Here is a 72,089-nt window from a genome sequence, read left to right as displayed (position 1 = left end):
TTATATGTTGTAGCTAGCTAACCTTTAATATTATTAAAGGGTAATTTTTAATATTAATATTACATTTTACATTTTACAAATTTTAATTTTTAAATATTAAATTTCTAATATTTTATTAAAGGGTAATTTTTTACCTGCATTTTTTCTTTTTCTTTTCTCTTAATCAGTCTTGCTAGGTGTTTGTTAATTTTATTAGTCTTTTTATAGAAACAGCTACTGGTTTTGCTGGTTCTCCTTTCGAGCTCTTTTTTAGTATTCTATTATTTTTTGTTATTTCTTTACTATTCCATCCCTTTTTGGAGGGAAGAATTCTGTAGTTCCATTTACAAGCTTTTTGAGTTCAATGGTAGGTCTCTTGACTTTAATTTTTCTTTTTTTATTAATTCAATAAATAATTGTGAATTAATTCAATAAAATTTCCTCTAAGTCTTGCTCTAGCTGTATTCTACATTTTTTCACATCACACTTTTATTATCACTCTCTTGTATTTTATAATATCCTTTATGATTTCCTCTTTAATTAAAGTATAATTTTGAGTAATTTTTTTCCTTTTGCAGATATGAGACTATTTTTACTATCTTCTTTAATCAATTTTGAATTTATTGCATTATGGTTTAAAAACATATATTGTTAGCTTTTTATTGAATTTATAATGACTCATTTGAACGCTCCATGTGTACTCCTAAACAAAGTGAATTTTTGGTTCCATGTAAATTTATCTATATTTGAATTTATTACTCATATCTATAGTTTTGTTTAGCTTTATTTTATCTATTGGTTTCCAGAAGGGTTACATTAAAATCTTCAATGACAATTGTTGATTTAAATTTTCTTCTCCTGTAGTTCTGACTTGTTACTGTATGTTTGGAAACTATATTGTTACATGAGTATATACGCATGATATATGATATTTTTGGACCAATATTTACTTTGAATATTGGTTCCTTATATTTTTTATTCAACTTTCCTGGGTGTTTTAACTGTATAACAAGTGGTTAAAATAAAAGTTTTGATTAGATATCATGATTCAATAGCTGTTAATTTTCACAATAAGATGGCAAATATCCATATGGGACTTTTAAATTATATTCTGATATGTTCCATGACTCCTAAACTCCTCATCTGCTTAAGGAATATAAAAGGGTTTGGAGAGAGAAAAAAGAGATTGTTAAATGTACTTCCTTGGGCAGAGTTTTTGTACTGGATTTCTTTCCCTTATCCCCACTACAAGAGGACTGGTTTGGGGTGATACTTCCCTTGCCTTGGGTCTGATACTCTTTAGAGTTGAAATGTGTTTCTTGTATTCAGAGGAGCACAGTGGACTCTTATCTGACTCCTTTCTGAGAAATCTAAAGGCAAAGAAAGGGCAGATTAAGTGTTTTGATGATGGGCCTGGGAGAGAGCTTTCTACCAATTAGAGCCTCCAAAAAAAGGAAAGACAACAGTTTTAAATACTTGTATGCCTACGTCATGTCATCAGAAACCTGAGCTTTTCTAATCCTGCCTTCCTATGTCAAAAATTGTTGATGCCAGCTAGAGGGGCAAAATGGAGAAAAGAGCTGAAATTAAGCACATTTCATACTCTGTTTCTACTGTAGGTTTTTGGCATAAAATAAACTTAGGCTGAAAGAAGAGGAAGTTTCAAATTTTGGTTAATGGCTTGAACTTAATGTCCTAATTAGCCAATTGAGAGTTAAATATTTACCTTATTACCTAAGAAAAACCATGGAACGTGCTTAAATTTCTGGGAGAAAGAGAATTTTATCACCACGACATTCATTTTTATGGTAAAATGAGAGGCAAAAATAGCTTCAATTAGAAGTAGTACCCCAAATAGTATTATTTCAATTGAATTATATCAAACTAAATTGATATTATTTGTTTGTTTAGTGTTGTTATAGATATGTTTCTCAATGTACTGTTGGATTTCTGAAAATACAGTCTAAGAGTCTATGCTTTATTATTGTTAAGTTTAACTCATTTACAGTATTGTAATTACTAGGCTAATGGGACCTAATTTCTGCTGCTTTATTTGGTCATTTCTGTTTACCTACTTAAAAATGTCTACTTATGCCTACCAGTTTTTATTATAGACTTTGAATTTTTAATATTTTATTTAAATTTTATTTAAGTGACATTAATTATAGCATTTGAAGGGGAGAATCTAATTCCACACAAAATGGAAGACTCTAAACCATACTTGTTAAACTGTTAAGAATATAAGTTAGTGAGAATGTAGCAGAAGTCCACTTTAGATTTTAAGTGTGATTACAGCCACAGAGACTCTTCCAGGCTTGCATTTAGTATTTTTGGAAGCTATTTCATTCTCTCATGCAAGAACAATAAAACTACAACTTGAGAGGAAATTAAGTCTTTGTAATAGTCTGTTTGCACATTGCTATAAAGAAATACCCAAGACTGGCTAATTAATAAAGAAAAGAGCTTTAATTGGCTTACAGTTCTGCAGGAAGCATAATGGCTTCTGCTTCAGGGAGGCCTCAAGAGGCTTTCAATTATAATGGACAGCGAAGGGGGAGCGAGATGTTGCAGATGGTTAGAGCAGAAGGAAGAGAGAGACAGGGGAGGTACTACACACTTTTAAACAACCAGATATCTTGAAAACTCAATCACGAGAAAAACACTAGGGGGGTGATGCTAAACCACTAAGCCGTTAGAAACCATTGCCATGATCCAACTGCCTCCCACCAGGTCCCACCTCCAGCATTGAGGATTACATTTCAACATGAGATTTGGTCGAGACACAGATCAAAACTGTATAATTCCACCCCTGGTACCTCCCAAATCTCATGTCCTTCTCACATTGTAAAATACAATCATACCTTCCCAACAGACCCCCAAAGTCATAACTCATTCCCACATTAACTCAAAAGTACAAAGTCCAAATTCTCATCTCAGACAAGCCTGGTCCCTTCCACCTATGAGACTGTAAGAGAAGAAACAAGTTAGTTACTTTCAAGATACAATGGGAGGTATAGGCATTGGGTAAATACTCCCATTCCAAGACGGCTAAATTAGCCAAAAGAAAGGGGCTATAGCCATCAGGGAAGTCATTAAATATTAAAGCCCCAAAACAATCTATTTTGACTGCATGCCTCACCTCCAGGGCATGTTGGTGCAAGGACTGTGCTCCCAAAGCCTTGGACAGCTCTACCCCTGTGGCTTTGCAGTGTTCAGACCCCACAGCTACTCTATGGACTGGCATTGAGTGCCTGCAGATTTACCTGGAGCATGGTGTAAGCGGTCAGTGGATCTACCATTCTAGAGTCTGGAGGATGGTGGCTCTCTTCTCACAGCTCCACTAGGCAGTGCCCCAGTGGGGACCCTGTGTGGAGGCTCCAACCCCACATTTCTCCTCCCTACAAAAATCCCTCCATGAGGGCTCCACCCCTACAGCAGGCTTCTGCCTGAACACCAGGATTTTCCAAAAATCCTCGGAAATCTAGGTGGAGGCACCCATGACTCAACTCTTGCACTCTGGAAGAATGTACCCACAGGCTTAACACCATGTGGAAGCTGCATAGTCTCATGGTTTGCACCTTTTGAGGCAGTGGCCCAAGCTGTATCTGGGGCCCTTTGAGCCATGGCTGAAGCTGGAGTGGCTGGGATACAGAGAGCAATGTCCCAAGGCTGCACAGCGCAGCAGGGTCTGGACCCTAGGCCACAAAACCATTTAGTCCTTCTAGTCCTCTGGGTCTGTGATGGGAGGGGTTGTCAAGAAGGTCTCCGAAATGTCTTGGAGGCTTTTTGCCCATTGTCTTGGCTATCAGCCCTTGACTCATTTATACTTACGCAAATGTCTGCAGCCTGCTTGAATTCCTCCCCTGAAAATGGGCTTTTCTTTTCTACCACATGGCCAGGCTGCAAATTTTCCAAACTTTCATGTTCTGCTTCCCTTTTAAATATAAGTCCCAGTTTTACATTAGGCTGTTAGAAGCAGCCAGACCACATTTTGAATACTTTCCTTCTTAGAAATTTCTTCTGCTGGATACCCTAAATCATCACTCTCAAGTTCAAAGTTCCACAGATCCCTAGGGCAGGGGCACAATGCCTCCAGGTTCTTTGCTAATGCATAACAAAAGTGATCTTTTCTCCAGTTCCCAATAAGTTTCTTATCTCCGTCTGAGACCTCCTCAGCCTGGACTTCAGTGTCCATATCACTATTAGCATTTTGGTCACAACAATTTAACAAGTCTCTAGGAAGTTCTGAACTTTCCCTCATCTTTCAGTCTTCTTTTGAGCCCTCCACACTCTTCTAACCTCTGTCAGTTACCATTAGCTGCTTCCAGATTTCCAGGTATCTTTATAGCAATGCCCCACTTCTCGGTACCAATTTTCTGTATTAGTCCATTCTTGCATTGCTATAAAGAAATACTTGATACTGAGCAATTTATAAAGAAAAGAGATTTAATTGGCTCATGGTTCTGCAGGCTGTACAGGAAGCATAGCAGCTTCTGCTTCTGGGGAGGTCTCGGGAAACTTTCAGTCATGGAGGAAGGTGAAAGGAAAGCAGGCATACTGTACATGGCCAGAGCAGGAAGAAGAAAAAGAGGCAGGGAAGGTGCCACCACTTTTAAACAACCATATCTCATGAGAACTTACTCACTATATAGTACCAAGGGGATATTACTGAACCATTCATAAGCATTTCATCCCATTATCTGATCACTTCCCACTAGGCCCCACCTCCAACACTACGGATTACAATTCGACATGAGATTTTGTGGGGACACAGATCTAAATCATATCAGTCTTGAGTTATTGGCTTCATCACCCTTGCTGCCCACAAATGTCACAAAGGAAATAACTTACCACACCCTGAAAACTACCTTTGGTATAAAAGAGGTGATAGAGTAGAGTGGAAATAGACCATAAACATACATCTAAAAAAGTGTCCCTCAGATATATTTGTACACAACTTCAAGCAATGAGCCTCTCATTAGGATAGGAAACCAAAGTTCAATTCTCAAGAAGTCACAAGTTCATTTACTCAATATGATTTTACAAAGTGACTACATGTTATCAGTTTCCACTTGCAGCTGTTTCTAAAAAAAAAAAACAGACATCTCTAGAGGGACCACCAATTCCTCCCAAATTTCTAACTGAAAGGACCTTTTGGGAATCAGCTTCCTTCTATACCTCTGAAAAGGTAACATCTTAAAGATCAAATATCTTTAACCTAGAGATTTATCATGATACCTAGCAATACTTGAATCCTAGACATACAACATAAGAGGGTACATTAAATTTTGAAGGTAGCTATGCTGCACAATACTTTAAAATTAAATAATTATACAGTATTGATTTATGCTTAAAATTCCAGTCTTAGGCTGGTGTGGTGGCTCATGCCTGTAATCTCAGCACTTTGGGAGGCCTAGGTGGCAGATCACCTGAGGTCAGGAGTTCAAGACCAGCCTGACCAACATGGTGAAACCCTATCTCTACTGAAAATACAAAAATTAGCTGGGCATGGTGGCGCATGACTGTAATCCCAACTACTCGGGAGGCTGAGGCACAATAATCGCTTGAACCCAGGAGGTGGAGGTTGTAGTGAACCGAGATAGTGCCACTGCACTCCAGCCTGGGCAACAAAGCGAGACTTCATCTCCAAAAAAAAAAAAAAAAAATCCAGTCTTAGATCAAGCTCGTTTTAGACCAGCATTGATGTTTTTGTCATCTCTCAGGACTCACAGAATTAGTTCAATAACTGCTTTGGAGTCTGAATGTATCCTAAACCTCTCACGGGAGTTGTTCACTTTAGCTGAGAAGAAGCTGTCAGGATCTATGTGCTACTTGGCTGCTGTTCCAAAGCAAGTGTTATTGTTTCCTGATGTCCATGCATGATTGACAGTGGTCTCCAAAGTCTTGCTCACCTTCTGGTAAGTGGAGCTGCCAAACACTGTCATTTATATTAGTGTGATGCTGGAATTCATCAGCCTTGAAGCCAACCGCAAAAAGTTGTTCTAGGTCACCTGGGACTCTTTGATCTCAAAATGTATTTGGTATCCAGCCAGCCAGTCCTTGTAACTCAGCAAGAGAGCACCTTGGATGAAAGGCCTGGAGGTGTCAAAACCCACGTTGCAGCCCAGGTTGATGTACTCTCACTTGTACCCTGTCTTGATTTTAGCATTTTTCCCCCAGTGTTAGGTGAGGAGGCTGAATCACAGGTCAACTTTAGTCCATGTAAAAAGCTCATCTTCTCCAGTAACTCTGCACCTAATGTCTTGTCAGTGTTCCACTTCTCTGTAAATGTCAGGCCATATTTGATCCATCTGTTCTTGGTTTCCAGACTACCTGTCACTTTGATGGCCTCAGGATTGGCTGAGCCTGAGCTTGTAACATCCAGTCTATTCCCATATTTTGTTTTCAAATGAAGCTTTATTAATCCTAATCTATACCACTTGGTGAAGACATCCCTGGTACATTTGTCAAGATCAGTGTACATGGGAGGGACAGCCGTATTCTGCTCAGTGGCAGCCACAGGAGGCTCAACAGGGTAAGGGGGTGGATTTTCCTATGCTGCTTTGAAGGTCATTCTATTCTTGTTTCTGGTGGTAATTACTCACTTACTAAGATGAATAACAACATTCATTTACATGTCTTCAAAACAACTTCCTCCCCACTCTTCTATCACATTATCATTCTTGAGTTTAAATAATAGAATTTTATTTCACTTCTTCTTTCCATGTGTGTTTCTCATGGTTTAAACAACAAAATTTTATTATTTTATTTATTCAAACTCATTTTCCCTATCTTGTGGCCTATTTCTGCATTTATTTTTCATCTTGCTGTAGCACTTCCTCTAAAAGTGTTTTTAGTGGTTTGCATGTGTGTGTGTGTGCATGCGCGTGTGTGTCTTAAGATTTTGAGGGCTGTAATACCAAAGAAAAAATCTTCATTCACCCTCGCAATTAAATAAAAGTCTAGATAGATATAAAATAACAGGTTTGCCTTTTTTCTTTGAACACTTTGAAAACATTTTCCATTGACTTCTTACATTTAATGTTATTGTTAAGAAGTCTTAGGCTATTCTCATTCCTGTGACTTATAGATAATGCTTTATGTTCTTTAGTATTTCAAAATTTTTCCTTGTTCATTGATATTCCCAAATTTTACTTTAATATTTAGGTTTTTAAAATCAATTCAGTTATCAAATTATGATACTTTTCATTGTGAAATCTTTAGTCTTTCTCTGATTTTGTAAAATTTGGAGTTATTATTTTTGCCATAAGTATTCTTCTCTTATTTGTACCTATATGCAGTACATGAATCATACAGATATTGACACTTCCTATGCCATCATTCATATTTCTTAACTTGTATACTCTCCTTTTCTGTACCTCTTCTTGGTATTTTTAGGAGAGTTTTTCCTGGCCTTCCAGCTCACTATGTTTTTTTCTTTAGTATTATTCTGTATGCTAATCAATTCATCTGTCAGGTACTTATTTTGACAATTATAATTTTCATATTTATTATCTCTCATTGGCTGTTATTTAACTTGTCATGAATTGGTGTGTTGAGAGAGTGTTGAGGATTAGTCTCGGGCAGAAAACCTCTAGAGCTCTAGCTGGACACAGTCATTCCCTAGTTGCCCACCCCACTGTGTATGGTGGTGAGACAGGAATTCTTGGGAGCAGTACATTTGTGCCTATTGCTATCTGCTTCCCACAGTGGCTGGGTTCTAATACTGTCCTAGTAATTACTCCACTACCACTGGTTGGTAGAATAATTGCCCTGCTGGAATAGGAAATGATCAGCTCAGAAAGATCTGGGGGAGAGAAAAGATCTCATTCAGAAAGCATTCTCTTACCTCTAATTTGCCTCTTCCTCTCTAAGCAGCTTCTGCTTCCCTGTGTTTGTTTCCTCATGTATTTATGACAGTTTTACAGGTTTTTTGATAGGCAAAATTTGTCTCTTGTTTATTTGGTATTTCCAAGGTACAGTTTAATAGTAAGAGCCTGAAGCCATCTTGTCAACAAATGTAAGTTTGTTAATGCAAAAAAAGTGCAAGTAAAACAAAATAAATCTGTGGGCTGAAACAGGATTATATGGCTTTTTTACTTTCATTTTTATTTTATTTTATTTTATTTTATTTTATTTTATATTTTATTTTTTGAGACGGAGTCTCGCTCTGTCGCTGCAAGCTCTGCCTCCCCGGGTTTATGCCATTCTCCTGCCTCAGCCTCCAGAGTAGCTGGGACTACAGGCACCCCCCACCACACCTGGCTAATTTTTTTGTATTTTTAGTAGAGACGGGGTTTCACCGTGTTAGCCAAGATGGTCTTGATCTCCTGACCTCGTGATCTGCCTGCCGCGGCCTCCCAAAGTGCTGGGATTACAGGCTTGAGCCACCGCGCCCGGCCGACTAGAGGGCTTTAAAAGACCAGACAGTGTCTGCCCAACCAGAAAAACTGTATTTTCAGAGCAGGTGTATGTGAAAGCAGAACAATCAGGGCCTGAGGAAACCACCGAGCATTTGCATATCTGAGGGTTCTCAACCTCACATGTCTGAAACAGCATCTGTATGCCTCCTGAGCTGGTCAGAAGGACAGTGTTACTGAAAATCTATGAGAAAGGACCAGCAGGGAAACATAGCAAATTGTCCACTGAATGAAGCTGCAAGCGAGAGAAGAATGAAAAGTGAGCACAGAGCAGTACGTCATCTTTTTTCACTCTGTAATTCTGAGGGTTTTTTGGCACCCGTCCATACCCCACTTCCCTGCTTTTTTTCAAATTCCTTCTCCCATATTTAATATATCCCCAAAAGCCACACCTTTCCCAACAACACTATAACCCATGCTTTATTTTATGCTCACAAGGAGCTTTCCAACATATGCATTGCCCATTACCAAGAGCTCTTCATTTTTCAGATGTTCAGCATCTCCAGTATTTATTACTTTCACTGCAGCTTCCACATCTTCAGGGCACGAGTATAATTTAAGACATGGAGTCTCAGGTTACAAAATCAATGGCATAAATTCGTAGCACTGCTGTACACCAACAACAACCAAGCTGAGAATCAAATAAAAAATGGAATCCCTTTTATAATAGCTGTAAAAACAAACAAACAACAACAATAACAACAAACCCTAGTAATATACTTAACCAAGGAGGTGGAAGATTTCTGCAAGGAGAACTACAAAATGCTGCTGAAAGAAATCATAGATGGCACATATAGATGGAAACACATCCCATGCTCATGGATTGGAAGAATGGTTATTTTCACAATTTTGTGATTGCCCAAAGTCACCTACAGATTTCATGCAAATTATATCAAAATACCATCACCATTTTTCACAGACTTAAAAAAAATCTTAAAATTCATATGGAACAACAACAAAAAAAGCCCAAATAGCCGAAGCAATCCTAAGCAAAAAGAACAAACCTGGAGGTATTACAAGACTTGAATTTATACTACAAGGCTATAGTTACTAAAACAGCATGGGCACTGGTATAAAAGTAGGCACATCATAACCAATGGAACAGAACAGAAAATCCAGAAATAAAGCCAAATGCTTACAACGAACTGATGTTCAACAAAACATACAAAAACATAAATTGGAGAGAGGACACCCTATTTAATAAATGGTGCTGGGAAAACTGGCTAGCCACGTGTAGAAGAATAAAACTGGATCCCTATCTCTCATCTTATACAAAAATCAACTCAGGATGAGTCAAAGACTTAATCTAAGACCTGAAACCATAAAAATTCTAGAAGATAACCTTGGAAAAACTCTTCTGGACATTGACCTAGGCAAAGAATTTATAACTAAGACCTCAAAAGCAAATGCAACAGAAACAAGGGTAAATAAATGGGACCTAATTAAACTAAAAAAGCTTCTGCACAGCAAAAGCAATAATCATCAGAGCAAACAGACAACCCACAGACTGGGAGAAAATATTTGCAAACTATCCATCTGACAAAGGACTAATATTTAGAACTACAAGGAACTCAGACAAATCAGCAAGAAAAAAAACTCATGAAAAAGTGAGCAAATGACATGTATAGACATTTCTAAAAAGAAGATATGCAAAAGGCCAACAAATATATGAAACAATGATCAACATCACTAAACATCAGGAAAATGCAAATTAAAACCACAATGAGATGCCACTTTACTTTTGCAAGAATGGCCATTATTAAAAAGTCAAAAAATAATAGATGTTGGCATGGATGTGGTGAAACGGGAACACTTACACACTGCTGGTGAGAATGTAAATTAGTACAACCTCTATGGAAAACAGTATGGAGATTTCTTAAAGAACTAAAAGTCCTAAGTCAGGAAACAACAGGTGCTGGAGAGGATGTGGAGATATAGGAACAATTTTACACTGTTGGTGGGACTGTAAACTAGTTCAACCATTGTGGAAGTCGGTGTGGCGACTCCTCAGGGATCTAGAACTAGAAATACCATTTGACCCAGAAATCCCATTACTGGGTATATACCCAAAGGATTATAAATCATGCTGCTATAAAGACACATGCACAAGTATGTTTATTGCGGCATTATTCACAATAGCAAAGACTTGGAACCAACCCAAATGTCCAACAATGATAGACTGGATTAAGAAAATGTGGCACATATACACCATGGAATACTATACAGCCATAAAAAATGATGAGTTCATGTCCTTTGTAGGGACATGGATGAAGCTGGAAACCATCATTCTCAGCAAACTATCCCAAGGACAAAAAACCAAATACCGCATGTTCTCACTCTAGGTGGGAATTGAACAATGAGAACACATGGACACAGGCAATGGGAACATCACACTCTGGGGACTATTGTGGGGTGGTGGGCGGGGGAGGGATAGCATTAGGAGTTATACCTAATGCTAAATGACGAGTTAATGGGTGCAGCACACCAACATGGCACATGTACACATATGTAACAAACCTGCACATTGTGCACACGTACCCTAAAACTTAAAGTATAATAATAATAATAAAAAGAACTAAAAGTAGATCTACCTTTAATTTCAGCATTCCCACTTACAGGGTATCTACCCAAAGGAAAATAAGTCATTATGTGAAAAAGACATATACACGTGTATGTTTATAGCAGCACAAGTCACAATTGCAAAGAGATGGATCCAATCTAAGTGCCCATCAACTAATGAGTGGGTAAAGAAAATGTGGTATACAGTATACCATGGAATAGTACTCAGCCATAAAAATGAATGAAATAATGTCTTTTGCAGCACTTGGGTGAAGCTGGAGGCCACTATTCTAATTGAAGTAACTCAGGAATGGAAAATCAAATACTGTATGTTCTCACTGAACAGTGGGAGCTAATCTATGAGTACACAAAGGCTTACAGAGTGGTATCGGGCATTGGAGACTCAGAAGAAGGAGGGTAGGAGGGGTATAAGGGACAAACCCCTACATATTGGGTACAATGTACACTAGTTGGGTGATGGGTGCACTAAAATCTCAGAATACACCACTATATAATTCATCTATGTAACCAAAAACCACTTATACCTCCAAACTATTGAAATAATAAAATATTAAGATATTTTTAAAAAAGACACAGAGCTAGGGAGAGAACATACAGAAGAAGAGTGGTCTCTCCCATGTTCTGTAGGTTGTATAGGTCCTCCTTTCTTGATTTTAGGTCAACTTTTTGCTTAGGAGTCCATTTTTCACTCTAAAATTATGTACAGAATGTGTCTACTAAGTACAGAGAAAGGAATTGTGTTTCTTAGCAAAGTTTTTATCTTCCCTTGTGTACAAATAAACAGTGATGCCAAAGGGTCTATTGTTTAATATAAATTTTAATCTGTTATCTAAAGTGTGTTGTTTCATTTTGGAAGGAATGGATCACTGGAGTGTGGTATTAAAAAAAAGCCGATTACATCACGTATAAAGTTTCCTATAAGATCAGAACAGAAATTTATTAAAAAGAAAGATTTCTGTTTTTCCTAGTAGAATTTGAAATGCATTGCTTCTACATTTTCTTGGAAATCTAAATCATCTCATTTTCTTTATTCTCAAATATCTCTGGAGACTGCATTGGAAGTGAGACCCAGCGTTTCTGCTAGACAATGGCCACAGACTTGGGCTCTGAGAAAACCTCAAAGATATCCAGATCCCAGGACCTCCATTCTCTTCCTGTTCCACATCTCATTCCAAGTCGTCCAGCTCATAAAATGCCAGCGGCAATGACCACAGTACCATGAGGCCTCCTCATTCAGCTATTTGAAAGGAGATTGTCTTAGTGACTGACTTGAAGGGGTCTATCAAACAGTAACCAAAAGCAAGGATCACAAACAGCCCTTCAGAATATTTTACCTAGATAGAAAGCAAGGAAGTAAGACTCCTCCAATGTTTGATCTCTACTTCCTCATATAGTATACAGAGCTCTTTTCTATAAGATTGTTTTGATTATATATCTCAACAGTAATGTATCATAAGCTGATAGACCCTCCACACAACCACTGGGATATCTCAGGGGAAATATTGCCAAGTTATTGTCTGACTGCATAGAGTAACAGCCTTTCATTTCTCTAAACTAGTAATGCTACTCAAAATGTTGACTTAAACACAAAGATGTTCATTGTAACACTGTTTATCATAATGAGTAATTGTCAATACTATAAAGGCCCTCAAATAAATCATTTACAAAATAAGTTTGTACGTTTTCAAACATACCAGGCAATACACAAATATCTTAGAATAATACTTAATGGCATGGAAACAAAACAAAATTATTAAAAGAAAAAATGAGATTACTGTTATCATTATTTTTAAATTGTATATTTATGTATACGTGAGCACATGCATAGAAAATATTCTGGCTGATGGATATTGAGATATTAGCAATTATCTCAGAGTTAATGGAATAAAAGTGATTTTTAATTATCTTTTTTTATTTCTCATGTTTCTAATTTTTCTATAATGGACACCCAAACACACACACAAACACGCACCATAGGTTCTTGTGGCCCTTCTCAGTTCTAAGGGGTTCAGGTTCAGGGTCCAGATTCTCAGATTTCAGCACAGGCAAGTCATATGTATGGATGTTAAGCATGTGGAGGAAAGTTAAATGGTTAAGTGACATCTCGTCATCAGATAGTTTCCATCTGAGACCAGAGAGGTCACTGGCAACTTAACCATCAGTCCAGACCTTGAATTTCTGAAAGCCTGCAGTTCCCACCAGATTTAGGCAAGCCAGAAATATGTAAAGTAATTCTTAACAGATAAACGTGAGTTTGAGGTGGTTGTTTGTGCGGGGAGTCACTGATCGGAGATACATTAAGTGCCTGTGTTGCCATGTATACTTTAATATATTCCTCTGGAGCAATTTACTCCAGAGTTACTATTAATAAAGGGAGTATGTACTATCTCCCAAGGATGGTTGGGTGTAAGTAATAGCTAAGAGTAATTTTTCACAGCTGGATGCAGTGGCTCACCACTGTACTCCCAGCACTTTGGGAGGCCAAGGCTGGAGGATCGCTTGAAGTATCCGATGAAGGAGTTTGAGACCAGCTTGTGCAACATAGTGAGACCTCATATCTACCGAAGATTTAAAAAAAAAATTAGCTGGGTGTAGTGGCACAGACCTGTGGTCCCAACTACTTGGGAGGCTGAAGTGGGAGGATCACTTGGGTCCAGGAGGTCAAGGCGGCAGTAAGCTGTGATTGTGCTACTGTACTGCAGCCTGGATAATGGAGTAAGACTCTATCTCAATAAATAAATAAATAAATAAAAGGGTAGTTCCCCATTTCTAGGGTGGTACCAGATGCTGCTATGAAGTTCATTTTGGATCTCTTGAACCAATGGCTCATGCATGATTGGCTAGGAGGAATACACTAGGAGGTTGTCTAGGTGAACTCCTTTCAAGCCTCTTGGTTCATGGACTTTTATTTTTAAGTTAGCATTTAGAATGTTTCAACCTAAATTTATATACCAGTGTATCTTGTTTTATTGTGCTTTGCAAATACTGTGTTTCTTAAACATTGAAGGTTTGTGGCAACCCTGCATTCAGAAAGTCCGCTTGTGCGATTTTTCCCACAGCATGTGCTCACTTTGTATCTCTGTGTCACATTTTGGTAATTCTCAAAATATTTCAGACTTTTTCATTATTATTATATATGTTATGATTATCTGTAATTAATGATCTATTGTAATTGTTTTGGGGCTCCACAAAACCATACCCACATAAGATGGTGAACATAACTGACAAACGTGTGTTTTCTGGCTGCACCACAGACTGGCCTTTCCCCTGTTTCTCTCTTTCTCCTTGGGCCTCCCTATTCCCTGAGACAAAAAATATTGAAACGAGTTTAATTAATATCGTTACAATGCCCTTTAAGTGTTCAAGTGAAAGGAGGAGTCACATGTCTTTCACTTTAAGTCAAAATCTGGAACTGACTAAGCTTAGCAAAGAAGGCATGTCAACAGCTGAGATGGGCCAAAAGCTAGGCCTCTGGTGCCAGTTAGCCAAGTTGTGAATGCAAAGGAAAAGTTATTGAAGGAAATTAAATATTCTACTGCAGTGAACACACGCATAATAAGAAAGCAATACAGCCTCATTGCTGATATGAAGACAGTTTTAGTGGTCTGGATAGAAGAGCAAATCAGCCACAACATTCCCTTAAAAGCCAAAGCTTAATACAGAGTGAGGCCTTTAACTCTTTTCAATTCTATAAAGGCTGAGAGAGGTGAGGAAGCTGTGGAAGAAAAATTTGAAGCTAAGAAATGTTGGTTCATGAAGTTTAGGGAAAGAAGTCGTCTCAATAACATAAAAAGTACAAGGTGAAGCAGCAAGTGCTGTGTCGAAGCTGCATCAAGTTATCCAGAAGTAGCTAAAATAAAGGTGGTTACACTAAACAACAGATTTTCAATGTAGTGAAACAGCCTGATCCTGGAAAAAGATGCCAATTAGAATTTTCACAGTTAGAGAAGAGAAGTCAATGTCTGGCTTCAAAGAATCAAAGGACAGGTTGACTCTCTTGTTAGGTACAAATGCAACTGGTGACTTTAAGTTGAAGCCAATGCTCATTTACTATTCTGAAAATCCTAAGGCCCTTAAGAGTTACACTAAGTCTAATCTTCTCATGTTCTACAAATGGAGCCAGAAAGTCTGCATAATAGCACATCTGTTTACAACATAGTTACTGAATATTTTAAGCCCACTGTTGAGACTTACTGCTCAGAATAAAAGATTTCTTTCAAAATATTGCTGCTCCTTGGCAATGTACGTGGTCACCCAAGGCTCTGATGGAGATACACAAGGAGATTAATGTTGTTTTCATGCCTGCTAATATAACATTCATTCTGCAGCCCATGGATCGAGGGGTAAGTTAGATTTTCAAGTTAAGAAATACATGTTGCAAGACTATTACTCTCTTAAAGATTTCTCCTATGGATCTAGGCAAAATAAATTGAAAATGTTCTGGAAAGGATTCACCATTCTTGATGTTATTAAGAACATTCATGATTTGTGGGAGGAAATCCGAATATCAACATTAAACAAAAGTTTGGAAGAAGATGATTCCAACTCTCATGGATGACTTAGAGGGGTTCAAAACTCCAGTGAAGGAAGTAACTGAAGATGTGGTAGAAACAGCAAGAGAACTAGAATTGGAAGTGAAGCCTGAGATATGACAGAATCGCTGCAATCTCATGATAAAATGTGAATGAATTAGGAGTTGCTTCTTATGGATGAGCAAAGAACATGGTTTCTTGAGCTGGAATCTTCTCCTAGTGAAGATGTAAACAATGTTGAAATGAAAATGAAGCATTTTGAATATCCCATAAACATAGTTGATAAAGCAGCGGCAAGGTTTGAGAGGATTGACTTCAATTTTGAAAGAAGTTCTGTTGTGGGAAAAATGCTTTCAAACAGTATCACATGCTACAGACAAGTCTTTTGTAACAGGAAGAGTCAGTCAATGCAGCAAATGTCATTGCTATTTTAAGAAATTACCAAAGCCACTTTAGCCTTCAGCAACCACTACTCTGACCAGTCAGCAGCCATCAACACTGAGGCAAGACCTCCCCATCAGAAAACAGATTACAACTCACTTCAGGCTTATATAATCATTAGCATTCCTTAGGCAATTAAGTATTTTTAGTTAAGATAAGTACGTTGCTTTTATAGACTTAATTCTATTGCACACTTAATAGACTACAGTATTGTATAAACATAACTTTTTTTAAATGTTCTCAAAGCTTTAATTAAGAACACTTTTCAGGAAATAATATACATCACACTAATTGTCCTTGCAGATTTAATTGGTATTTGAAGAAATCTTCAGATAATTCAATGTATCTTTAACTCTTTTCTTTTTTTAAATTTCAAATTTTATTTTAGATACAGTGAGTACATACGCAGGTTTGTTACATGGGTATATTGTACCCTGGTAATGAGCATAATACCCAATAGGTAGTTTTTTGACCCACGCTCCCCTCCCTCTCTCCCCGCTCTAGTAGCACATAGTGTCTGTTGTTGCTATGTTTTTGTCCATATATACTCAATGTTTAGCTCCCACTTATAACTAAGAACATGTGATATTTGGTTTTCTGTTCCTGCACTAATTTGCTTAAAGTTATGACCTCCAGCTCCATTCATGTTGCTGTGGAGGACATGATTTCATTCTCTTTTATGGCCATGTAGTATTCTATGGTTATATGTACCACATTTTCTTTTTTGTTATTTGACTTTTAAGTTCAGGGGTAACTGTACAGGTTTGTTATGTAGGTAAACTTGTGTCGTGGGGGTTTGTTGTATAGGTCATTTCATCACTCAGGCATTAAGCCTAGTACCCATCGTTTTTTTCTGATCCTCTCCCTCTTCTCACTCTCCACCCTCTGATAGGCCCCAATGTGTGTTGTTCCTCTCTATGTGTCCATGTGTTCTCATTATTTAGCTCCCACTTATAAATAAGAACATGCAGTTTTTGGTTTTCTGTTCCTGTGTTAGTTTGTGAAGAATAATGGCCTCCAGCTCCATTCATGTTCCTGCAAAGGACATGATCTCCTTTTATATGGCCACATAGTATTCCATGGTACATATGCACCACATTTTCTTTATCCAGTCTACTACTGATGGGCATTTAGGTTGATTCCATGTCTTTGCTATTGTGAATAGTGCTGCAATGAACATGTGCATGTATGTGTCTTTATAATAGAACAATTTATATACCCTTGGCTAGATAGTGGTATTTCTGTTTTTAGGTCTTTGAGGAATTGCCACATCATCTTCTACAATGGTTGAACTAATTTACACTTCCACCAACAGTGTATAAGCATTCCTTTTTCTTCGTAACTTCACCAGCATCTGTTATTTATTTATTTATTTTTATTTTTATTTTTTTGAGACGGAGTCTCGCCATGTCACCCAGGCTGGAGTGCAATGGCTTGACCTCAGCTCACCGCAACCTCCATCTCCCGGGTTCAAGTGATTCTCCTGCCTCCGCCTCCCGAGTAGATGGGATTACAGGTGCTCGCCACCACTCCTGCCCAGCTAATTTTTTGTATCTTTAGTAGAGCCTGGGTCTCACCATGTTGGCCAGGCTGATCTCAAACTCCTGACCTCATGATCCGCCCACCTCAGCCTCCCAAAGTGCTAAGATCACAGGCGTGAGTCCCCGTGCCTGGCCACATCTGTTATTTTTTTTAACTTTCTAATATTAGCCATTCTGACTGGTGTGAGATGGTATCTCACTGTGGTTTCGTTTTGCATTTCTCTAATGATCAGTGATGTTGAGCTTTTTATCATATGATTGTTGGCTGCATGTATGCTTTCTTTTGAGAACTGTCTGTTCATGTCCTTTGCCCACTTTTTAATGGAGTTGTTTGTTTGTTCTTTTCTTGTAAATTTGTTTAAGCTCCTTATAGATGCTGGATATTAGATCTTTGTCATATTCAGTTTGCAAGAATTTTCTCCCATTATGTATTTGTCTCTTTACTCTGTTGATAGTTTCTTTTGCTGTGCAGAAGTTTTTAGTTTAATTACATCCCATTCATCAATTTTTGCTTTTGTTGCAATTGCTTTTGGTGTCTCTGTCATGAAATCTTTCCTCATTCCTTTGTCCAGAATGGTATTGCCTAGGTTGTCTTCCGAGGTTTTTATAGTTTTGGGTTTTATGTTTAAGTCTTTAATCCATCTCGAGTTAATTTTTGTATATGGTGTAAGGAAGGAGTTTTAATTTTCTGCATATGGCTAGCCAGTTATCCTAGCACCATTTATTAAATAGAGAATGCTTCCCCCTTGTTTTGTCAATTTTGTTGAAGATCAGATAGTTGTAGCTGTGTAATCTTTTTTCTGGGTTCTCTATTCTGTTCCATTGCTCCATGTGTCTGTACCAGTACCATGCTGTTTTGGTTACTGTAGCCCTGTAGCATAGCTTGAAATTGGGTCGTGTGATGCCTCCGGGTTTGTTCTTTTTGCTTAGAATTGCCTTGACTATTTGGGCTCTTTTCTTTTTTTTTTTGGTTCCATGTGAATTTTCAAATAGATTTTTTTCTAGTTCTGTGAAGAATGTCAATGGTAGTTTAATAGGAATAGCATTGAGTCTATAGATTGCTTTGGGCAGTATGGTCATTTTAATGATATTGATCCTTCCTATCTATGAGCATTGAATGCTTTTCCATTTGTTTGTGTCATCTCCAATTTCTTGGAACAGCAGTGTTTTGTATTTCTCCTTGTAGAGACCTTTCATCTCCCTGGTTAGCTGTATTCCTAGGTATTTTATTCTTTTTGTGGCTATTGTAAATGGGATTGTGTTCCTTATTTGGCCCTCAGCTTGATTGTTATTGGTCTTTAGGGATGCTGGTAATTTTTGTACCTTATTTTGTATCCTGAGACATTGCTAAACTTGTTTATCAGCTTAAGGAGCTTTTGGGCTGAGACTATGGGATTTTCTAGATATGGAATCATGTCATCTGAAAATAGGGACAATTAGAATGCTGGAGAAGATATGGAGAAATAGGAACGCTTTTACACTGTTGGTGGGAGTGTAAATTAGTTCAACCATTGTGGAAGACAGTGTGGTGATTCCTCAAGGATCTAGAACCAGAAATACCATTTGATCCAGAAATCCCATTAGTGGGTATATACCCAAAGGATTATAAATCATTCTACTATAAAGACACATGCACATGTATGTTTATTGCAGCACTGTTCACAATAGCAAAGACTTGGAACCAACCCAAATGCCCATCAATGATAGACTGGATAAAGAAAATGTGGCACATATACACCATGGAATACTATGAAGCCTTAAAAATGATGAGTTCATGTCCTTTGCAGGGACATGGATGAAGCTGAAAACCATCATTCTCAGCAAACTAACACAAGAACAGAAAACCAAACACCACGTGTTCTCACTCATAAGTGGGAGTTGAACAATGAGAGCACATGGGCACAGGGAGGGGAACATCACATACTGGGGCCTGTCAGCGGGTGGGGGTCTAGGGGAGGGACAGCATTAGGAGAAATACCTAAAGTAGATGACGGGTTGGTGGGTGCAGCAAACCACCATGGCACATGTATACCTATGTAACAAACCTGCACGTTCTGCGCATGTACCCTGGAACTTAAAGTATAATTTTAAAAAAAGATTTTTTTCTTTTGCATTGACCTCGGTGAATCTGATGACTATGTGCCTTGGGGATGGTCATCTTGTATAGTGTCTAGTCAAGGTTCTCTGTATTTCTTGGATTTGCACGTCAATCTCTTTAGCAAGATTAGCGAAATTTTCATGAACTATATCCTTAAATATATTTTTCAAGTTGCTTATTCTCTCTCCTTCTCTATCAGGTATGCCAATGAGTCATAGATTTTGGTATCTTTACATAATTTCATATTTCTCAGAGGTTTTGTTCATTTTTATAAATTCTTTTTTCTTTATTTTTGTCTGACTGAGTTGGGTCGATGAACTGATTTTTGAGCTCTGAGATTCTTTCCTCAGCATGTTCTATTCTGCTGTAAATACTTCCAATTGTATTATGAAATTCTAGTAGTGAATTTTCAGCTCTAGAAGTTCAGTTTGGCTCTTTCTTAAAGTTACTATTTCTTCTTTCAGCCCTTGGATCATTTTACTGGATTCCTTGGATTTCTTGGATTGGATTTCAACTCATTCCTGAATCTTGATGAGCTTTTTTGCCATTCAGATTCTGAATTCTATGTCTGTCATTTCAGTTATTTCAGAATGGTTAAGAACCATTGTTGGGAAGCTCCAAATGAGTGGACTCATTTGGAGGTAAGGAGATGTATTAGTCTGTTCTCACATGGCTAATAAAGACATACCTGAGACTAGGCAATTTATAAAGGAAAGAGGTTTAATTAACTCACCGTTCCACGTGGCTGGAGAGGCCCCACTATCATGGCAGAAGGTGAATGAGGAGCAAAGTCATGTCTTACGTGGCAGGAAGCAAAGAGAACATGTGCAGAGAACTCCTTTTTATAAAACCATCAGGTCTCGTGAGACTTATTCACTATGACAAGAACAGCACAGGAAAGACCTGCCTCCATGGTTCAATTACCTACCATCGGGTCCCTCCCACAACACATGGGAATTATGGGAGCTACAACTAGAGATGAAATTTGGGTGGGGACACAGCCAAACCATATCAGGGTATATTCTGGCTTTTAGAATTGACAGAGTTCTTGTGCTATTTCTTTCTAATCTTGGAAGGTTGGTGTTCCTTTAACTGTGGTGTAAGTTGGATATAGTCAGTTGGCTTCATTTCTGGGTGCTTTCATGGGGGCAGGGCTCTGTATAGGATCTTTATGCGTGGTAAAGTCTTGCACTTGGTTTCACAAGTGTATATATAAGTAGGGTAATTTTTGCCATCAGTAGATGGCAGAGAGAGTAATGGCTGGTAGCTAGGATAATACCCAGCCACAGGGCTCTTTGGTACTTTCTCATATTCACAGACATGCTCTGCAGTGGGAGGTGGGGGGAGATTGCTCGCTCACTAAGTACATTCCTGGGCTTTGGGGGAGCCCCCTCTGGTCACCGGCACCACGTGACATTTCTTTTGTTAAGTGTTCCAGGCTGTGTGAGCTCTCTTGGGCAGAGGCCCTGACAGGAAGACAGGCTATACCTTTTCTGAACCAGCCCTGTGAAGGGAGGCATGCCTCATTCCTAACTCAGCCCAGGGACTCATGCATCTTGCCCCTGTCAGTATTCTGAGAGTGGGGACTCCTCCCCTACTTCAGTTCCAGTCAGAGATCTTGGCTTGGTACTCCTGAGCTGTGCACCACAGCCCTGGGGATGCCAGGACATCCGGCAGCTAGGGGTCAGGCTTCAACTGCACTGGAGAATCCAATGTGCTCCCAGGTCACTGGAAAATTATTCAGGTGGAGCAGCACACTCAGGCTGGGCTATAGAAGCTGCAGCATACACCCACTACTGTGAGGTGGCTAGCGGGGCATGGCCCCTGGAAGGAGCCATTGGGCAGAAGGGCTTGCAGAAAAAACATACCCTGGTCCCACAGGGTCACTGGTCTTACTCTCTCCCTGGCTCAGCCATCAGCTGAGGCCATTGCCTGCTGGAGGGTGATGGGGAGCCCAGAGGGATTGGAGCCTATGGCTATGCTCTGCTGGAGCTGCCTAATGCACAAAAGCTGCTCCCAGGCTTTGTATCATCTGAAGTCTGTCTCTGCTCCCTGGGGAGATCCCCCTGCCAGTTCACATGTAAATGGGGGACACAAGGCCCCCTGTAACTAGGGGCCCACAGGTCCACGGTGAGAGTGAGCCATCTCTCAGTTCTCCTGCTCATCCATTTCCCAGGAGTCACTGGGGCCAGGAGCTAGCTCTGGTGTTCAGACACCTCACACAGGGTTCCCAGCTTCCTCCTTCAGCATCTGCTTCAGTGTCACCTCTTTACCCACTCTTGACATTTTCTCTCCGTAGATCTGACCAAATTATGCTGATTTACTCAATAATTTGTCCTCTCTCAGTGGCAGTGGTGCTTCTTGGCTGAGTCTATTAGGGAATCTTGTCCAAAAACCCAATTGCATATTCTTGAGCAAACTACTTAATCTCCCTATCCCTCAGTTTCCTCAACTATAAATGGGGGAATAACCCATAAAATAATTATAGAGATTTAATAAATATTTGTAAGTTGCCTAGCCCCTGACATATAAGTAGCAAAATATAAGTGGTTATTACATAAACTATGCACAATTATTACTCATACTTCAAATTCAGTATAAGAAGTTTCAAAAAGCTGAGAAATGAGGATCTCTAATCAAATAACTTTCAGAGACAGCAATCAGAATTTTAACCACAATGCCTCTTTGCTTAACCATTGTATAATTCCCTCTCCTGACAAAGGTAGTTCACCAATGGTAATGACATAGCTGACTGTGGGCTTGGGTTTGATATTTAATTTGCCCAGAAATAATTTAGTATGCTGTACAAACTACATAGAATAAAGTTCATCAGAAAAAAATAAATAATCTAGAATGGATATAATTATTGTAAATATTAAAATTTTTATATTGAAATGATTCTATACACATAGGAAATTGCAAAATAATGTACAGAGAGGCCCTGTGTAAGCTTAACTCAGCATCTTTCTATGAGAACATCTTGAATAACAGTACAGCTATATCAAAACCAAAAAATTGGTATTGTTACCATCCACAAATTTTCTTCAAATTTTTCACGTTTTTAAAACTTGTGTGTGTGTGTGTAAGTTTGCATGTGTGTGTATGTGTAGTTTTATGCAATTTTATCCCATGTGTAGCTTTATGTAATGACCACCATAATGATCAGGAGAAATAACTGTCATCACCAGAGGACTACTCTCTTTTGCTACATGTTCACAGTCACGCTGGCCTTCCTCCACTCTTAATCTCTGGTTTCAACCACTGATCTCTTCCCCATCCATATAATTGTGTTATTTAAAAATGTTATATTAATGGAAGTATGGAAATAAGTGGAAATCAATCTTTTTAAACAGATTTTTTTCACTCAGTACATTCCTTGAGAACCATCTTTGTGTATATCAATAATTTGTTCCTTTCTATTGCTAACATTCCATGTTATCAATGTACCAAAACTTGTTTATTCATTCAGTGAAGGACTTTGAGGTTGTTTCTAGGTTTTAGTTATTATGAATAAAGCTTCTATATACACACATATACAGATTTTTTATGAACATAAGTTTTCATTTTCTCTGGGATAAATGCTCACAAGTGTGATTGCTGGTTCTTATGATATACACATGTTTAAAAAGGAAATGCCAATTGTTTTCCAGAGTGGTTACCATTTTACATTCTCACTAGAATTGAATGAATGATCTAGATTCTTTGTCTCCTTGCCAGTATCCCTTGTATGCTAGCGCTGAGAAACCTTATTCACGAGAATAGGTAGATTGGAATAAAATGACTTTTTACTTAAAAAAAATAAAAATTTTACACAATTTTTCTAAGGATCATTAATGTGTCTTTATCACTTAAAGACATCTTGTTTAATCCAAGTATACAGGAAACATTGAGAAAAATAAGAATACCCCAACCTGCTTGACTGTCTTCCTTAAAAGCTCATTTAAACAGTGATCTCCTTTAACTGGCCATTGGTCCTGTCCAGTGATGGCTGTAGGTAGGCACCATGGCCATGCCTTCGGTGTTCTGATAGCTGCTGGCTCTAGGGTTAATTGTAGGGATGAGGTTACCCCATTTTTTGATAATCCCATGGGACATCCCAACTTTCAGTCCTGGATGCTTAGAGAATGTCATATCTCCTTGTAAGGCGACATGATTACCATTTTTCATTTTAGCCATTCTGATAGATGTGTAATGATATCTCATTGTTATTTTAATTTATATTTTTCTAATGGCTAATGTTGAATAACTTTTCATGTGCTTATTATCTATTTTCTGTATTTAAATCCTCTTTGGAGAGTGTTCACGTTTTGTCCATTTTTAAATTGGATTGTTTATTTTTACTGTTGCATTTGATAGCTCTTGATAATGTGTAGATACAAGTCATTTGTTGGATATTGGATACAAATATTTTATCTAAACCTTTAAATTGCTTTTTCATTCTATTAACAGGATCTCTTACAGAGTAAGATTTTTAATTTTGAAGAGATCCAATTCAGTGACTTTTTCTTTTATAAATGTTTTCTATTCTTTATTTTAGTGTCAACTCTAAGACCTCTTTACCTACCCTTATGTCATCCCAAAGATTTTTTTTCACATGTTTTTCTCTAAATTTACTAAATTTTTACATGTTACACTTAAGCATGTGATCCATTTTGAATTAATTTTTATATAGGATGTGAGACTTAAGGTTCATTTCCTTTGCTTATGGATGTCCAATCTCTTGAGTACTATTTATTGAAAAGATTACCCTTCCTCCTTTCGATTGCTTTATAGACTGTCAAAAATCATTTGAGCATATTTGTGTAGGTCTGTTTTGGAGTTCTGTGTTCTGTTCCACTGACCTATGTGTCTATCCTTCCACCAGTAACACCCTGTCATTATTACTGTAGCTATATAATAATCCTTAACATCAGGAAGAATAATTTCTCCCACTTTAGTAATTTCTCTCAAAACTCATTTTACTAGCTATTATTTTTAACAATGGCTAACGAGGAAATATCAGCTATAATATAATCATACATCTTAAACTCTAAAAATAAAATTAGCATGATAGCTGCCAAGAATGGACAGACCAAAATAAGGGAACAGAATTACAGTTCAGAATAGACAGTGAAGATGAGAAAAAAAGTGATATTTATATAAATTTAACAAATTATGACCATGAACACTGGCTCATGTCTATAATCTCAGCACTTTGGGAGGCCAAGGCTGGAGGATCACTTGAGGCCAGGAGTTCAAGACTGGACTGGGCAACATTGTGAGACCCTCATCTCTACAAAAATATCTTAAAAATTATCTGAGCATGGTGGCATGTGCCTGTAGTTTCAGCTATTTGTAAGGCTGTGGCAGGAGGACCACTTGAGCCCAGGAGGTCAAAACAGTAAGCTATGATCATGCCACTGCACTCCAGTGTGGGTGACAGAGCAAAACCCTGCCTCAAAATAAATAAATAAATAAATAAGCAGTAAAGAAAGTATCATAAAGAAGAGAGATATTTGTTTCAAAATTATTATCATCCTCATTATTTTTATTTTCATGCTGAATTTCTTTTCATATTACCATTAAAATGACCAAAGAAACAAAAATTAGGAGAAATGTGTGTAAGCACAATGACACATATACAACAGAAATTTTGATAAGATTTCATGTAGATAGAAGCAAATAAATGGAAATACCTTTCAGTGTCCCTGGGAAAGAACTTCATAGGAATTAAGCACCCTAAACATCCACCACCTAATTTCTCATCTCTGAGCATCCGGGACTGAAAGTTGGGATGTCCCATGGGGTTATCACAAAATGGGGTAACCTCATCCCTACAATTAACCCTGGAGCCAGCAGCTATCAGAATACTGAAGGCATGGCCATGGTGCCTACCTACAGCCATCACTGGACAGGACCAATGGCCAGTTAAAGGAGATCACTGTTTAAGTGTGCTTCTAAGGAGGACAGTCAAGCAGGTTGGGGTATTCTTATTTTTCTCAATGTTTCATGTGTATTTGGGTTCAACAAGGTGTTTTTAAGTGATAAAGACACATTAATGATCCTTAGACAAGTCTTAAAAAAATTGTGTAAAACTTCTATTTTTTAAAAATAAAAAGTCCTTTTATTCCAATCTGTCTATTCACGTGAAGGTTTCTCAGTGCTGACATCTGTAAAAAAGAAAATTAAAATAAAATCGAGGGTTGAGATTTTTGCAGACTTACATTCTATATCCCTAACACTTGGTTCTTGTAGATTTTCAATAAATGTCTGGTGAATCAGTTGACTAAATTTATTCATGGATACATGTTTCAATTCTAAAATGTTAAAAAGTACTCCAATGAGTCATTAAGAGGTGGATTTTAATACAATTTACCTTTTTATGTTTAATAATTTTTGAAAAAATGTGTAATTTATTCCCATAGTTTTGATCAGTTTTGTACCTATAATAATTCTAAAGATAATTCAAAGCAGAAGAAATGTTTTAACACAGAGGCTTATGATCACAGAAATTTTTTTAAATGAAAGTGATCAGTAAAACATTTTCAGAAATAAAGATGAATTACATTGCACCTAAAATTTTGAATGAAAAAATGCCAATGAAAATGTGCATTCACAGCCATAAAATTAAAAAAAAAATCACATGCACGCAGTGAAGGGAACAATAGGGGGCAAGGTGGGGATGGTTAATAGGTACAACAAAATAAAAAGAATGAATAAGACCTACTTATTAATAGCACAATTATAATTGGTAATAACTTAATTTTATATTTTACAACAACTTAATGTAACTGGATTGTTTTAAATGCAAAGGATAAATGCTTGGGAGGATGGATACCCCATTCTTCATGGCATGATTATTACACATTGCATGCCTGTATCAAAACATCTCATGTACCCCATAAATGTATATACTTACTACGTATCTCATGTACCCCATAAATATATACACTTACTACATACCCACAAAAATTTAAAATTTTTCTTTGAAAAAGAAGAGAACAATAGACGCTGGGGTCTACTTGAGGGTGGAGGGTGAGGAGAGAGTGAGGATTGAAAAATTACCTATTGAGGGCGCGTTGGCTCATGCCTGTAATCCCAGCACTTTGGGAGGCCGAGGTGGGTAGATCACGAGGTCAGGAGATCGAGACCATCCTGGCTAACACGGTGAAAACCCGTCTCTACTAAAGATACAAAAAATTAGCTGGGGGTGGTGGTGGATGCCTGTAGTCCCAGCTACTTGGGAGGCTGAGGCAGGAGAATGGGGTGAACCCAGAAGGCGAGCTTGCAGTGAGCCAAGATCATGCCACTGCGCTCCAGCCTGGGTGACAGAGCAAGACTCCGTCAAAAAAAAAGAAAAAAAAAAAAAGAAAGAAAGAGAAAAATTACCTATTGAGTACAATGCTAATTACCTTGGTAACAATCTGTACCAATCTGTAATCTGTACACCAAACCCTTGTGACATGCAATTTACCCATATAACACACCCACACATGTACCCCCTGAACCTAAAATACAAGTTGGAAGAAAGAAAAAAAGGAAAATGTGCATTCACAGAAAAAAGAAAATATGATAGTATCAAATCTATAGATTATTTACATTTTATTCTATATACTTACAAAAGTAATATCATAGTTTATTGCAAATACTCATATTTACTATGTCAAAAATCACATTTTTGCAACTATATGCATACTTTGGTGATATTGCAGGTTCAGTTCCAGACTACCAAAATAAAACAAATGCTGCAATAAAGCAAGTCACACAGATTTTTTGGTTTCCCAGTGCATATAAGTTATGTTTACACTCAAGTCGATGCACATAAGGAAGAAAATCTGGAGGAAACAGCTAAATTCCTGGAAACACACAATCTCCCAAGATTGAACCAGGAAGAGACAGAAACCCTTCCTAGACCAATATCAAGCGCTGAAGTTGAATTAGTAATAAAAAACTTACCCACCAACACAAAAGCCCTAGACCAGATGGATTCATAGCTGAATTCTACAAGATGCAGAAAGAATAACTGGTACCAATCCTGCTGAAACTATGCCAAAAAATCAAGGAGGAAGGGCTCCTGCCTAACTCATTCTATGAAGCCAGCATCAGCCTGATACAAACATTCTGGCAGAGACACAGTGGAAAAGAAAATTTCAGGCCAATATTCCCAATGAACATATTTGCAAAAATTCTCAACAAAATATTAGCAAACTGTATCCAGCAGCACATAAATAAGTTAATACACCACTATCAAGTCCTGTTCTCATCACCTCACAGTAGATGAAGGTGAGACCTTGTATCTCTTATTCATTCTTCCCTCAAATCTTTACACACTGATTGCTTAAGAGAAGGTAGCAGAAATAATTTATTTGCACAGTGTCTGGATGTAGCAGCAGTTCAATGAATATTGATAGGTAAAAGAAGATATTGGAGAAGAAACATCATCAGGACAAAAATGACAGGAGGTGACTCCTGAGGCACGTTCTGGCTGTGGCAGGTGATAAGCCTCAAGCATTTTCATAAGGTTTTATAGCAAGTCTTAATGATGCCCCATCCTTGCTGTTGATCTTCCCTTCTGATTCCTCCAAGTGTTATGATTTCTTCACAGAAGAGTAGATGACTTGGGAGTCCTGGGAGAGACACACAGGAATAAAGACTGAGGTGATCAAGAAAATAAATAGGGGGGAGGAAGGAAAGATGAAGAAATTCCAAGGTGTCTAGCTCACCTTGTTCTCCAGAAGTGTCCTGATGTTTGCTGTTAAGGAAAAAGTAATAGTTCTGAGCTCTTGCATTCTTAATTAGGCCTCACTCCCAGACTTTATGCCCCAGGGCATAGAACTACTATGCTTAGTATGTGGAATCCCATTTTCTCCTGTTCTGTAAAATCCTTTCTTAAAGTTGTTAATACTGAAGTCCTTCTAAGACTCTATCCATCTTCCAAGCCCTCCACCAGCACTTACTAACAAAGCACTTCCTTTCTCTAATGCAACTTCCCATAGGTCATTGTCTTTATAATTTTTTCCTCTTGACTTCTCTGTTACAGCATTCTGTCAGGGCTGTTTCCTGTTCTTTCTCTATGTTCCTGAGATAACCAATCATGTGTGGTTCACCTCACTACATAGAAGGAAATTGGAATAGAAGCATAGATAACAGAAGACAGACTCTGAATCACATAGTATTTTGAGTCTGGTTGCAGGAGCTGCTTAGTGATGTCTGCTTCTTTTCCTCTTTTTCCAGGTAGGCATAGTGGGATGACATCCCTTTCCTTCCCTTGAAGATTTACAGCTAGAGGGCTTGGAAAGTGACTGCACTTTTTGATTCTGCTAGGCTGGTCAGATAGAGAAAGAGAATGATAGGGTAATCAACTCCCTATAGGAAGTTGAAGTGGCAAATCTAAGCAAGGCAGACAGAGGACCCACCTTCAGAGGCTCAGAGGAGAGTAGCTAGATGACCACTGACCAGGAAATCAGCCAAGCTGTCAACAGCCACTGGCTCCATCAGAGGCAACCAGGAGTACAGAACAAAGGACAGCTTTTAGGGTTGTTGATATAAGCGTTGTAGTTTTAAGGGCACTGGAGCAGAAGCTTAAAGGACACTCCTCTGCACTGCTGCAGAACTCAGCAGTTCCTGCAAAGCTACGTGTCAAAGTGAAAATTCTCTAGGTCATGTTGATTTATTCAGTTATTCCTCCCATCCCATATGAAGACTACAGATCCTTCAAAAGAGACACTTTAATGACCATGTTCACCTGAGAGAATTCCTCTTGGACTTTAGACATGCTCACTCTTGCCTAATTTCCTTCTTTTGCCTTGAATCTTAGATTCTCCCTGACTATCTAACCCGATTCAAATGAAGACTCATTAGACCATCACCCTATTTTTTTTTTTAAGTTTGCTTTCTTCAAAAGAGCCTACCTCCAGGTGTCTCTTGCTCCCTCCTGGATCAACAGATTTCCTATCAAGGGCAAGTGATGTATTAAAGCCTCTATTGCTGGCTGGGTGCAGTGGCTCACACCTGTAATCCCAGCACTTTGGGAGGCTGAGGCGGGTGGATCACTTGAGGTCAAGAGTTTGAATCCAGCCATGGTGAAACACTGTCTCTACTAAAAATACAAAAATTAGCTGGGCGTGGTGGCGCATGCCTCTCATCCCAGCTACTCAGGAGTCTGAGAGAGGAAAATCAAGCAATTTTCCTGTATCACCTCACAGGCAGAGATTGCAGTGAGCTGACATTGCACCACTGCACTCCAGCCTGGGCAACAGAGCAAGGCTCCTCAAAAATAGATAGATAGATAGACAAATAAATAAATAAATAAATAAATAAATAAATAAAGCCCCTATTGCATACAATGCATCACTTTCCTGTGAATATGCATCTGACAAGAACCACTTTGCAGTTTCTCACCTGAGCCTTCTGGCTGCTGCATGCTCCAGACCTGAGAATAAACCACATCCACATCTACAGAGCCCACTGCAGGGAGAAGACAAGAGTTCACAGATGTTGGTGGCCCAGGGTTCACACTTCATACACAGCTTCCCAGGCCCTGGCTTAATGATTATATCCTTCCTCTCAACCCCAACATGATTCTGAGAGAGTCATTTATTTATTGGGAATGGCTGGGCCTCGGGTGTTGGGGTGTCTACACCACCCACCTAATGGTCTCCGCTCCTGTCTCCTCTTTCTTTTCTGACTCAGCCTCAGAGCCCCTCCCAGTGGAGACACTCACCATTGACATACACTGGCTGCAGCTCCTCCATGTCTGGGGTTGGGCTTGAATAGGTGAACTCTTGAGGATTTGGCCTGGAAGCCCCTCTGTGAGAAAGGAAGCCCCTCTGTGAGAAAGTGAATTAATTGTATGATAGTCCCCAGGGCAGTGAGTGAGAACAGAGGGCAGACTGGCTGAGGAGAGAGCAGGTAGAAGCCCTGCAGCCATGGCTCTCTGCTTGGGTGATTTTATGGCCCTTTGTGTAGACTATCTACTTTGATATGGCCAAAACTTCTGTTCCTTATCTTTGGCTTTTTCAAAAGTTATAAATAAGACAATGATATTGCTCCAGAATCTTTTTTTTTCTTATAAACTGTCATAAAACTTTGCCTGCCTTTTTCTCATTACTTTATCTCTCTCACTCCTTCTTGTACTCTGGACATATACTACATACCTATAGCACAGTATGTCCCTGGAGGAAATACACATTTTGTGTGTATGTTCATTCCTCTAAATATCTAACAAAAACTTACTTATACATTATAGGTATTCAATAATCTTGAATATATGAATTTATATATTAATTTAAATGTATGTAATCCTATACAAGATAACACCAAGGATCATGTGGACCACCTTAAGACAGTGCCCTGGTGGCAGAAATGTAATGCAGTAGAGACAAGAGTAAGTATTATAGAAAGATACCATGTTAATTACATAGCCTCAGTCTCAACGTACAAGCAGAGTACAGTAGGTATTTAAAACTGAATGAAGGAGACCTCTAGAATTAAAATTTTTACTAGGAAGAGTTCTCACCTGGGTTCATTAGTGGCAGAACTTTCTCCTGAAATGCAAATAAAACAAAATTCATTTCAGAGAAAGAAGCTTTATCTCTTAAAATTTTGACATGATTTAACTACGTATAATCAGCTGGTAAGACATAAGATATAGAAGAGTAATCCAATTGTATTTCATCTAAATGGCTACTTATTTATTCCAACACAACTAGTTGTTAGTAAAATAATTCATTCTTTTTTTCCCACTGATTTAAAATGCCACTTCAAATGGCAAACCCTTCATGCACTGGTAACTGTTTCTTGATTTTCTACTCTGTTCTATTGTCTCTTTGTCTATTCATGTACCTGTACAATGTTGTTTTAACTATCCTAATGTATAACATATTTTAACCATTGATGACTAATTTTATTTTATTGCTCTTCTGTATTAGATTTTATGCAGCCATTCTTAATTTTTAAATGTTTGATATTTGCAACACTTAGTCTTTAGGAGTGATCTTGGGGCTAAGCTGGATATTGACATTCGTAAGGCAAACTAGGCCATCTCTTGCACCATTTTGCTTTGTGGAGAGATGTAAAACAAGAAACGCAGTATATTAGCACAGATGTATCAGCTGTGTCTTTAAAGAGAATCCTCATAGCGATCCAGGAGATATTTTCTAGTCCTCCATTAATACCTCAGGAAACAATGCCACATAGATGTATATAGAGGCCACCCCAGCTCAAAAGCTTCATGCTTCGTAGAAATCAGTATCGCTTGTAACACCCATGAGTGTATGCGTGTAGCTTCCAGAGGTCACCACTACAAGAGACATGCTAAATTTCAAGAGTTACATTGCATTTGGGGATACCCCAGTTGTGCTTCCCATCAGGCTTATATAATCATGGTCAAAGTCCTCCCAGTGTAGAGGCAGTTTGCCTATCATGGAAAATACTGCTAGTAGCTCAGCCAATATTTCAACTTTGTTAGGCTTTACAGAAAACAGTGCTAGAAAATTAACTTTGATTTAGTTTGCCAAGGAGAAGGTAAAACTTCTTTATAATTAGCTTGTTTAGTCTTCATGGAAAGGAATGACCTCAGAATTGTCTACCAAGCCAAACTGTCATTAAAGCATAAGTAAGGGGCAGTCAGTCATATTCAAACATGTATTAAATTAGTGTATATGTTTCCAGCAATTCCTTCTTGAAGAAATTATTTTAAAATGGACTTCAAAATAGTTCTACTATCTAAGCACTTTTGAATAATAACAAAATCTGATGATACATTGGTTCACAAAGAAAACCTCCAAAATATTCCAAAAATCGACATGGTACAAATAATATTCCTTGATCATAATGGAACTGGTAATTCATAACAAAACTATGAAAAAATTGACATATGTCTATAATTTGTCAATTTAAAGGAAGCAAGTCTTAAGCAACTGAATACGTATACAAATATATAAGAAAAAAAGGAAGACTCAATATCCAATTTGTTCAAAAGAATCAAACTAACAAAAATAGAAGGCAATAACTAACAAAGATAAAAACAGAATTCTAGAATTAGAAAGAAATATTGGTAGATCAAATAATAAATTCTAAGAGTTTTACCATACAGGAGATTGAGGCACTATCTTTCTAGATGGTTACATTTCAAAGGGCTGGCTCCCAAGTCTTAGAGATAGACATTTCTGGGTTGTAAAACTGGCAAGAGGCTAAGAGAAGATTTATATCTCAAAGAGGCAGAGAAAGAATTTACAATTGCAAGTTTTCTAAAGTAAATGCTCTAAGAAAAGGGAGATGAGGAGCCTATAGTCAATCGGAGGACAATATTAAGGCCAGCTTGGTGTGGGGAGGAGTGCCCCGTGTGGACACATGCCTGAAAAATCTTAAGGAGCCTTGAAAAGCAGATAAAGGAACATTCATTTCAGGGGAGATATGGTCATCTGCCTGAGGCAGGAGCTGCATATTTACAGGTGGGTGCAATGGTGTGCAAGTGTTTCTTGTGGATGGATCTGAGCCCTGTGGAAGAGAGGCAAAGCTTGAAGCCATTTCAAAATGTGGCCAAGAGGACTTCCTGAAGAGGTATAGGGTTCCAAAATAAGGGTGGAGGGGAAGAGGAAGAAGACTTTAGATTCTTGGAAACTGAAGAGAGATGTTAAGTGCTCAGCTGGAGAAGAATGAATCACCTGCATCACAAGATGCAGGTAGGTAATGTTAATAGTTGGCGGGCTCTGGAGAATCCAGAAACACACCCCCAAAATAGGAGCTGATTTTCTCAACCGAGCAAACCTGGAGAGTCAGCTTTTTCGGAGGCAGAGGAAATCAATGCCAACCATGGGGGTTTCAAAAACAGAAGCAAGTTGAGGAAAGAGAGAAACATCTGGCCAGAACCCTTTCCATATTGCAGAAGGCTGGCCTGAAGAGGGTCTGAGCTGAGTGGGTGGGAGGTGAGTGCTTTAACTTTGAGATTCAGAAAGCTGCTTAATGAACAAGCGCTCTTTGGAGAAACTATGTTTTTGTTGTTGTTTGCCTAAAATTATATAGGAGTGATATGGTGTGGCTGTGTCCCCACCCAAATCTCATCTGGAATTCCCACATGTTGTGGGAGGTACCCAGTGGGAGGTAACTGAATCATGGGAGCAAGTCTTTCCCGTGCTGTTCTCATGATAGTGAATAAGACTCACAAGATCTGATGGTTTTAAAAAGAGGAGCTTCCCTGCACAAGCTTATCTCTTTGTCTGCCGCCATCCACATAAGATGTGACTTGCTCCTCCTGGTTTTCTGCCATGACTGTGAGGTTTCCCCAGCCATGTGGAACTATAAGTCCAATTAAACCTCTTTCATTTGTAAATTGCCCTGTCTCAGGTATGTCTTTATTAGCAGCATGAAAACCGACTAATACAAGGAGTAAGTGGATAGACTATGGGCCTGCCTGCGATTTCAACCAGAGTCAGGGAAAATACAATCCTCTAAGACTGAGTGTGAATGGGCAGTAGGAAGAGGAAGATAAAAAATTAAATTTTATGGTTGCACTCTAAGAGTACCCTTGTTAGATGAATCAGTTATCATAGCAAAAATTAATCAATATCTCAGGAGTAAACTTAGCAAGAAATGGTGAAAGCCTATATAAGTAAAACTCTAAAATACTATGACTCAAAATTTACCAAAAGTAGACACACTCTTGGATAGAAACATTTCTCATTATAAAGCTGTCAATTCTTCCTTAATTAATCTCAAAATTTAAGAGAATCCTAACAAAACTACTTTGTTGAGAGACACTGATTATATTGTTTGTAGGGAAAATAAATAAGCAATAATATCCAGAAAAGTTCTGTAAGAATAGCATAGTCATGATGGGAACAACCTTGATGGAATAAAAAATGTATTGTTATAAAGCGAAGGCATACAAGTCACACACACAAACACACGTATGCACACACTGACATACACACAAACAGAATAGGGCATCAAAGTTAGATCTGAATAGTATCAGATATTTAGTATAGCTGAACTGCTTTTATCCATGACCCTTCTGTTGCCGTGTGTGTGGGGTTTTTCTTCCCCATACCAGTCAATTTTCCAACTCTTAGGACACTAATTACAATTAAACTCAGTCCTGATACTACTCAGAGTTAGTGCAGACCCCATAGGTAAAGGGGTGTGTCCCACAAAACTGCCCCCAACCCCAGATGCCAATAATATGTCATGGGCCTCATATCTTTCTGACCAAATGGCTATAAACTGGGGATTCCCAGGACTCTTTCCTCAGTTTCAATAATTTGCTATATAGAACTCGAAGAAACACTTCAGTTACTTTTACTGGTTTATTACAAAGGATGTTATAAAAGATACAAATATACAACCAAATGAAAAAGTTTAGGTAAGACAATGTCTGGAAGTGTACTGAACACTGGAGTTTCTGTTCCCAAGGGAATGGGGTGCTGTACCCTCCCAGTACATTGATGTATTCACCAACTGGCAAGCTCGCCAAATCCCATTGTTTAGGATTTTTATAGCGGTCCCATTACATAGGTATGATTGATTAAATCATTGGCAATTGGTGGTTAGATGAATCTTCAGTCCCTCTCCTGTCCTCAGAGGTCCAGGGGTGGGGCTTAAAGTTCCAACCCTCTAATCACAAGGTTGGTGTTTCTGAAAACCAGCTCTCATATTGAAGCTATCCAGGAGCCCCTCTGTTGAGAGTCATCTCATTAGCATACCAAAGACACTCAACACTCAAGGAATTCTCAGAGTTTTAGGAGCTCAGGGGTCAGGAACTAGGGACAAAGACCAAATATATTAAATAATTTCTTCTTATATCACAATACCATAGGGTATTATAAAGGCATCACTTTACTTAAAAAAGATAATTAAATAAATCACATAGAAATAATGAAATAGCTATCTGAAAAAAAAGATTAGATTCTAGTTCAGTACCTATTGAAGAATATTTCTGGATGTGTCACAGGTATTTGAACCAGAGCAACTCCATCTTGAACAGGAGTTGGGTAAAATGAGGCTGAAACCTACTGGGCCCCATTCCCAGACAGTTAGGCATTCTAAGTCACAGGATGAAATAGGAGGTCGGCACAAGATACAGGTCATAAAGACCTTGATGATCAAATTGGTTGCAGTAAAGAAGCCAGCAGAAACCCACCAAAACCAAGATAGAAACAAGAATGACCTCTAGTGGCCCTCACTGCTACACTCCCACCAGTGGCATGATGGTTTACAAATGCCATGGCAATATCAGGAAGTTATCCAATATGGTCTAAAAAGGGGAGGCATGAATAATCCACCCCTTGTTTAGCATATCATCAAGAAATAACCATAAAAATGGGCAACAAGGAACCCTTGGGGCTACTCTGCCTATGGAATAGCCACTCTTTTATTCCTTTACTTTCTTAATAAACTTGCTTTCACTGTACGGTATGGACTCGTCCTGAATTCCTTCTTACTTGAGATTCAAGAACCCTCTCTTGGGGTCTGGATCCAGACCCCTTTCCAGTAACAGATGGATCAAAAATTTAAGCATAAATATAAAGTGATACAATTCTAGAAGAAAATATGGGCCCGGCACAGTAGCTCACACCTGTAATCCCAGTACTTAGAGAGGCCAAGACTGGTAGATCACTTGAGCTCAAGAGTTCGAGACCAGCCTGGGCAACATGGAGAAATCCTATCTCTATAAAAAATACAAAAATTAGCCAGTCACGGTGGTGCATGCCTGTGGTCCTAGCTACTCAGGAGGCCGAGGTAGGAGTATCACTTGAGTCCAGCAGGTTAAGGTTGCAGTGATCCGAGATTGCACCACTGCACTCCAGCCTAGGTGACAGAGAGAGACTCCGTCTCAAAAAAAAAAAAAGAAAAGAAAAAAAGGAGAACTTTTTCTATCATCTAAGAATGGGGAAGACCTTCCAAAATACATTACCAAACCTAGAACCCATAAAAGAAGATACTGATAAGTTAGACCACATAAAAATAATTATTTTTATAGTAAGAATTTCAATATGAAAGGCAATGCAAACTGCAGACTGGGGACCCTTTTCACTATTCATACCTCAGACAAAGAGCTAATATATTTAGTATAAACAGATCATCTACAAATCACTAAGAATGAGATAAAAAACCCAACGTAAAACGATGAAACTATGTGAACAAAGAGCTCACCATAAACAGAAACATAAACCAAAACTACAGGGCAGTAATGTTTCTCAATTGAGAAACAGGCAAAAAAATCAAAACTTACAATACTTTGTGTGGCTGGTGTGTTATAAACAAGCATGTTTATGACATGTCCTTACGGGAGTATAATTTTGTACAACTATGAGTAACCCTTGACAATATCTATCAAATTAGAAAGGTATCTAATTTGAATATAGAAATTTTATTTATAAGAATTAATTCCACAGGCATACTGTACATGTAAGAAATGACATCTAAAAGAAAAATTATCGTAGCATTGTGTGTCATGGAAAACAACTTGAGATCATCTAAATCTCCATCAATAGGTAATCATTAACATTAAGATAACTATTGCAAATCCATGAATAGAATGCTTTGCAACCATTAAAAAGATGTTACAGTTCTATACATATTTATATCAAACAGTTCTCAAATAATATTCATAGAAAAGTGAAGTGTAGCACATAGTATGTTATTATTTGTGTGAAAATAAAGAACATGTATGTATACAATGACATCACATAAGTCTAAAATATCTCTGGAAAAATAAATGAGATATTGCTAAGAGTGGGAGCCTCTGAGGAAGGGAACCAAGAGGTCCAGGAACAGTTGTGAGAGAAAGGATTACTTTTTACTGTCATATTCTTTGATATTGTATGAATGTTTTACCAGATGTATTTGTAACATATTTATTCAGTTATTTATTTTAAAGAAAAAATAAAAGGTATTGGGTCACTCTGAAAGGGACTATGTTAATAGTTTATTTTAGTTTATTTTAGGTTCACATAGAGGTATCATGGTCCTCATGATAAGAGATTAGCCAATGAAAGAAAGCATTGCTTTCATTAGGCAACAACCACTGCCTTGTCCTTATATTTCTATGCTGTGCAAAGCACAAAAGTTAATGATTTAGGGTATGGCTAATTTATGTAGGGGTCCGAGGACCTTCATGGAAGGAAAGGGATCAAGATGCTGACTTTCTTTAGTTATTAGATCATCTTTTGATAAATTGAGGTGGTCCCAATCAAGTCATCTACTTGAAAGAAAGAATTGTCTTAAGTGAAACTCACCATGAAATAAATTGCCAGTTTGGGATATCTGGCCAGGCATGGTGACTCATGCCTGTAATCCCAGTGCTTTGGGAGGCCAAGGCAAGAAGATCGCTTGAGCCCAGGAGTTCAAGACTAGCCTTGGCAACATATAGAGTCATCTCCAGAAGTAATTTAAAAATTAGCAAGGCATGGCGAGCATGCCTGTGGTCCCATCTACTTGGGAAATTGAGGCAAGAGGATCACCTGAACTTGGGACATCAAGCCCGCAGTGAGCCATGATCATACCACTGCACTCTGGCCTGCGTAGCAGAGTGACACTTTGTCTGGAAAAAAAAAAAAAAAAAAAAAAAAGGTTGGATATCTGAAGGTCAAAGCCATGACCTGAGATTGAAAACTTCTGAAGCAGCCTAATTTTGGAAGCAAATTTAGTAAAAAATAATTTTGTGTGGTTGTGTGCTTGTAAACTAAAAAGTAATAGGAAGATAGTATGTGAGACAATACATATATTAATTAGTTCAATCTAGCAATTCCACAACGTATACTTATTTGAAAACATCATGCTGTACATAAATACATGCAATTTTTATCTGTCAATTAAAAATCAATTAAATTTTTTTAAAGTTACAAGAGTGGAAGTGCAGGTCAAAAACCATGTGGTACATCCATGCAGTAAAGGTTCCCAATTTGTTCCTATCTTCTTGTATGCATTGTTTTGCAATGTGACTCTGTCATTTGTCAGCAAAGAGGTAGACACTATTTCTCTACCACTTGCATTTGGTTATGACCATATGACTTACTTTTTGATCAATGGGACTTTTTGATCAATAACAAAAGTGACAGATTAGGAGGCTTATATTAGCACTTGTCCTTGCTTGGGCACATTTATAAGCTGAATGTTTGTGTCCTGCCCAAACTCCATATATTGAAGTACTAATGCCAAATGTGATTACAGTTGGAAATGGAACCTTTACAGAAGTAATTAATTTTAAGTGAGATCATAAGCGTGGAGCCCTGATACAATAGGATTAGTGTTCTAATAAGAAGGGACGGGTTGAAGGGTACAGCAAACAACCATGGCACGTGTATAGGTATGTAACAAACCTGCACGTTCTGCACATATACCCCAGAACTTAAAGTATAATTAAAAAAAAAGAAAGAACAACAGAGAATTTGCTCTTTCTCTCTGCATGTACACAAGAAGAATTCGTGTGAGCACATAGCAAGATGGTAGCTGCCTGCAAGCTAAGAGAAGAGGCCTCAGAATGAAATTTATCTTGCTGGCATCTTAACCTTAAACTTCCCAGCCTTTAGAATTGTAAGAAAATTAATTTTGGGGGCCGGGCACGGAGGCTTACACCTGTAATCCCAGCACTTCGGGAGGCCGAGGCAGGTGAATCACGAGGTCAGGAGATCGAGACCATCCTGGCTAACACAGTGAAACCCGTCTCTACTAAAAATACAAAAAATTAGCCAGGCGTGGTGGCGGACACCTGCAGTCCCAGCTACTGGGGAGGATGAGGCAGGAGAATGGCGTGAACCCAGGAGGCGGAGCTTGCAGTGAGCCTAGACGGTGCCACTGTGCTCTAGCCTGGGTGACAGAGTGAGACTGCGTCTCGAAAAAAAAGAAAATTAGTTTTTGTTCTTTAAGCCACCCAATCTGTGGCATTTTGTTGTGCTATCCCAAGAAGACCAACACAGACACCCTACACTGTCTTCATGGGAAAGAACAACTATTGTCTTTTGTAAGTATAAAAGAGTTGAAGATGGGCTTGGTGTATCATGGCGTACATCTGAGGTAACTTTCTCGTTTTGTAGGTGAGGAAACAGAACAGAGTCGGTTACCCAAATAGAGGGTGGCCATTTCACCCTTGAAAGAGCAGTGATGAAGCAGGAGGCTCTGTAAAAGAATGAGGAACTGGGAAAGATATTCTGGGAATAAAGTAGCAGAGAGGGGTAAAGAAGCATAATATCAGACTTACTTAGATCATCTGTTTAAAAAATAAAACTTCCATTGAACTTGAGAATACTGGCTTGCACAAAAGGGAAAAAATACCTAGGAATACAACTAACCAACAAGGTGAAAGAACTCCACAGCAAGAATTACAAAACACTGCTGAAAGAAATCAGAGATGACACAAACAAATGAAAAAATATTCCATGCTCATGGATAGGAAGAATCAGGGTTGTTAAAATGGCCACACTCTTCAAAGCTATTTACAGATTCAAGGCTATTCCTAGCAAACTACCAATGACATTGTTTACAAAATTAGAAAAAAAAAATCTAAAATTCATTTGGAACCAAAAAAGAGCCCAAATAGCCAAAGCAGTCCCAAGCAAAAAAAAAAAAAAAAAAAAAAAAAAAAAACAAAAAACAAAAAACAAAGCTGGAGGGATAACACCATACAACTTCAAACTATATGACAAGGCTACAATAACCAAAACAGCATGGTACTGCTACAAAAACGGACACACAGACCAATGGAACGGATTAGAGAACACAGAAATAAAGCCATACATCTACAACCATCTGATCTTCTACAAAGCTGATAAACACAAGCAATGGGGAAAGGACTCTCTAATAAATGCTGATGGGATAACTGGCTAACCATATGCAGAATATTGAAACTGGACAACTACCTTTCACCATATACAAAAATCAACTCAAGATGGATCAAATTCTTAAATGTAAAACCTAAAACTATAAAGATTTGATATGGTTGGGCTGTGTCCCCACCCAAATCTCATCTTGAATTGTAGTTCCCATAATCTCAATGTGTTGTGGGAGGGACCCAGTGGGAGGTAATTGAATCATGGGGCTGGTTACCCCCATGCTGTTCTCGTGATAGTGAGTTAGTTCTCATAAGATCAGATGGTTTTTTTCCCACTTTGCTTGGCACTTCTTTCTCCTGCTACCCTGTGAAGAAGAACATGTTTGCTTCCTCTTCTGTCATGATTGTAAGTTTCCTGAGGCCTTCTCAGTCATGTGGAACTGTGAGTCGATTAAACCTCTTTCCTTTGTAAATTACCCAGTCTTGGGTATTTCTTTACAGCATTGTGAGAACAGACTAATACAAAACTCTAGAAGAAAACCTAGGAAATACCATTCTGGACATTGGCCAAGAAAAGCCTTCATGATGAAGACTCCAAAAACAATTGTAATAAAAACAAAAAATTGACAAATGGGACCTAATTAAACTAAAGAGCTTCTTCACAACAAAAGAAACTAACAAAGTAAATAAACAATCTATAGAATGGAAGAAGATATTTGCAAACTGAGCCTCCAAAAAAGCTTTAATACCTAGAATCTACTACGAACTCAAGCAAATCAATAAGTGAAAACCAAACAACCCTATTTAAAAATGGGCAAAGGACATGAACAGACACTTCTCCAAAAAAGACATATATGCAGCCAAAATTCATATGAAAAAGTGTTCAATATCACTAATCATTAGGGAAATGTAAATCAAAACCCCAATGAGATACCATCTCACACCAGTCCGAATGGCTATTAAAAAGTCAAAAAATGAGATGCTGGTGAGGTTGCAGAGAAAAGGGAACAATTAGCACATTGTTGGTGGCAATGTAAATTAGTTCAGCCACTGTGAAAAACAGTCTGGAGATTTCTCAAAGAACTTAAAATAGAACTACCATTTGGCCAAGCAATTCCATTACTGGGTATATTCCCAAAGGAATATAAATTGTTCTACTGTAAAGACACATGCATGTATATGTTCATTGTAGCACTATTCACAATAGCAAAGACATGGAATCAACCTAGATGCCCATCAACAGTATACCAGATAAAGAAAATGTGTTACATATACACTATGGAATACTATGCAGCTATAAAAAAAATGAGATTATGTCCTTTGCAGCAACATGGATGGAGCTGGAGACCATTATCCTAAGTGAATTAACACAGGAACAGAAAACCAAATATCACATGTTCTCACTGATATGTGAGAGCTAAACATTGAGTGCATATGAACACAAAGAAGAGTACAACAGATGCTGGGACCTATTTGAGGGTGGAGGGAGGGAAGAGAGTGAGGATTGAAAAGCTACCTATTGGGGCCAGGCGTGGTGGCTCACTCACTCCTGTAATGCCAGCACTTTGCGAGGCCGAGGCGGGTGGATTACTTGAGGCTAGGAGTTCAAGACTAGCCTGGTCAACATGGTGAAATGCTATCTCTTCTAAAAAAAAAATACAAAAATTAGCTGGGCGTCATGGCAGGCACCTGTAATCTCAGCTACCCAGGAGGCTGAGGCGAGAAAATCGCTTGAACCCGGGAGGTGGAAGTTGCAGTGAGCCAAGATTGTTCACTGCACTCCAACCTGGGAGACAGAGTGAGACTTTGTCAAAAAGAAAGAAAGAAAAGAAAGAAAGAAAGAAAGAAGGAAGGAAGGAAGGAAGGAAGGAAAGAAAGAAAGAAAAAAAGAAAGGAAGGAAGGAAGAGGAGGGAAGGAAGGAAGGAAGGAGGGAAGGAAGGAAGGAAGGGCTGCCTATTTGGTATCATGCTGATTACCTGGGTGACAAAATTATCTGTACACCAAACCTGCAAGACAACCAATTTACCTATGTAACAAACCTGCACATGTACCTCTTGAACCTAAAATAAGCGTTGGAAGTAAAAACTAAAATAAAATACTAGCTTAAATGTTTACTATGTGGAAGAAAATTAATGAGTTCCAAAATTTATTTCACCTGTTGTAGTAGATAAGCGTAAGAAAGCGTTTTACAAAAGCTTCAAAGCTATCATTGAGATTCTGATGTGCCCCATGTTTGTCTTGTATCTGATAGGTTAAAATAAATAACACCTTACTGACATAGGTGAAACTTATGGGAGGAGAATAGGTAAAGCCAGGCGGTGCAACAAAGTTAGGTTTGAGGCATAGTAGTCAGGCAGATACAGGTTCTGGTCTGCCCTTTACTGGCTGAGTGAGCACAAAAAAACCCACTTAAATTCCCCAAGGTTGTTAGACATAGAAAACAGACACTTAGGCTGGGAGTGGTGGCTCACGCCTGTAATCTCATCACTTTGGGAGGCTGAGTCAGGCAGATCGCTTGAGCTCAGGAGTTCGAGACCAGCCTGGGTAACATTGTAAAACCCCATCTTTACAAAAAAATTAGCTGGGTATGGTGACATGGGCCTGTAGTTTCAGCGACTCAGGAGACTGAGGTGGGAGGGTGGTTTGAGCCTGGCAGATCAAGACTGCAGTGAGCCAAGATCGTGTCACTGCACTCCAGCCTCGGCAACAGAGCAAGACCTTGTCTCCCCAAAAAGGCACACTTAAAAATAACTTTTGATAATTACAGGTAATATATGTAAACCTGCCATATGTGGTTGACACAATAATTGGGTCACCGGTAATTTTTTTTGACTTGTGAAATATTAATAGGGCTCAGTATGACAAATCACTCTGATTTGTCTAAATTTTGACAAATTAGAAATAATATGTTACAAAAACATATAGTCATGCTGAAAATGCCAAAAGACACGGCAGCTTAAGGAATATGTTGGTTGTAAAAGGTAGATGCCTTCAAACTTCCGGTAATGGTTAATGAATGCATTTGAACCAATCTTCTACTAAGGACAACTAGAAAGGCTGGGAAAAAGAGTTTTAAAGTCTGTTTATAAACATTGAAGTGGTAATAAGATAGTGAAGAATTGCTGAGAAAAGAGAGCAGAGAGGAACAGGGAGCATGAGGATAAGCCCACCCAGCATGGTTTTGCCCTTCCCCTGACCATGCCAGAGCGCACAGCCTGGGGGCCAGGGAATTGCCCAGCCCAGTTCACCACGATGGCACCTAACACTCCTCCAGGGGACCTGAGGTTGGGCTTACCAATTCTGCCACTATCACCACAACTGATACCTACCTGCATGCACCATCTGCAGGTCTGGAGTCTGACATGCCCAGCCTATCACAGCCACTACCAACACCAGTATCCATTGTTTGGGACTCAGAGGGTGGACCTGCCACTGCCACTGCCATTGCCCAAACCATGCTGGCTGCCCAGGGGCCTGAGAATCCTTTCACCTGCCTGGCCCAGCATAGCCGCTTCGGGTATGTGATTAAGTCACTTGGAGGACCAAGAATTGGCACATTTTTGAATACTTTTGGAAAAGTATTCAAATTATTGGGGTCCCAGATGGCAAAGACAGAATGAAAAGGTTAGAAAACCTATTTAATAAAATAATAGATGAAAACTTCCAAAGTCTAGCAAGAGATTTGGACATCCAGATACAAAACCTCTGAGATCCCCAAGCACATACAATGCAAAAAAGTCTTTTCCATGGCACATTATAATAAAACAGTCTAAAGTCAAATACAAAGACAGAATTTTTTAAATGGCAAGGGAAAAGCCTCTAGTCACCTATAAAGAAAAACAAAACAAAACAAAACAAAAAATACACTCCAACCTTCCAGGCCAAGAGAGAATGATATGAAATATTCAAAGTGCTAAAATAATAAAGTGCCAGTGAAGGAAACTAAATCCAGCAAAATATCCTTCATAAATAAGGAGAAATAAAATCTTTCCCAGATAAGCAAAAGCTGATAAAGTTCATCACAACTAGCCCAGCCCTGTAAGAAATGCTCAAGGGAGTCCTAAACCTGAAAGCGAAAGGACAATACTTACCATCATGAAAATGCATAGGTAAAGCCAGGAGGTGCAATAAAGTTAGGTTTGAGGCTTGGTCGTCAGGTACTGGCCGAGTAAGCATTGCAAACCACTTAAATTCCCCAAGATTGTTAGACGTAGAAAATACACACTAAGAGAAAAAACAACAAGGAATACACAAAACAACTAGACAACAATTAACAATATGACAGGAAGAAAACTTCACATATCAATAATAACCTTGAATGTAAATTGATTAAATTCTTTACTTAAAATATATAGATGGGGTGCCGTGGCTCATGCCTGTAATCCCAGGACTTTGGGAGACCGGGGCAGGAGGGTCATTTGAGGTCACGAGTTTGAGACTAGCCTGGCCAACATGGTGAAACCCCATCTCTACTAAAAATACAAATAAATTAGCCAGGCATGGTGGCGGGTGCCTGTAATCCCAGCTACTCAGGAGGCTGAGGCAAGAGAATCTCTTGAACCCGAGAGGTGGAATTTGCAGAGAGCCAAGAACACACCATTGTGCTCCAGCCTGGGTGACAAGAGTGAAAACTCCGTCTCAAAAAACAAACAAACAAAGAAAAGATATATTTATAGACTCACTGAATGGATATTAAAAATGTGACCCAACTCTGTGTTACCTGTAAGAAACGTACTTTACCTGTAAAGACATATATAGACTGAAAGTAAAAGGATGGAAAAAAATAGTTCACACAAACAGAAACCAAAAATGACCAGTAGCTATACTCATATCAGATAAAACAGTAGGCTGGGCACGGTGGCTCATGCCTGTAATCCCAGCACTTTGGGAGGCCAAGGCGGGCAGATCAGGAAGTCAAGAGACCGAGAACATCCTGGCCAACATGGTGAAACCCCGTCTCTACTGAAAATACAAAAAATTAGCCGGGCAGGGTAGCAGGCACCTATAATCCCAGCTACTCGGGAGGCTGAGGCAGGAGAATGAAGTGAACTCGGGAGGCTGAACTCGCAGTGAGCGGATATCGTGCCACTGCACTCCAGCCTGGGTGATAGTGCGAGACTTCGTCTCAAAAAAAAAAAAAAAAAAAAAAAAGCACAAAATAGCTGGGCGTGGTGGCACGCGCCTGTAGTCCCAGCTACTTGGGAGGCTGAGGCAGGAGAATCACTCGAACCCAGGAGGCGGAGGTTGCAGTGAGCAGAGATTGCGCCACCGCACTCCAGCCTGGCGACAGAGCAAGACTCCACCTCAAAATAATAAATAAATAAATAAATAACGGTGAAAAAAAACACACAAAAATAAAGGGATCAATCCAGCAAGAGAATATAGAGGATATATATGTACTCAACACTTGAGCACCCAAAATCATAAAGTAAATATTGCTTAAAGAAAAAATAGAGATAGACTTTGATACAATAATAGTGGGGTAATTCAACACTTCACTCTTAGCATTAGACAGATCATCTGAATAGTAAATCAACAAAGAAACATTGAAATTAAACTGTACTTTAAACCAAATAGCCTTAACAGGCATTTACAGAACATTGTGTTCAACAACTACAGAATACACATTTTTCTCACTTGTACATGGAACATTCTCCGGAATAGACCACATGTTAGGCCACAAAACAAGTCTCAACAAATTATTAAAATCAAAATCATATTAAGTATCTTCTCAGACCACAAGGAAATGAAGCTAGAAATCAATACCAAGATAAATTTTGAAAACTGTACAAATAAGTGGAAATTAAACAACATGCTGCTAAACAACCATTGGGTCAATGAAGAAATTAAGATGGAAATCAAACATATTTGAAACAAATGAAAATTGAAACGTAACGTACTAAAACCTGTGGGATACAGCAAAGTAGTGCTAAGAGGAAAGTTTATAGCAATAAACACCTACAACAAAAACATAGAAAGAATTCAAATTAGCAATCTAATGAAGCACCTCAAGGAACTAGAAAACCAAGAACAAACTAAAATAAAAATTAGCAAAAGGAAAGAAATGATAACAGTCAGAGCACAACTAAATTAAATAGAGACTAAAAAAAATACAAAGGAACAATAAAACAAAAGCTGGTCCTTTGAAAAGATCAACAAAATTGATAAACTGCTAGCTAGACTAACCAAGAAAAGAAGACCCAAATAAACATAATCAGAAATGAAAAAGCAGACATTACAACTGATATCAAATAAAAAAGATCATCAGAGATTATTACAAATGAACAGGAAAATCTACAGGAGATGGATAAATTCCTGGAAACATACAATTTACCGAGATTGAATCAGGCAGAAATAGAAAACCCGAATAAACCAATAATGAGTGGCAAGATTGAACCATTAATAATCAGCTTTCTAACAAAGAAAAGCCGAGGACTGGATGGATTTACTGTCAAATTCTACCAAATGTATAAAGAATTAATACCAATCCTCCTCAAACCATTCCAAAAAAATTGAAGAGAAGGCAATTCTCTCTAACCCATTCTACAAGGATAGAATTACCCTGATACCAAAATCAGACATGAATACAACCAAAAAAGAAAACTACTGGCCAATATCCCTGATGAACACAGACACAAAAATCTTCAACAAAAGATGAGAAGGGGCTCAGGGAGAAAAACCTAACTTCTGAAATCACTTGTTCCATGGAGCATTTGCTGATTCCGGAGAGGACAGCCAAGAAGCTTGTGCTTTTGACAGTGTTGTGGGGTTTGGAGACATAGCAGATTCAAACTCATGGTGTTATATGTAGAAATTTAAAAAATATGGCTTAAAATTCTTTGACAGTTCTCCCATTTAGAGGTGAAGTCTGTGCCCTCTTCACTGATACCTAGGCAAGTTTGAAGCACCAGGACATAATAAAATTGTCGTAGAAGTGACACAACATCATACTTTTTGAAATTCATTGATTAAATGTATTGCAGCTTCATTATCACACTTGCTTTTTGGAGCCTGAATCAACGTGTTAAAAGTCTGACTACTTTAAGGTCATCATGCTGTGAGGAAATCCAGGCCATGTTGAGAGGCTGCGTATATGTGCTCTAGTTGACTCTCAGCTGAAACTGCAAACTATGGCCAGCATCAACGGCCAGACATGTGGGCAAAGATGGCTTCTTATGGCCTATATCATGGATCCAAGAATTCAAGGAGTCATCACTCTTTTTATAAAAAAGGTGGCTAAAAAGAAATGGATAAATAAAAAGAAAAAAGAGTACATTAAATTGTTTGTGTTCCTGGCCAGGCGCTGCGGCTCACGCCTGTAATCCCAGCACTTTGGGAGGCCAAGACGGGCGGATCAAGAGGTCAGGAGATTGAGACCATCCTGGCTAACACGGTGAAACCCTGTCTCTACTAAAAATACAAAAAATTAGCCGGGCATGGTGGCGGGCGCCTGTAGTCCCAGCTACTCCGGAGGTTGAGGCAGGAGAATGGTGTGAACCCAGGAGGCGGAGCTTGCAGTGAGCCGAGATCGTGCCACTGCACTCCAGCCTGGGCAACAGGTGAGACTGTGTCTCAAAAAAAAAAAAATTTTTTGTGTTCCTTTAAATCTAGCTCCTTACTACATTTTGCTCCGTTGTACATAAGCTAATTATATCTATTGAAAATTACTAAATGGCAATTAAGAATTAGACTTTTCATTTTAAAAGTCAAGCATGGAAAGAATGTGTAAATAATCTAATCTCAAGTGACTATGCACAGGGAACGGTGACATATTGTATAATTAGCAGTATGACCACATTGAGCATTGCACAGAGCCTTGCAGAATTATGAAGCATAAAAAGAAATTATTGGCTTTTGGAGAGTTTTCTTTTCTCTCTTCTTTTTTTTGTAATTTCAATCTATATCAGTAGTGGAAAGGTCATAGCAAAATATGGAGAATCCAAATGGTAGATACAACCTGATATCTTGTGGAACAAGGCATACAACAGCAAAGCAACACCAGTGAAACCAAGGACACCAAACAGTCCCCAGAGAACTCTGGCTGTCATGAGGTCTCTTCTATAGCCATCAGGTCCTGAGGAAAGAAAGCAGTGCTTCAGCCCCAGAGGTTTAAGACTTGGGCCCTTCTTATAAATGCTATATAGGGATGTTAAATACAAATTCATGTAAGAGATCATTGAAGTGTAGTCTGTACTCTTCAGGTTAGTGTGGGGAGAAGAGAAGCAACTGGACACTGAGATCACCTTCCCCCTCTTCACACATAGCAGACATCTCCAGGCTGGTGAGACACAGCCATTGACATCAAACTCTGTATCCAGGTAACACCCACCCACCTGAGATGGAGACTGGCACTGCCTCACTGCACTGGGCCCCCAGGCCGTTGTTGGCCTCACAGGAGTAGTTTCCAGAATGTTCTGCAGTCAAAGAGAGGTTGAAGGAGGCCCCTCCTCCAGAGGGGGCCGAGCTGTTCCCAAGGGTGACATCCTCATGATAAAATTGGTACAAGATTGGGGGAGAGCCTCTCAGGGCCTCACAGTGAAGCTCCAGCAGGTCCCCCACTGCAGCCTGGGCCACAGGAGACCTGAGGGTGAGGACAGGGCGAGACACTGGAACTGACAGACACAGAGGGGCTATCAGAAAAGATTTGTGATGCCTCAATAGATTCACAAACTCCCAACTTGCAGGCTCAGCAAAGGGCCTGGCCCCATGGCTGTTGCATATTTTCCATTCCCACATTCCCACTAGAACAGTTAGAGATAATTTTCTCAACAATATATTTAGACGTTTGAGGGGAATATCAGTTCTGGGTGCTGCCTACGGACACGGTCATCTGTTGTTCTCATCTGATTGTTTTCCTGTGCCCATCCAGCCCTCTTCATATTTCTTTTTTTTCTCTTGTATCCTATAATTTTTTATTAGGAAATAATTTTAAGATTTCTATAATATTATAGTTGTTCCTGGAAAAACTGATACATAGGAGCATTTCTAAACATATATTTAGGTATGTTTATTCAGCCCAGTTCAGGACTGTAGGACTGGGTTAGAATGGAAATGGCTACTTGGCTACAACACCAGGTAATTTTCCACACCAGTAAATCACCAATAACATGGCTCCAAATGTCTCCCTTTGGGTGCAGTTTCGGCAAGCTAGAAACACTCTAATCACTTTGAAGGAGATGACATAAAATGAAGCAGGCTGTTACCACTATGAACCTTTTAGATCCATGATACTCCCTGGCCCAGAGCCCAAAGGTTTCATGTAATAGATGTTTTATTATCCTATCGTAGGATTGCAAGAATGCTTATGCTTCATAATCGATTACAGCCCTCTTTATATTTCCTTCCACAAAAAGAAACAGGTCAGCAGTCTAACCTGCAAGCGTAACCCATTTTCAAATTGCTTTTGGTTCTCCACAGCACTAATCCCTGGGGCCTCCTGAAATTTCCTCAGGACTCCTGTGTATCATGACCTTGGTCTGGGGATTTCTGGAAGATATGAATGAGAGTGTCACTCACTTCTCACAGGGATATTCACCACCTTGCTCTGGATAGGCACATGGCCGTTGTCAGCTCTACAGTAATATTTGCCGGCATCACTCTCTTTCACAGCTGGGATCTCCAGCTCTGCTGACAGGGAACGCTGGGTTTTCTTTCCCATACTGGTTCCTGTGGCCTCTCTGTACCAGGAGAATGTGACATTTCCTGTACCCCCAGCCACTGAGCAGAGCAGTATGAGTTTTTGTCCTTCAGTCACCTGTCCCCCGGGGGCCCGGATCTCCAAGCTTACGTTAGAGATGGGGATTCCTAGATGGATATAAGACAACAGGTGAGAACTCTAAGGGAAACTCTGGGAACAGGGTTTGACTGATTCCATTCTCTAATGCAAAATGTGGGAATGTGGAGATTGTATAGATAATCCATTATAAGCATTCCTATGGAGGTAGGGAATCTATAACAATTATCCTTCAGGAATGTGGATAAAGACATTCGAATGTCCTAACCCTGGCCAATTTCATGGGTAGTAATATTTAAAGACTTTGTGATGGATCTCCATGAGACAGGAAACTGTTCAATTTTTTGGATGAGTCAAAGACACCTTTTGCACAGAATATAGAGGGGCACTGATATCGTCAGTCTTGCAGTGGAAAAGTCATTATTCCTAACAACGGTCCCAATAATAATTCCTCTATCATTTTTAATTTCAAGGTTCAGCCAAATACAACTTCTCCTCTGACCACTCTGTTCATTCACATCTGCTTTTCCTGATGCTACATTGCCTTCTAATAAGTCAATTTGTGTTGCAATCTCATCATGTGGAGACATTTGGAGAGCCATTAGACAGCAGGTGGTTTGCCTTTTGAAGTGTCCCACCCACTACTAAATGCCAAGGCATACAGTCAGTGATCAATGGAGTCTTGATCAATGAATATTACTTAACTAACAACAAAAAAAGAAAGATTATAAGGGGCTTAGTGCATTTCTGATTCTTACGAAGTAGGAAGCCAGGAGCAATCTGGAGGGTTTTTCGTTTTGTTTTGTTTTGTTTTTTTGAGACGGAGTCTCGCCCTGTCGCCCAGGCTGGAGTGCAGTGGCGTGATCTCGGCTCACTGCAAGCTCCACCTCCCAGGTTCACGCCTTTCTCCTGCCTCAGCCTCCCTAGTAGCTGGGACTACAGGCGCCCCCCACCAAGCCCGGCTAATTTTTTGTATTTTTAGTAGAGACGGGGTTTCACCGTGTTAGCCAGGATGGTCTCTCTCCTGACCTCATGATCTGCCCGTCTCAGCCTCCCAAAGTGCTGGGATTACAGGCGTGAGCCACCGCGCCCGGCCGCAACCTGGAGGGTTTTTCTAGCTTAATTTTCACTTTCCTCAAGGACAGGAGTTGAACAAAGAAACAGACTAGTAGTCCAAGCTGAAGCTATAACACTCCTATCTTTTTTTCTCCAGGCTCAGCCTCACTGATACTTGCTCTGCACGTGAATCTGGGATTGGAGGCTCTGTTTTCTGATCCTGTGAGTCACCGTTTCTGCCTCGCACCAGTAAGACCCTGTGTCTTCACTCCACACGGCAGAAATCTGGAGCTCCGGAGAGCTGCTCCAGCCTGACCCCAGGACCTGGTTTTCTCTGAAGAAGCAGAACTGGAGTTGAACATCCAACCTCTGTGGAGAGCGCCGGGTCTCACATTTCAGGCTCACTGGACCCCCTTCGATGGGCTGGAAGGAGCTGGCAGTCAGCACAGGATGTTGAAAGAGCTCTAGAGAGAAGGATCACAATAGTCCCCAAAGCAGTGACAGCTAAGATTCCTGCTGAAAAGCCTCTGGCAAGAAGCAACCCCAGCAAACAGGACATTCAGAGCTAGACACCTCTCACCCATTATGGCTCCTTTGATGGTCAAACCACAAGCACTCCTGTCTATATTCAGCCCATGAGCAGCTTTCCCCTACCCAGTACCCACCCTGCCTTGCGGCCGTGGTCTCTCACCCAGCCCATCCCACAGAAGTGAGGGTTTTACCTTGGACTTTTATCTTTACTATATTTGAAGTTTTATCCCAGAAAAGGAGTTGTCCTTTGGTACTACAGAAATAGTTACCACTGTCACTTAAAACTGCACTTTGGATAAGGAAATCTGAGAATTTTTTGAAAACAGATAACTCTTTGTTATCCTTGTGGTAAGCCATCTTCTGAATTTTCCAGTTCTGTTCTCCCTGGCATTTCAGAACGATGCTGTCTCCTTCGAAGACAGAAGAGGGCGCCACAAGGGTCAGCGAATCTGCAAGAGAAGGAGGAAAACCGGATTTGCTATTTCTGCAGAGAACCCAGACAGACTCCATTGGCAGTGAGGTGGTCTCAGGCATAGCCTCTACTTCTTTAAACAAGATGGAAGTTCCAATCCATGCCTTAATTACTGAGAGTTTCATCCCATGTTTCCTGAGGGGATATCTTAGCTTGTGCTGCTATCATAAAATTCCATAAACTGAGTGGCTTATCAATAACAGAGATTTATTTCTCACAATGCTGGAGGTTGAAAGTCTGAGGTCAGGGTGCCAGCATTGTCAGGTTGTGATGACGGCCATCCTCTGGGCTGCAGACTGCCAACTTTTCGCTCTACCGTCAGATGATGGAAAACTAATCAGCTAACTCTCTGGCCTCTTCTTATAAAAGCATTAGTCCTATTCATGAGGGTTCCACTGTCATGACCTTATTACCTCCCAAAGGCCCCACCTACAAATACCATCACACTGGGATTAGGGTTTCAACATATGAATTTGAGGGAGATACAAACATTCAGTCTATTGCAGGGGTGTCAAGGTAAACATGGTTTTTTAATGTTCATGAAGGAGTGTTCTGATAAACACCTCATCTTCAGCCTTCTCCATCGGTGACACCACACAGGGAAACCATTGTCCTTAGCGGGCACTTTATTTTTTCATCCTCCATGCCGTCATCCAGCCCTCAGAGCTCTATGCTGTGTTATAAATTCAGGTCCCATCCCCTCTTCTTGCCTCACCAGATAAAACCATCAAGTGGCGTAGATTATTGGGAATATGCCAGTTACTGGAATAAGATCCAGTATCTTTAATTATCTACTTGAATTCTCCACTTGAATGCCTTCAGAAAATTTTTCTCATCCATTCAGTGAAGTAGAGATTATTTTTAATCCAAGGCTTAGTTCCTAGAGACTGATCATATAAAGAAAAAAGCTATTGCCAAAGACAAATGTCCTCCCCAGAGGTTGTTTTCCTTAGATTGGTCACAGGTTCTCTAATTTTGACCCCGTCACTTCATTTATTTATGGTACCAGACTATGTTTTGTGTCTATGACGTCTTCATATTTTATGATTATAGTAGAGGATTCTGACCACAAAGTAAGGAATTAAGTTATATCTCAAATAAAAATCTTTCCTGTCACTATTCAATTGTATTGTGACTGTCAGATGTGTAGTAGAAGGAAGCAGAAGGCAATAGAATAAGAGATGTGGTGACTCATAAAATACTACTGCAGAGCTACAGCCAAAAAGCCACAGGAAATCTGTGGCATTTGGAGGTATAATTTTTGGCAAAATATATGGTTCGCTACTGGCTATTTCAGCAGAACCAGAATTACTTGTTAGACATTTGGGAACAATCTGATTATATATATATATATTTAGCAGGGCAGCAAAGGTTGGTTGGAGAAACAATTAACTTAATTCAAGATTTGTGGCCTCCTTTGCAAATGGATACTAGATCTCATGGAAATGCCACCGTGGGACTCGGAATCAAGCCAACTTTTAAACCACTGATACAGTCTTCCTCCACAAACAGGAAAGATTCTTGTAGAGAACACCACTGGGGATAGGAAGACAAGTCATGATTAGAGACACTGTTGCAAAGGGCATGACAGGCAGCCTCACTGGCTCTGGCTGCCACTGACAAAGTGAGACTTTGAGTTGGTCGTTAGGAATTATTCATATCCTCACACTGCATGGTAAGAGGCAGACTGCCCCAAGAGCAAGCCAAAGGATGGAGAGCAGTGAGGAGTGGATGATCTTGAGTCCGTAACAGCAGACCAGCAAGTGGGAGCAGCAGGGTGAGCCGGCTTGCAGCTCCGAGAGGAATCTACTGGGGAGAGATGCTAAAGCTCGGAGGCCTGGAAGTGAACTTGCGGCCAGAGAGAGTCATCGTCACCACCAGGAGATACTGATTGATTTCAGTTCTCACAATGTTTAACCTAGTTGTGAAGAGCCAGATCACACTGTTTTGAATCCAAGTCTACTATTATTAGCTGTGTGATACTGGACAAAGCACTTTACTCTTTGGACTTTGGTTTTGTAACCAAGTATCCCATTTTTCTAAGAAAAAAAGTAGTATTTTTACCTTTTTCATGCACTTATAATTTTTACCTTCTCTCCATCATCCACTCCTTGCACTGAAAGCATATCTAGCTATGTGTTCACTTAAGAGGTTCCAGAGACAGAAACTCGAAGCAAACCAGGTGCCTCTAGAACTCTCTCTCACCAGAAGATTGCCTCAATTTACAACCTAGTTCTGCCCACACTGGTGCCAAGCCAAATCACTTCAGATGACATCCAAAGCAAGTCATGTAGACTTGCACCACCTCGCTCCCTCCCCTGCATGCTGTTCACACCAAGTCCGCCTTTAAAAGCCCTTGCCTTCTGCCCCAGAAGTAGAAGTGGTACCCTCAAGGCAGAAGCCTGTACTACTTCCCCTCAGCTATGTTTTGGAATTAAAAAGTCACTTTCTTTCTACCAGAGCTCTCTCTTGTTAATTGGACTTTGCAAGCAGTGAGCAGCTGGACCTGTGTTCAGTTACAGTTTCTCAACTGAGAAATGGAACAACAAAGAGCATTTGCCTCTCATCAGGCAGTCTTAAGGATTCTGTGAGAGAAGCACACAATGGTGCTGGCATTTATGGACCACTCAGTGATCCACAAATCTCACAGTCTTGATGGGGGATGTCTTTGTTGCAGAAGCTAATGATGGCTGAGGAGGAATAAGAGGTCATCATAACTGCACTTCAAGAGCAACCAAAATAATGGGTTTCAGGTCTGTGAGATGGGGTGGACTCGGGAATACTGAATAAATGAAGGTGACTTGAAGTGAAACCCTCTGAGAGTGATGTCCTACCTATAGGGTAGACATAAGTTGGTTCATAGTTTCATATCAGGGAACCCCAAAGAGTCATAATGGGTTTGTGTGACAGTTTGTATCCACTTGCTTCTAGCATGGCTGTGATGCTCCAATGCCAATCACCTGGCAGTTCGAAGGCCTCAGCAGAAGTGTGCTGGCTCTACACTGGCTGTCATTGTGGTGCAACCTCAAGAGTTCTAATCTGTATGCACCATTAGCAGGGTACAAGGAGTCAGAGGCCCTAGAAGGGGAGGGCAACAAGTCCCAAAGCTGACTTGTTCATCCTCAGGGAGTTCCAAATCCTCCAGAAACTGGCTGAGAGTGGCTCTACCTGCAGAGGTGCCCAATAGAATCATGCTGACCCCCAGAGGGTACAGAGGAGAACTGCAGTGGAGGGATAGTGGTAGGGGGCAGGGAGAAGGGTAGGTTGTGAACGAGAAGTTCTTAGGCAGAGCAAATAAATAGGAGCACAAAGATTTAACTCAGAGCAAGATGTACAGGACTGAATAATGTTTTTTCACAAGAATTTCAGTGAAAAATATCTTTACCAGAGCAACAGCAAAAACTAAAAGCAAATGGTATTTCTCAAAGCTTTGCAAGGGCAAAGTCCCAGGTGGTGAGTGCAGTGTATGGGTGGGGCTGAAAAGAGGAAATGGGGTGGAAGACTGCATTGAGGCAATGGATGGGGACAGAAAGACCTTTTCAGCTGCTCTGCTGAATAGCATTTTCAAACCTTGCAGGGGATTGTAATTCTCAACAGGCCAGAAACTTTTCCCCAGAGCCAAGACTGGGGTTCAGAGGCCAAGTGACTGCCCAGCCTACATAGCAGGTATATAGCAAAGCCATGATTTCAATTTGGTCTTTCTGGCTATATAAGTCCTGCTCTTTCCAGTACATCATGCTGAACTAAGTTCTCTCTTACTCTTTTTAAAAAGAAAAGATCTCAAACTTCTGAAGAACATCTCAGTTTTCTGAGAAACTCTTGCTAAAGGAAAAGAAAGAGAATGAAGTGGCTGTTGCCCTGTTCTCTGAATGGTTGTAGGTGATTCACTTCAGGGAGCCTGCTGTCTTGGCATGATTCCACTAATGGTCAGAAACCTCCTGAATATTGATCGAGGTTTCCTCTAATTTCCATCCAGACAGACAGTGGAGTGATGGGTATCACAGGGTGGGACTCCGGGACCTTATGTGGGACAGAATGAATGCAAGAGACCAGACTTGCTCCTGAGCAAGTTCCAGGTAGGACCCCTGAATGTCTCCCTGGACACTCTTGTTCCATTCAAGGTGACAGCAGGATCTGCTTTTCCCACACTGTTCCTTAGAGCCCAAAGAGCCCCTTCCACTTGGTAGCCAGCATTCAATGGGCAAGGGAACAAGTCTCTCTTTCTTTAGATTTTGTCTTGGCTCATGTGAAGATTCTGTATATGGAATAAAATATTTTTCCCATTGACTTCCTTCAATGAGCACAGATTTAACTCAGAAAGAGTGAAATAAAATTAGCTTTATTTCACTCTTTATGATTAGAACAGTAATACATGCATTTTTTAAAAATCAAAACTAAATACTAAATCTAGAGCACGGGTTGGCGAATTATGGCCTGTGAGCTGGCCAACACTATTTTGGTAAATAAAATGTTATTGGAACACAGCCATCCTCATTCATTTACATATGGTCTATGGTTGTTTTCCTGCTACCACAGCAATGGCATTGAGTAGTTACGGCACACACCTGAAAAGCTTAGCCTATTTACTCTCTTGCCTTTTACAGGAAAAGCTTGCTGATTCCTGAGCTAGAGCTAGAGAAGCAATGAGGACACATGTTTATTCTGACCCTGCAGAAGTTTGTAGTTCTGACACATTCCTCTATAAATAGCTGTTTTCAGAGCTGTAAAAACATTCAGCATTCAGCCAGACAATAAAGAGGCATTACAGTCCTATGGGCAGGAAAACAATTCTCTCCAAATTGTTCTTCTCTTCAATCTGCATGTTACTGCCCTTCTTAAAGCCAGGCTTTTAAGGAAGAGGCAAGCATGTGGGGTCTTGAGAAGGCTAGGTGGTACCTGGTCACCCAGACATGCAAGTGGTGTTGGAAACAGGCTGCGTGACCTCAGAACATGTCAGCCTAGAGGGCAGTAATATTAGGACATCTTCACAGGCTTTTCAGAGCCACCTCTATAGAATCCTGGGGTAGCGGGGTGACTGATATGCCAGAGACCAAGAACAACAAAGACAAGGAGGACTCACCTGCCTGTTCAGTGACTGCATCTGTGAGGAGATCAAAAGCCAGAGATTAGCACACAGCATTTGCCCTCATAATTTATAAATTTATATTACTCTGGTAAATTGCTCAAAAACTTCTTTCCATTTTCCCTTTCTTTTCTATTTCCCTAATCTCTTATTACTAACAATTCAATCTCCCTCGAGCACACATCTAACTGTCATTCATTGTAGTCAAAAGGCAAGTTGCAAACCCAATGCTTGACTAAAGGGATTGTCGAGAATACCCATGTTGGATATTTAGTGACTCTCCTTGATTTCATTTTCCTTCCACCATCCCCACCACTCTATCTCACACTCTGACTTTTCAAGTGGTAGATAGACATGACAACACGATCACAAAGGGCTCATCAGGAAACATACATTGTGAGAGTTCCAAGAAATCAACAAATCAGTCTCTTTCCTATGGCCATATTTCACGTTAGAGCCCTTTTATTCCAATAACAAATATTTATTTAGTGCCTACACAGCATAGAGAAAGGGATCTTATTTACTCTCTCACCCAGGCTGGAGAGAGTAATCGCACAATGGTGCGATCTTGGCTCACCACAATCTCCACCTCCTGGGTTCAAGCAATTCTCCTGCCTCAGCTTCCCAAGTAGCTGGAATTACAGGTGCCCACCACCAAGCCTGGCTAATTTTTGTATTTTTAGTAGAGATGAGGTTTCACCATGTTGGCCGGGGTGGTCTCGAACTCTGACCTCAAGTGATCCACCAGCCTTGGACTCCCAAAGTGCTAGGATTACAGGTATGAGCCACTGCACTCACCCAGGAATCTTATTTTCTAGCAGCAGCTGTCATCTCCCTCGTTGTCCACGATTAAACAGAGGAATATTAGCAAAGGGTCTCAATGCATCAGCTGAACCCAAATCTTATAGATAACAATTGAATAATCGGTGTTCATAGAGGAGAAGGGCATTGCTAAATGCTAATATTATGAACATTTTACTATGAGAACATTATATTACTCAATGAGATCTAAATTATCAAAATAGCAATTCATGACCAGCAAATGGTAAAGTGGTCCACCTTGAACATTAAGCATTGTGCCTAATGCTTAATGGATGTGCTGCAAATTCACTGTCCTCAGCCTACTTCTTTGCATCTGCCTTTGAAGCCCAAGCTGCAGGCAGGACCTGAGCATCCCCACCAGTCCCTGGGCTCCGATAAAACCTCCAACCTTTTGGGAGCAGTAGACCTCATTCAGCTGCCACCTCACTTCTCAGTCAAATGATTGAACTCACCAAAGATGACCAGCAATGACCACAGCAGCATGAGGACCTAATCCAGCTATTTGAAAAGAGATGTACTCTTGGTCACCAACTGGAGACTCTGAGCAGGCGATGAAATGTGCTTTTCAGAATAGGTTTTGTATAATTAGCAAAAAAGGAAGTAGAATAGTGCCACTATGTTTAACCATTATCTTTGTCCTGGGAGGGCTAAAACAATTATAGCTGATCCTCTCAATGCCACAGAAATTTTGTATCTTGACCCTCATTATGATACCTAGCATTTACATATGGGTTGCAATGAGTCAGACACAGTTCTAAGTGCCTCGTGCTTACAGAGTTATTTATTACCTTCAGCAAGTTTCTGAATTGGCACTATCCCCTTTCACATGAATAAGGAAATTGAGGCACTAGTAAAGGTAAGTGTCTTAGTCCATTGGGGCTGCTATAAAGAATACCTTAGACTGAGAAATTTATAAACAACATAAATTTATCACTCATAGTTCAAGAGGCTGGGAAGTTTAAGATCAAGGCACCAGTAGATTCAGTGTCTGATGAGGGCCTGTTTCTCATAGATGGTGTCCTCTATGTGTCTTCACATGATGGAAGGAGCAAACAAGCTCCCTCAAGCCTCTTTTATAAGGAGACTAATCCTTTTCATAAGAGTTCCACACTCATGACCCCTAAAAGGTCATATAATAAAAGGTGGGTACCTTTTATTACTATTGCGTTGAGGATTAAGTATCAACATAAGAATTTTGCCAGGACACAAACATTCAGACCATAGCAGCCAGTAAAATGACCAAGATCAGCTTAATCAATTTCTAGTAGTAACAGATCTGGGATTCAAACCCAGGCAGCCCAGTTCCACAGTTGGGCTCTTAAACATTGTGCCCTATTATCTTGATATATTGCTTCTCAAGGTTCTTAAAATAATAAGGCCATTGTTTCAATAGCTCATATTTCTTAAGTAAAATTTTTCGTAGTCATTCGATGACTTTCTAGAATGAGATTTTACTAAACTTCAAAACACTTGCACTATATTGCTGAAAACATTTCCATCTTTCTAATCTGTAATCACAACATTGCCTATTTCTAATCTGCATTGCTTTTTGTACACCAGGCTGATCCTAATACAGTTATCTCACACAAAGCCAAGCACGTGTTATGTGAACACCTATTATCATGCTCACTTTGATTAGATGTAGTCCTGGTAGATGTTGTCTCATCAGTGAACCTTATGCAGGATGAAACGCTAAACCAAAAAATCACAGGTGCTTATAAATGAGGGACTGACTGAAAATATTCATAGACTCAATGTCACCTGTTCAGGTACTTAACATTTACCTGAATACTTAACATTGAATTTTTAACAATTGGATACTTAACATTTTATTCTCACTATTATCATAGTTTTACTTTGAGAAATGCTAATATTTATATGTGATGGTCATTAAAGCCTTGCTTATAATAATGTAAAAAGAAAATACTAAAAATATATCACAAGGAGAGATGTGTGTTAAAAATAAGTTATGTGTCAAATGCTGTGGAAAACCAAACAGCCATTAAAATAATTCTGTGGAATAATATTTAATAGCAAGATAAGATGTGTAGGATATATGATTAAGAAAAAAGTGGGCTGGGTGCGGTGGCTCACGCCTGTAATCTCAGCACTTTGGGAGGCTGAGGCGGGCGGATCACGAGGTCAGGAGATCAAGACCATCCTGGCTAATACGGTGAAACCCCGTCTCAACTAAAAATACAAAAAATTAGCCGGGCGTGGTGGCAGGTGCCTGTAGTCCCAGCTGTTTGGGAGGCTGAGGCAGGAGAATGGTGCAAACCCGGGAGGCAGAGCTTGCAGTGAGCCGAGATCGTGCCACTGCACTCCAGCCTGGGTGACAGAGCAAGACTCCGTCTCAAAAAAAAAAAGAAAAGAAAAGAAAAGAAAAAAGTGGCTGCAGAGTGCACTTTATCTGCTGCACATTATCCCCTGCTCTCCAATAAAAAGTGTCTGAGACAATTAGCACCACAGAGTTACTGTAATTATATCCAAAAAATCTAATTAAAGCTGATTTTTATTTTCCTCATTTTGCTTATCTGTGTATTCTAGTATTCTTACAATAAACATATGCTATTTACTTACTTTTTAAAGATTCATTATAAGAAACTAGGTTTTATGGCCTCTCCCATCTTAAAGTGTTGAAAACAATACTACTTTAACTTTCTGCATAGACAAACGGTTTGTATGTGTTTAAAAGTGTAAGTTACTCTTTCCCAGGACCAAAGCTAGTCACTGATCATCAAATCTTGCCTACTGAATGGGTTTCTAGGTGGCCTATAATTCCTTCCCATTCTGACCAACCTGGAAGCTATAGAAATTTTGTGGATGGGAGGGAATTAAGGAAAGGAGTACAAATAGGATCATGAAAAAGTTGATGGTAAATTGATGGTAGGTACAAGTTTTTCATAGACATCAAGGAGATTTTTCAAAATAATCCATATCCCTTCACTGATTTCTATATACCCTCTATGGAAATGTGGCCTCTTCAGTTAAGAATCAATATTTCTTAAGGTGTTACCAAATGGTATGAGGTAAAATTCACAGTTGGTATAAAAGGTGCAGGTGGAAAGCAGCAGTAATGAGGTGTGTGGGCCACAGAGGTGGCAACAAATCCTCTAAGATGGCTAACATGTTTCATGTGGGTGCTACTCTGTATTTGACAGATGGCAGTAATTTACAAGTGAATAGGCATATCCTGGAAGCATAGCTAAACTTCAATGCACAGTAGGCACTGTGACCAGAGATTAAGAGGCTTAATAGATACCTGGTGGGGGGCGGGGAAAGTAACTTAAAAATTAAGGCAATAGTGGCAGAAATAAAATTATGTTTTGTAGGTTTGATCAAAGTGAGAGATAATACTTTTTGTGCAAGGATATTTTGCCACCAACAGGATGGAGTCACAGGTATCAGAAAGAAGCAGCATTAGACATACATATAAATGCCTCTTGGATCAACCAGGTAAACCCTTAACATGGAGATTCCACAGGTGGTAACATACTGAAGCCTATTTTGCCAGATGCAGAGCAAGAGTCATCTCTGTGAACCGTGTTCAATGTCTTGAATGGAATACAAAATACAGTGCCAAGTTGGGGCATGCCAGAACTGAGACAGAGACAAATAGAGTCTTCATAAAATATGTCAGAATAAAACAAATCACACTTCCTGCTTGATGAATTTGATTACTAGGACAGTTGGAGTGGGAAAATAAAAAAATGAAACAGGTTAACTTCCAAGATCCCTAGATATAATCTTTTGAGCTTGGGGTTCCAAGGTCACTATGAGAGAATTAAATGTCATAATATATATAAATTACTTGTCATAATAATTGCTACATAAATGGCAGTAGAAGTAGTCATAGTCATGGTCATCATCATTGTTATGGCAGAAGTGGTAGTAGCAGTTTTAATAATTACAATAATTACCTAGAGCAGCATGATATGTCTTTGTTGAGTGGGGCTTTCCCTAATAACTTCCTGTCCAAGATAGTAACTAGATACTTTCCGAGTTCTATGGAGGTGATGTTGTTTGTTGAAGAACTTCTGGGACAGAACTGGCTAGAACAAATGTTGTCTATGCAGACACTCTCCAATGTAATTTAGACAGAGCCAGGCCCTTCTGCCCAGAAGATTTTTTACAATTAAATTTATTATATCTAGAAGTCCAATAGGGCTCTGCATGGAGCAAATAGCATGAAAGAGAATTCAGAATGGGTATAAATGCTTGGAAGCTAGTAGTCATTACCTCCATGGAAGATAATGAAGATAGTGGAAGCCCAGAGAATCAGAGAAGGCCAAGAGTAAGTTGAAGTTTTAGATAGTGTATCTCTAGGGGACTGGAGTTTAACAAAGTTCGATTTTTTCCTTCGTCATGAAGATTATCAGTTCCTTTAGTAGCAATGGAAGCTATGGTAAATCCTTACTAAAGAAGGTATTACTATTTCTACAGTGGAAGTGGAGGGGAACCCAGCCTTGGTGTCTGAGGGGAGGCAGAGAGGCAGAAAGACTTAGGGAGGCTCATAGAAGACATCAGAGCAGCATCTGTGGTGGTGAGCAGTCTTCTCTCCGTGTATGAAAATACTTCCTGGCAAGTGGCCTGGGTTCCATGAGAACAACAGGTGGGGAGGGATGTCTAGAGGTCAAATTCAGTTCAAAGCTTTCTACTTCCTGTTTTAATTGTATATGTGTGGGTTTTCCAGAAGGTGGATGGGTTATGACTTTTCAGGCCAAGGGGAGCTGTGAACCATGGGTCATCAACTACACCAACCGTTAGTAGAATCACCCACAGCAGCTTTCTGTGGGTGTCTTTCTGGCAGGCTGGTGAGCATCAGTTGTAGTAGAAGAAAAAAGCAAGAACCAAGATCCAGATTACACTGATGGCTTTCTGTCTTGTCTTACCATGCTTTTTTTTTTTTTTTTTGCTCACTCTTCTAACACACTCTGCTAATAACTTTTTCACAGTTCATAAAGATATGATTCCCAAGCAGAATCATTATTCATTCAGTCATTAATTCATGCATGCATGAAGCCATGCATTCAGTTACTCAGTGGAGTTTTATTCAATGTCCCCTGCTTGATGGGCAATACACTTGGCTCTAGACATACCCAGATAAAAAGATATGGTCCCTGCCCTGATGGAAATTGCATTCTAGCATCAGAAGACTAATAGAAAAGAGTAAACATACTTGTGTCCCACTGCTGTGGTGGAGCTCTGTACAGCATGTGAATGGACACAGTGGAGATTAAGGAGTAAAGGCTTCCAAAAGAAATGAATATTGAGAGATAGGTAGGTTTTAATCAAGCAAATAAGACTTAGGAAGATGGAGAAGTTCCAGGCCTAGAAAGCATCAGGAGCATGGTAAGAGGTCAGGGACCCATTCGTGCTGCTCAGGTATCCACAGGCACTTTAGAATGGCAGATCCAAAGGTATGAGGAAGAGCATCACAAGAGGTAAGGCCCAAAGGTGGGAAGGTGGGAAAATCTTTATATTTTCATAGGGTGGAGGAGACACCCACTCCATTCCCAGGAAAGAACACTACTAGATAAAACTCTTTTGGTCCTTTTACCATTGTCCTTTTATTCCTACTATTTGTTCCTCTGCATGGGAGAAGAGGCTCATCTGATTGGTGAGTTGGGTTGAAGATGTCAGCTCATGACCTTGTTCTCTCTCTTCACTTGTCCTCAAACAGAAAGTAATCTCTTCCTGCTTATTTTCTTATGTGTAATTATCTCAATGAGTTATCACAGAAGCCAGGGTCCTCTGCTGGCTAAACACAACTCTACTAACAGTAAGTCCCAAAGCCTATTGATAGAAAAGTAGAGAAAATCTCCATTTGGCTCAAATATAAGTCACATGATCTAGTCTAGTATGGTCATTATTAAAGCTGATATTTTGTCTCCAATCTGACTTTGTCAACTTAGTTCCAAACCTGGAGAAGAGACATAAGGTGAGTAGCACCCATAAACCCTAAATATTTCAAGACTAATGGTGGCATTTCAACCATGATCAAAACATGATCATTTTGAATTTGGACAGCAGGTGTATGTGGACTAGAAGGAATAAACCTAGAGATAAATAGAAGAGCTGTATGGCCACTGATACAGTCCAGGATAGAAAAGATGAAGGCTTGAACTAAGGTGGTTCTGATGAAGAGGAGGAGATAAATTTTGCCAGAGTCAAAATCTGCAGAGCTTCATGACTGATTAGGTGTGGGGTGTAAGAGTGGAGCCAGAATCCAGAAAGATACCTAGGTTCCTGGACTTTGTTTTTACTAAGTTACAAATCTGCTTTGATTTTATTTATGGCAAACTGCTCTGCTTCTCTGGATTGAAGTCTTATTTTTTCCCTCATAATCCTTTATCCCCAAGATTCCTCTTAGAAGGTATCCCATACTTCCTGTAACCAAGCTCATTGCAATCTCATTATATAAATTTTTCAGGGTTCTCCCAGATGAGCCGCTTCCTCATATTTTGTCTCAGCTTTAGCCTCCTTTCCTCTTTCTTCGCTCTTTAACCATCTCACTCAAATTTAGCATTGTCATTTCCTCAATGCCATAGTGGCAGATTCATCTGTGTCTTACAGGAAACTTACATGCCTTGTGACAAGAAACCACCATTATTGACCTGTCCAGGAAAACTAGTCATAAGAAGGTATATGGCAAAGCTATCAATGGCCCACTGGTGAAGGAACCCAGAGCTGAGACAAGGATAAGGCAAAGGGTGGGATCAGTTCTAGAGCTAACTTCTAACAATTTCAGTGTTTGTGCATAACTAAAAATAGAATTTTCTTCCAGTGTTTCTCAATTAATTAAAATTTTCACTTTTATCTGGCATCAGATACATAGGAAACTATAAAGAAAATAAGTTTAAAGATATAATTGTGGTATTGGTGGACACAATATTGGGAGAATGAAAAAGGTTTTGATTGCAAGGGAAAGATGATTATAGAATAACAGAACTCCACAAATACAGAGAAAATTAAGGGTCATCAATATTATCAGAAAGCCTCTGACTCCAGCCAATTGGATCAATTACTTATAATGGAAGACATGATCCAAGATAGCAAACTAAGCACTGGTATTTAAATTTTCTTACTTTCAAAATCCCCTTAGATGATGAAAAAATTTAAAAATCAAAATAAAATCCACCACCACTTGGAAAACAAGAAGTGGGGAATACTAGTTCTGGCAGGTTTGGGTAGACTAAAACATCTGAAAATTCTCCCACTTTAAATTCTCCCACTTAAATGCTTATAAGTGATGAATAAATATTACATAATTTTTAAATACATAACTATATATGTAAGAAAGAAGAGAAATTCCCCCATTGTAGATAAATGATGAAGTGAAAGCAGAGTGTTAAACATGTAAATTGGCATTACTGATCCCCTGGGAGGTGTAACGGAGGAAATTAAACAGTAGCTATGTATTTTTTTTTTTTTTAGATGGAGCCTTGCTCTGTCCCCCAGGCTGGGGTGCAGTGGGGCGATCTCAGCTCACTGCAACCTCTGCCTCCCAGGTTCAAGATATTCTCTTGCCTCAGCCTCACAAGTAGCTGGGATTACAGGCGCCCGCCTCCACGCCTGGCTAATTTTTGTATTTTAGTACAGACGGGGTTTCATCATGTTGGCCAGGCTTGTCTTGAACCCCTGACCTCAAGTGATCCGCCAGCCTCGGCCTCCCAAAGTGCTGGGATTACAGGTGTGAGCCACCATGCCCGGCCAACACTAGATACTTTTTATGGGCTTAGTGTTTAAAGTCCATGTGGAACTAGGGAACAAAACCTTAAGCCTTCAAAAGGAAGAAACTTGAAACTAAAACACCTGCATACAGTGTGGACCCTCAAAAACTACCTTTTAATAAATGAATGGTGGGTGGGGGAAAAAATCCACCCATTCGCACAGACAGATGATAAGCAAGTTTGTCTTTGTATGAGTTCTGGGAAAAACATAAAATTTCCCCTGAAATAACTAAAGCCCAAGACCATGCCACATTAATGTGTGTGGTCTGGGAAAGCCCAAATAAGGAATTACCATAAAAATTGTTCCTAGGCCAATGAAATTTCCAGGGCTTAGCAGAAACAAATGCAAAATGGATTTTGAAGGATGCAGCAGAAGCCCAGGCCACAGTGACATCAGCAAGATGGCAATCTAAAAGATATTAGCCTTCATCCTCCCCCTCACACACAAAAAGATAGTTATCTATGAATGATAATAGCCTTAAGAGAGTTCTAGGGTCCATTTAAGAATTTACAGCCACACATTAGATTGAAAAAAAGAAGAAGAAGAAGAATGACTACACAGAAATAATTTCTGGGGAGAATGGCATACCTAAGACATCTGGAGATGGCTAGAAACAAGGAAGGGCAGGGGCTATTCAGATCAGCCAGGCAGCAGGTGTTATTCACAGTCCCCAGTGGTCTGCTCTGCAGAAAACATGGGCATCTTTCACCACTAAGGCAACCAAGAGCCATCCCTGCTGCAGACTCCCAAGGAGGAGATGCTGCTGCATGCCACCTTGCACACCATTATCAATGCAACAATGAGGATGCCTGTGCCCTGAGCACACCACGCCAGACTCAAGCCATGGTTCCTCCACATTTGACCATGTTTCAGACCCCAACTCTGTGCCTTTTTTCCATGGACACTATACATCAGACACTGGTGCCACTACCACTGCAAGCATGCCCTCAAGCTGAATCTGGCATAAAAGGAGAGCCTCTTGGCCATGACTTCCCGAGTGGAACAAAAAGAGATTGGAAGGACCACAGTAGCCTTCACCACTGAAGACCCTAACAGCTCTCACTATTGCTGAGGACACCCACAGCCTTGGCCACTGAGAACATCTGCAATCTTTGTCAACACCAATCTCAGCTGACAGAGCTGCATGCAGACTAAACTTCTGCATCCTCACTGGAGCTAGAACTTCTGCATTCCTTCACTCTCAGCTGGTACCTTTAGTCCTATCTCAAGGGGACGATTTTTCTCTGCTAAAATCAGTCTATAAAGTCTAGAAGAGATCAATCCATCAATGTGCAGACATCAAAGAAAGGCAGCAAGAAAAAAACAAGGAAACAAAATACCACCAAAAATTGCATGCCTGTAATCCCAGCTACTCAGGAGGCTGAGGCTGGAGAATCACTTGAAACCAGGAGGCAGAGGTTGGAGTAAGCTGAGATTCCACCACTGCACTCCAGCCTGGGCAATTTAATGAGACTCTGTCTCAAACAAAACAAAAACAAACAAACAAACAAACAAACAAAAAACAATGATTTTCCAGTAACTGACACCAAAGAAATTGAATTCTAAATTTACCTGACAAATAACTCAAAATAATTGTTTGGAGGAAGCTCAGTAAACTACAAGAAAGCACCCAAACAATTTAATAAAATTAGGGAAATAATATATGAACAAAATGGAAAATTTAGCAGAGATTAAATCATTTTTTAAAAAGATAAATTCTAAAGCTGAAGAATATGATGACTGAAGTGAAAAAAGGCAATAGAAACATCAGTAGCAGACTTGAGAAGCAGAATTTGTGAATTTAAAGACAGATTATTTAAAAATATCCAGGCAGAAGATAAGGAAGAATGAAAGAAAATGAGGAAAATTTCTTATGGAATTTATGGAAAAGCATCAAGGGAGCTAACATTTGCATTGCAGGAATTTAATAAAGAGAAGAGATCGAGAAAAGGACCAAAAGTTTATTTGATGAAATAATGTCTGGAAACTTTCCAAATCTAGGAAAAGATATAGACATACAGGTGCAGAAAGCTCAAATATCTCCAATCATATTCAATCCAAAGAAGGCTACACCAAGACATTTTGTAATCAAACTGTTAATAGTCAAAGACGAAAAGAATCTTGAAAGCAGTAGGAGAAAAGAAGATCCTGTTATAAGGGGATCCCTAAAAGTCTATCAGGGGATTTCTCAGCAGCAATTCTGCAGGCCAGAAAACAATGGGATGATATACTCAAAGTGCTGAAAGAAAGAAAATGTCCAACTGGCTAGGTGCAGTGGCTCATGACTGTAATCCTAGCACTTTGGGAAGCTGAGGCTGGAGGATTGCCTGAGGTCCGGAGTTCAAGACCAGCTTGGCCAACATGGTGAAATTTTGCCTTTATTAAAACGCAAAAATTAGTCGAGTGTGGTTGTGGGTGCCTGTAATCACAGCTACTCAGGAGGCTGAGACAGGAGAATCACTTGAACCTGGGAGGTGGAGGTTGCAGTGAGCTAAGATTGTACCATGGCACTTTAGACTGGGCAACAAGAACAAAACTCCAACTCAAAAAAAAAGAAAAAAGAAAATTTCAACTAAAAATACTTCATAGAGCAAAGCTGTCCATCAGAAATGAAAGAAATACTTTCCCAGATGTGCAAAAGCTGAGAGAGTTTATCATCACTACATCTACCTTATAAAAAATGCTCAGCGGAGTTCTTCAACCTGAAAGAAGGGACACTAACTGATAACATGAAAACATGTAAAGTAGAAATCTCACTGGTAAATATTAGTACATAGTCAATTTCAGAATATTCTAGTACTGTAATTGTGGTGTGTAGTATAAAGGTTAAAATGGAGAAGTATTAAAAATAATTATAGCTACAATAATTTGTTAATAGATACACAATATAAAAGGATGTAAATTGTGACATCAAAAACATAAAATGTTTGGGGAGGTAAAAAGTATAAAGTTTTTGTATGCAATCAAAATAAAGTTATCAGCTTTAATTGCTATAAGTACAAGATGTTTTGCATAAGTGCCATGGTAACCACAAATAAAAACCTATAATAGGTGTATGAAAGATAAAGAGAGAAATCAAAGCATACCACTACAGAAAATCATCAGATTACAAGGGAAGACAGCAGGAGAGGAAGAAAAGAACAAAGGATCTATAAAACAATCAGAAAACAATTTAACAAAAGACAGTAGTAAGTCTTTACCTATCAATAACCTTGAACATGAATGTATTGAATTCTACAATCAAAAGATATTAAATGGCTGAATAGATTTTTTAAAAGACCAAACTATGTGCTGCCTACAAGAGACTCACTTCACCCTTAAGGGCACACATAGAGAGAAAGTGAAAAGATGAAGAAAGGTAGCCTATGCAAATAGAAACCAAAAGAGAGGAAGAGTAGCTATACTTATATCACACAAAATAGACTTTCATTCAAAAACTATAAAAACAGACAAAGAAGATTATTAATAATAAAAATGGGTCAATTCATCAAAAGAATATAGCAATTATAAATTTATAACCACTCAATATCAGAGCACCTAAATATATAAAGCAAGTTGAATTGATATTAAGGGAGAGATCAACTGCAATATAATATTAGTAAAATTATTGAATACTCCACTTTTGACAATGAATAGATTGTCAAAATCAATAAATCCTATAGGCTTTCTTTATTCCTTTTCATTATTTTTTCTCCTCTGACTGAATATTTCAAATAACCTGTCTTTGTATTCACACATTCTTTTTTCAGATTCTCAATTCTACTGTCGATGCCTCTATATGCTTCAGACACAAAATCAGTAGAGAAACATCACACTTGAACTACACTTTAGACCAAATTGACCTAACGAACATCTACAGAACATTCCATTGAACAGTAGCAGAATAGGTGTTCTTCTCATGTACACATGAAACATTCTTCAAGATAGATCATATGTTAGGCTACAAAACAATTGTTAATAAATTTAAGAATATTGAAATCATATCGGTGATTTCAACCACAACATTCCAACCACAACGTTATGAAACTAGAAATCAAGAACAGGAGGAAAATTGGAAAATTTACAAATATATGAAAATTAAACACCACATGAACAATCAATGGTTTGAAGAATAAATCAAATAGAAAATTAACAAAATCTCAAGACAAACAAAAATGAAAATACATTCTAAAACTTATGATATGCAGCAAAAGCAGTTCTACACAGAAAATTTGTAGAAATAAATGCCTACATTAAAAAAATAAGAAATACCTCAAATAAACAACCTAACATGATACCTCAAGAAACTCAACAAAGAAGAACCTATTAAGCCTGAAAATTAGTAGAAGGAGGAAAATAACAAAGATTAGAGTACAAATAAATGAAATAGAGACTAGAAAAAAATAATTGAAAAGATCAATGAAACTAATGGTTGGGTTTTGAAAAGATAAACAAAATTGACAAACTTTTAGCTAGACAAACATAAAAATAGACAAAACTCAAATAAATAAAAATTACAAATGAAGGAGGAGACATAACTGATATCACAGAAATATAAAAGATTGTAAGAGACTACTATAAAACAATTATATTCCAACAAATTGGATAACCTTAAAGAAAGAGATTAATTCTTGGGAACACACAATCTACTGAGACTGAACATGAAACAATAGCAAATCTGAATGGGCCAAAAATGAGTAAGAAAATTGAATCAGTAATTTAAAGAATCTCCCATCAAAGAAAAGCACAGGACCTGTTACCTTCAGGCCTGAATTCTACCAACAATTTAAGAACTAACACCAATCCTTCTCAAACTATTGCAAAAACTTTGAAGACAGAATACTTCTAAACTCATTTTACAAGGCCAGCATTACTCTAATACCCCAACAAGACAAGGACACTACAAGAAAAGGAAACTACAGGCCAAAATCCCTGATGAACATAGATGCATAAATCCTCAACAAAATTCTAGCAAACCAAATTCAACAGCACATTAAAGGAATCATTCACCATAATATCAAGTGGGATTTATCCCTGGGATGCAAGGATGAGTCAACATAAGCAAATCAACAAATTGATATATCACATTAACAAAATGAAGTACAAAAACTACATAATCATCTCAATAAATGCAAAAAAGCACTTTAAAACATTTAGCATCTTTAGCATCCTTTTATAATAAAAACTCTCAACACATTAGGATAGAAGGAATGTACCTCAACGTGATGTAGGCCATATATCACAGCCCACAGCTAACATCATACTCAATGGTGAAAACTTAAAGCTCTTTTTCTAGTACTGGAAGTCCACACCAGAGCAATTAAGCAAGAAAAAGAAACCAAAGGCATCAAAATGGAAAAGGAAGAAGTACAATTGTCTCTGCTTGCGGATGACATGATCTTACACGTGGAGAACCATAAAGACTCCACCAAAATACTGTTATACAGTAATATACAGGATATAACTTTAACATGCAAAATCAGTAGCATTTCTATACACTAACAACAAACTATCTGAAAAAGAGTTCAAGAAGACAATCCCATACTATAAAAAATAAAATAAAATGGAATAAAATACTTAGGAATAAATTTAACCAGGTAAATGAAAGGTCTCTGTACCAAAAACTATAAAATATTGGTGAAAGACATTGAAGAAGGTACAAATAAATAGATTGAAATAATTAGTATTGTTAAAATGTCCATAATACCCAAAGAGATCTACAGATTTAATGTAATCCCTATTAAATTTTGAATAATATTTTTAACAAACATAGAAAAACATCCTAAAATTTGCGTGGAACCACAAAAGGCCCCAATACAAAAAGCAACTTCGCAAACCAATTCTGCTAAAATTTAATGCCATTTAATTTGGCATAGTGAAATTTGTTCTTGAGAAGAAATAACAAAGCTAGAGGCATCACATTACCTAATTTCAAAATGTACTCAAAGCTTAGTAATCAAATGAGTATGACAATGGCATAAAAACAGAAATATAGACCAATAGAACAGAGTAGAAAGCCCAGAAATAATTTCACAAATTTATGCTCAAGTGATTTTTGACAAAGTACACACAAGAACAGGAACAAGAACACACAATGGGGAAAGGGCAGTCTTCAATAAATGGTGTTGGGAAAACTGGATATCTACATGCTGAAGAATAAAATTGGATCCTTATCCTACACCATACACAAAAATCAACTTAAAAACTTAAATGTTAAGACTTGAAACTGTAAAATACTGGAGGAAACATAAGGAAAAACTTCTTGACTTCAATCTTGACAAAGATTTTTTGGATCTGATCCCAAAATTATGGGCAAAGAAAAAAAGACAATATTTGCAAAC

The 72,089-nt window shown here is 39.1% G+C and overlaps 1 protein-coding gene and 1 pseudogene across 1 annotated transcript; both read right to left on the bottom strand.

Moving 5' to 3' along the window:
• Window positions 1-5,705: 5,705 nt before the first annotated feature.
• On the bottom strand, window positions 5,706-8,816 carry LOC100614619 (voltage-dependent anion-selective channel protein 1-like; annotated as a pseudogene).
• An 18,339-nt stretch (window positions 8,817-27,155) lies between these two features.
• FCRL2 (Fc receptor like 2) lies at window positions 27,156-59,049 on the bottom strand. The gene is made up of 12 exons (XM_524903.8): window positions 58,488-59,049; window positions 57,211-57,231; window positions 51,850-52,107; window positions 51,307-51,591; window positions 49,855-50,142; window positions 48,672-48,950; window positions 48,296-48,412; window positions 31,089-31,116; window positions 30,294-30,379; window positions 29,972-30,037; window positions 28,294-28,322; window positions 27,156-28,197 (listed from the first exon to the last, which is right to left on the bottom strand). Exons 1-12 carry the CDS (start codon window positions 58,516-58,518, stop codon window positions 28,159-28,161), a joined length of 1,527 nt encoding a protein of 508 aa, XP_524903.2. The 5' UTR covers window positions 58,519-59,049; the 3' UTR covers window positions 27,156-28,158.
• Window positions 59,050-72,089: the final 13,040 nt, after the last annotated feature.

Source organism: Pan troglodytes, chromosome 1 (genome assembly GCF_028858775.2).
Source record: "Pan troglodytes isolate AG18354 chromosome 1, NHGRI_mPanTro3-v2.0_pri, whole genome shotgun sequence".
NCBI lineage: Eukaryota > Metazoa > Chordata > Mammalia > Primates > Hominidae > Pan > Pan troglodytes.
This window is presented reverse-complemented; position numbering and strand designations above follow the sequence as displayed.

Excerpts from the sequence above, each read along its gene's own strand:
- FCRL2 (XM_524903.8), bottom strand. The coding sequence starts at position 58,518 with ATGCTGCTGTGGTCATTGCTGGTCATCTTTG. Across the intron at positions 52,108-57,210 it reads TGCAGTCACTGAACAGGCAG|ATTCGCTGACCCTTGTGGCG; the intron begins GTGAGTCCTCCT and ends CTTCTCTTGCAG. Across the intron at positions 28,198-28,293 it reads GGACACTTCTGGAGAACAAG|GACTCCCAAGTCATCTACTC; the intron begins GTGAGCTAGACA and ends TGTCTCTCCCAG.